Source organism: Sceloporus occidentalis, unplaced genomic scaffold, assembly GCF_023333645.1.
Source record: "Sceloporus occidentalis isolate IW3139 unplaced genomic scaffold, rSceOcc1.0.p SCAF_145, whole genome shotgun sequence".
Lineage (NCBI taxonomy): Eukaryota > Metazoa > Chordata > Lepidosauria > Squamata > Phrynosomatidae > Sceloporus > Sceloporus occidentalis.
The window spans coordinates 376,813-448,901 of NW_028317125.1; the positions used below are offsets into that span (position 1 = coordinate 376,813).

Consider the following 72,089-nt stretch of genomic DNA (forward strand, 5'->3'; position numbering starts at 1 on the left):
CAGTAGAGGGTGAGTTTTCGGCTTTATAACTCTCATTACCTTCCCCGCCAATGCAGGTTTTCAGGATCTAATCGGATTACTGTAGGGGGACCAATTATTGCCTGACGGTATCGTGCATTAGTTTCTTAAGGAGTTAAAAACCTGCAATGCCTGTCATATACCGATTTACAACGCAGATTTCATATACTTCACTTAAAAAACATACTCGGTTTGGGTGTTCGCTACTAACTTTTGTCTGTGCCAAGTGTACAACTATTGTGTATATACAGTATACATTATGCAGTTCAATTGTGTAGTATATACAGTGTTTATATGTATACATATACCCACACGTATATATGTTGATTTGTGTTGGGTGACCGCATGGAATTTTTATAGCCGGGATCAGATTATTTTGATTTTAACTGGATGGTTGTATGCTGTTCCATTTATGGGTATTTCTATGTACAGGATGCCAAAAAGGTGAGGAATATGTGAAAATAGCAGATTTTTACCCAGAAGACATCAATGCCCTTCAGATATCCTTTTTTTGGAGTGGATCTTTGTTTTAAGTTGACCAGGTGTACGCTGTGCTTTATCCATATACTTAAATTATACTATAAATGTGATTGAAGCCCATTCTGCAAATTGGCCAGAATTTCATCATTTCCATACAAGCATGCAGATATATCTGAAAGTACTTTATCTGCATTATGCCTTCCGATCGCTTGGATCGGTATGACTGACAGCTAGACTGCAAATCGTGGTTAAACGTAATGGAGAAACAAACTACCATTGAGGACATGAGGCCATTCATGTTTGATTTCTGTCTTCTCCAGACGCAATAGAAAGAGTCTTTATCACCGCAAGTCAAACATTCTACCAGTGACCATTGGCGGAACTGTATTTTCTGTTCCAGTGCTATAGTTCTGACAGGTTCTTATACCATTGTCACCATGAATCGGTTGCTAACTGTCCCACCCCTCACCTGTTCAATTGCGTATTTAAAATTAAATTGTAGGCATTATTTTAATGTTGTTTCCTTAACACCTTTTCTCCACAAATTTAGTTTTCCCGAACAGTCAGTACAGAAGATCAGAATTTCATTCTTGAACACTGCAGATTTCTTTGGAAGAATTGTTGTTTACCATCTCGATGTTCTAGGCCGGAAGTAAAATGGGTTTCCATTTTCGGTGAATGGAGAAGTTTTATTTTTCGAGTAGAGGTGGACCTAACAAATGGCGTCCTATACAAATTTGGTTCAAAACTGAATACATTAGGATAATAGTACTGACTTCAACTGGAATTTTTACAATGCAATGTGAACATTTGGGGCAAAATGATGGTAAAAACGTGGTGCCTGTTCATAAATTGAGAATGTTACCATGAATTATAGCACACAGATTAGATATATGGTCTCCTCAATCATCATCTGTTTTACAAATGTTATTACAAGCATTTAATTAAATGAACCCACTACACCTTAACTCTACAGATCAATGACTTTACCAGATGATAGCCAATACCCATTTAGGTTTTAAATGTGAACAGCTCCATTAGAGATGGAACAATCATTGATTAGAGATCGCCATGCCAGGTAAGCATGCACTGCAGCAGCAACTTATAATTGAACAGTCGAGCATCCCATATAGCTTCACCAATGAAGAATGCATATTAACCCCTTAAGGACCAGGCTGTGTTTTACATTTTGTACCATTGGGACCGAGGCTGTTTTAACACTTTTGCGGTGTTCGTGTTTAGATGTAATTTTCTCCTCACTCATTTAGTGAACCCACACGAATGATATGTTGTTTTTTTCAGGACAAGAAGGGCTTTCTTCAGATACCATTGTTTTGATCATATCTAATTTCCCATAAAAAAAATAAATAAATAAAATATGATGAAAAATGTAAAAAAAAACATTTTCTGAATTTTACCCCAAAAATCTTTTACTCGTCCAAAAAAGCTAAAGAAAAAACCTACTAAATATATTCTACTATTTGTCCTGAGTTTAGAAATACCCAATGTTTTTATGTTTTTTTGCTTTTTTCTGCACGTTATGGAGCATTAAGTACAAGTAGCGCTTTGCTATTTCAAAACCATTTTTTCCAAATCTGGTAATTCTTCCCCCCATGTGCCATTTTGGGTATCTTTGAAGCCAGCCAACGCAATTTACCCCATCAAATCATATATTTTTGAAAACTAGACACCCCAAGGTATTTCAAATGCTAGAATTTTAACTCTTTCCATGCACTAATTCTACCACCAGTCTTTGTCAAACTTTGTGGTAGTAATTTATTTTGTTAAAATTGCTAAAATCGCTAAAATTGCTCTTCAGGTATGGATTTACAGCTCCTGGTATACAACACTTTCAAACAACACCCCAGTATGTGTTCAGCAACATCTCCCGAGTACAGTGATACCCCCCATGCATGGGTTTGTCGGGTTGTTTGGGAGGTAAAACGCCACATTTAGGAAGTGCACATTTTTTAACTTGGAACTTTTACATTCTGCCCCCATGTACTAATAGGACCATCTTTGAAGCCGGCTAATTCAATTTACCCCATCATACCATATATTTTTGAAAACTAGACACCCCAAGGTATTTCAAATGCTAGTATTTTAACCCTTTCCATGCATGAGATTCTACTACCAGCCTTTGCCACACTTTGTGGTAGTATTTTTTTGGTATTTTTTTTGTACTTTGGGTATAAATATATAGCTCCAGGTATACGTCACTAACAAACAACACCCTAATATGTGTTCAACAACATCTCTCGGGTACAGTGATACCACCCATGCATGGGTTTGACTGCTGTTTGGGGTTAAAAGGTCACATTTGGGAAGTGCAGTTTCCCCCCCCATTTAGGTCAGTCTGTGCCTATGCCCTATCTTTGAGCCTGGCCACTACAATTTACCCCATCAAACCATATATTTTTGAAAACTAGACACCCCAAGGTACTTAAAATGGTAGTATTTAACCCTTTCCATGCATCAGATTCTACCACCACCCTTTGCCACACTTTGTGGTAGTATTTTTTTTTTCACACAAATTGTACTTTAGGTATAAATTTATAGCTCCAGGTATACATCACTATCAAACAACACCCCAATGTGTGTTCAGGAACATCTCCCGAGTGCAGTCATACCCCACATGTATGGGTTTGACTGCTGTTTGGGGTTAAAAGGCCACATTTGGGAAGTGCTCTTTTTTTTCCCCATTTCGGTCAGTCTGTGCCTATGCCCTATCTTTGAGCCCGGCCACTACAGTTTACCCCATCAAACCATTACTTTTTTTTAAATTAGACACCCCTTGGGTATTTGAAATGCTTTTATTTAAATTTTGCCATGTCAGGATTTTTGGGAAGATACAGCGCTAATTTTAGCATTTGCTCATAATAATAAACTTTATTTTTTTTATTTTATTCTTTTTGGACTTTTTTTTACATTTTGCTGGAACTGGATAGTTCCTCTGATGCATAATAATTTTTAAATGTTACCATGTTTTTTTTAAGCTTTTTTTTTTTTTTTTTTAATATTTTACTAATCACATAGTGATTAGAAAGCTGGGCTCCATTGACTTGTATGGTGGAATGCAGTACCTGTATTCAACTTGCAAGTGGAGCCAGAGTTCTCTAGAGGGTCTGGAGACCATCTAGCAAACTTTTTCAACTTTATTTTTTTTTTCCAGGGCGGCCGCCATCTTGTGGATGGCGAAGATCACCGGCAGTGGCGGCTGTGACCGCTCTCCAGAGCGGTCACAGCCCGTCCTGGGGTAAGTCTTTGGTGTCGCTGAATGTCTCCTGATCGAGGCATTCCAGCGACACCATTGAAGTTTTAAAACGGGCGTCCGCCGCCATACAATGTATGGCGGATGTTGACGCCCCGGGGAGGGGCCAGACATGGCCCATGATGCCGATCTCGGTGTTGCTGAATGCCTCGACATCGAGGCATTACAGCAATACCGTTTAAGCTTAGAAAGTGATTGTTGATCACTTTCTAAGCTTGTTTAAGTCTCATGACGTGTCAGGCACGTCATAGGTTGTTAAGTGACCGTTTTGCATGACGTGCCTGACCCGGCAATGGACGTTAAGGGGTTAATGTACTTTTGAAAAAAAAATAAAGTACCGTATTTTCCAGGGTATAAGACGACTTTTGAACCTTCTCAAAAGTCGGGGGTCGTCTTATACGCTGGATGTCATCTTATAGGGCGAGTGCTGAAACTTACCGAGCCGGACTGGAGAATCTGCGGCGCGTTAGTGCAGCAAGAGCGGCGCTGTGCCCAGAAAAACACGCCTCTTTCACCGGTCTGGCCCGCCCTTGTATCCTATTACCTCCTTCTCTGCCTCTCAGATCTCGCACATGCGCGCCTGTGCAGCTTCAGTGCAGTCCTCAGGAGCAAGATCTGAGAGGCAGAGAAGGAGGTAATACGCAATACGCGTATACAACTTCCGGTGCCGGCACATCAGCTGAGTGCTGGCACCGGAAGTTGTGTACGCGTATTGCGTAGATGTCCCCCGCCGGCCCCGCAAGACACCCGGGAGTCTCCTCTGGTAAGTCGGGGGGGGGGCAGGAGGAGGAGGACAGTGGAAGCATATCTCGGGGGGGGGGGGGGGGACAGTGGAAGCATATCTCAAGGGGGGAGGAGGACAGTGGCAGCATATCTCGGGGGGGGAGACAGAGTGGCAGCATGTTTTTTTGGTGCTTTTTTAAAGAAAAAAACTTTTTCTTTTAAAAAGCACCAAACTTTTAGGGTGCGGCCTATATACGGGGGCGGCCTATATCCGAGCCAATACGGTAAATGCCGTTTGCTGGGACTGTTAATGCCGTCATGCTGTAAAATTATACATATGTTTTTTAAAAAAAGAACCAGTATTTTTTCTGTTAACAGCATATGTTAGATTTTACAACTTGATTGTATAAACAGCTTGACACTTTAGCGTCATGTGTTTGTGTTATATGGACACCCTATTAATCTGGCAGTATTTCTTGGGTTTGGCTTGCGTCCGTTCATTTAAAAATGTCATATTGTATACAACTGTTTGCATCACACAAACAAAATACACATTTATATACGCACTAACCAGTACTAAACAAAATACATATAATAAAAGGGAACAAAGAAACCCTATCAACTCCAGACAGAAAATATAAAAAATATTCCCCTAATCTGCAAACACAGCACAGGCTACTGTGGACCTAAAGAATAGTAGCCAGACCATAACATTTCAGTAGTCAGCCGGTGCCTTTCTACATCGCAAAAGAAAGACATTAATGCCCCTGCTTGATTCTCTTACAAGATAATGTAAAGTATTGTTTCGATGTTCATCACAAGTACACCCTATAGATTGTAAGCTCGTTTGAGCAGGACCCTCCTCACCTGTTGTCTCTGTTAGTCAATTTGTTATATTACATGCTGCTTGTTATGTCCTGTCTACCCATTGTATGGCGCTACGGAATTTGATGGCGCTATATAAAACAATAAATAATAATAAGTACACGTCTTATTGATGCATTCCTATTTATTAACCTATTAGCCTATACATATAACTAAATGCTGACGTGATATGCAGTTTCTGCTGCAAAGAGATGGCTCCATCTGATGTAAATCTGATGTATTTCTGCTCCGGGAGCGCTTTAGACATAACGGGTCTTCTTGTCAGCTTTGCTGATTTATTCAGCTACGTTTGGAGCAATTTGTTTTGCGGCCCTCTTTTTCATGATCTTGGGTGTAGGGTTCTTGGTCTTAGAAACATGTTTAGAAATCCACTCGAGATAATACTGGGTGGCGGAGTAAACTCCAGGGCTTTTCTCCTGGGCACAGCCGGAGCCCCAGCTGGTTATGCCGACCACCGTATAGAACTTAGCTTTGCTCCTTTTGCACATTAGAGGTCCTCCACTGTCACCCTGCGAAAAACAAAGAAAAAAAAACATTCCAGAATAAAGACTTTCAATAACTACAATGTTTTAACTGAGTCTCACTGTCTTTGCTTTTCCTTCCTGTATTTCATCTTTCCCCTTTCTGAAATGTTTCTCTGTCAGCTGTTCCTGGACACAGTGTTACAGGACAAGTACCGTCCAGGACGCTTAAAACTATAACAATCCTCACCCATCATCACCCATGCCCAGAGAAAAAAGAGATGCGTACCTGGCAACTATCGATGCCTCCCTGCTCATATCCAGCGCACAGGTTGTAGTCACCCACTGCTCCGTTGTACCAGGTTGGGCGGTTGCAACGGTCAACTGGAATTAAATTCACTGGGGCTTCTTGAAGGACATCTGATGTTTCTGAGGCTGAAGAGAAAAAGAGTATATTAAACATAGCACCACCATCAGAAATCTTGTGGCCCAGTAAAAAACTAAAACATGGCCCCTAACCCATACAATGCTACTCACACCACCCTCACAATGAGGCCACCAGGCCCCAAAGTCCAGAAAGGCTCAAAGCCCACAAGGGAAAACTCCAAACACCAGTCAGGAGGCAAGTAGGAAACCCTATATATAGGTAAAAAACCTAGGATAAAGCTGTGCTTACATCCTTCTTTGAGGACACCCCAGCCAGCGACGTAGCAGTCATCTAGGTTGTCCACTATGGCGTGTTTGGCAGGAAGGCAGGCAGGCTGAGTGTAGTCATCAAATTTGATGGGCTGATTGAGCCGGAGCAAGGCGATGTCATCACGCTTAGTATCAGGGTCGTACGTCTCATGTTCGATCTTCTCTTTTATGATTCTGATCTGAGCATGTGCCCCCATGTCTGAGAGTTGGTTAGCCCCAAACACGAGTCTCCAGCTATAATATTCACTGAATAAACCAAAATACAAGTTATTAGTGATCTTTCATTCTTGGTCATTAATAGATACCATACTGACCCCAACGTCTCAATAGGACAAGCCCCTCATGAGCTCAATGTGGTTATGTGAACGGTTAAATCTTTAATTTAATCTCTAATTAATATCCTGGGTGGACAAACAAAGGAACGCACTAGACCACTAATTCCAAATGGTATATCTCCTTGTGCTCTATTTTCACTGGTCTGCAACACCCACAGAGGCCAGCAGTCTCCTAAACTGACCCAATTCTGCATTCATTCTCCCATAAAACAATTAGTACTTACTCGCCAATATTCAGGAAACAATGGGCAGCTGTCAGAACCCATAAATTACTAAGGACGAAACCTCCGCATACGTGGGAATACTCATCGTCCCTGTACTCCTGGATGCTGACTATCCAGGGCCAGTTACCGGGCTCCGCATCCTTTCCTCCTACCACGCGGGAGCCACGGAAATCCTCCACTAGGGGTCTGTCTCCACAGACTGAAATAGAAATAGAAAGACATTGGAGAACCAAGAGGTTTTACTTTAATGTAAAATGAAGAACATGCTGAGAAAAGAATAAAAAGGTAGAGCATTTTATAAAATAAAGTCAAATAAATGTGTGGAGGGTATAGATATAACTATACTCAATTCTAAAATTATATCTGGACCATTCTTAAAATTCACAAGATTTTCCATTATTATTATTTATTATTAGTAGTATTAGTATTATTAACCCATTAATGACAAGGCCCGTACGTGTACGGGCTCAAAATGCATTGTTTTCAATGGGTTTAGGAACCGCCCATTGTCCTTAAGGGGTTAAAGGCCATGGTTTACAAATATAAAATACCATTAAGAACAAACATCTTATTTTTTCACAGAATAAAGTAAGATTTCATTTTATTGCTCTTAACAGGACATACAAAATCGTAACACACACACACACACACACACACATTATTAAATAACATCCTGATTTTAAAGCTATTTGACAGTTATAGGCATTAACGTATTGTACCAATGGGGGAGGGGTTAATTAAGTAGTTATTTATAGAAGAACAGGCTGTACAAATATAAAATATCCATGAATTGTGATAGTAATCATCGGCATCTCCCCTAAAAGCATTAATGTTGTATCATTAAAAACATGTACTTTCCTTCTGTAATAACAGATCTACTTACCTCTATAGTCAGAGCTCTCAGATGTTCCTAGGAAAGCCCAAATAATTATAAAAATCACATATAACTTCATGCTTAGTCCATAGCACTGAAAAGCAATCTGTTTATGCACAAGAGTGTGCAGAATATGTTGTACACCTGCTAGGATTCTGGCATCATAAAAGCAGAGTTAGGTATGAGGTCACAAAACAGTGAAACAAGTGTGAAACATGGAAATACAGACTGAAACAGGGAACTAGATAAAAAAATAAATCGCTTACATGTCCAAAACATAATATTAAATGGACAAAAAAGCACTGCTTTTCTATCATGTCTAATAAAATATGAATTTGCTGCTTTTAGAAGAAGAAGAAATTAGTAATTTCAACAAAAGCATCCGAACAGGAAAATGTATGGCTTATAACAGATTTATTTAAGCGATCATTGTAAATGGGAGTAGTGGTAGAGGATTGGAAATTAACAAATGTTTTGCCCATTCACAAAAAGGGCGGCGGGGAGGAGTTGGCCAACTACCGGCCAGTAAATCTAACATCAGTAGTGGGGAGATTAATGGAAACGACTGTGTGTTAAAGGACAGGATTGTTGTGTAAAGTCACATGGGTTTCAAGATCAAAAACAACACGGGTTTACTTCAGGAAGATCATTCCAAACTAATCTTATAGATTTTTTTGATTGGGTGACTAAAGTAATTGATTGTGGTGATGCAGTACGTTGGACAGTCTGCTCCATGATTTAGATGTGAATTGTGCTTGTGGTTTGGGACCAACAAATAGATTCACTGTTATTGGGCCATCAAATTCAAAAGGCTTGTTGCTGTCAGATCAGAGATGCCTTTTGGATAACCCCTAGGGCCTGGTCACCGGGAGTAACACAATAGCTTGTGAAACAACTGGCAAAGAGGTTCATGGTGTTCAACCAGTTCATCCTCTCTACTGGAAGAGGTATTATTATTAAATAACATGTTTGGTAAATAAGCTCACCTCTTATGGATCATGACATTGTTAAAGCAACAGTTATGTCCAAGTTCACATCCTTACCTGTTGGTAGCACAAACCTTGTATAACACAGAACTTGTTTCTCTCCTTTCATGTTTTGAGAATTCCACTTTTATTGCAAAGAAATTAAAGGGAAAATTCATTGTTTCTCTTCAACCCATTCCCCTTAAATTATGAGCAGTGCCCTCTTTACCTAATGGATCAGTTTTTCTTAGTCTGTTAACTCAATTCTTGTCATACCCCTCGTTGCCAGACCTCATCATAAGTGTTTTTTGGAAGATCTCGGTGAGGGACAGCACTAATAAAGTTACGGTACTTTTGGAATGTGGCCAAAGCAGTCTATAACCTGATCTGAGCAGTCTAAAACGCTCAGATCAGGTGACAGACCCCCTTGAAGCAGACCCCTCTCCCTGCTCTCTGTCACATTGCGCTCCACATCTTGGAGACAGGGAGGGCTGGGCAGGCAGGGAGCCTTAGGTTTATAAGTGACAGTTTTCCTGCTAAGTACCTGCATGTCATAAGCATTTGAATTAAAATTACCATATTGAAATCAAATCTGATGTTTTTTAATTTTTATTTGGCGTGCGTTGGAAGAGGGGTAGTCTTATACGGCGAGTATAGCCCAAACGCTATATTTTAACTGGAAAAGTTGGGGGTCGTCTTATACGCCGGAAAATACGGTACTTGCTTTACGGAGTGTACTGCCCCCTCTGAAGTTCAACTTTTCACAGTAGCAGCAAGGAATTTACAAAGGGGATAAACAATGCAGAGGGGACATTCTGGTATCATATGCATTAAAGTGTATATGTTTATATATTAAAAGGACATTTCACTTAAGGTAAAAACAAAATACAACCATGATAAATTTGCACCACACAGGTGCCCAAATCTAGAAATCATCAGAGATCAGGGTCCTGGTACTTAAAAATATGCCAAACCCGTATTGGCTCGAATATAGGCCGCACTTTCCCCCCCCCCACTTTAAGTCTTTAAAGTGGGGGTGCGGCCTATATTCGGGGTCTAGCGCCCGACGCCCGGGACATGCAGTCCCGGGGGCGCCGGGCAGGCAGCGGGGTTAGGATACAGATCCCCCGCAGCGGTTCAGGGGACCCGTATCCTACTCTCTGATACGCTGAGACAGCCTCCCCTGCCAGCACTTCCCACCGTGCCAGCACGGAGATTGTCTAAGCGCATCGTGCGGACGGTCACCGGCTGTGGAGGTTGTTTACCCGCATCACCGCAGCCGGTGACCGTCCGCACGATGTGTTTTACCTCTGCCCCCAAGACTTTCCAGAGCAGACTCCCGGGTGTCTTGCAGGGCCGGCGGGGGACATCTACGCAATACGCGTATACAACTTCCGGTGCCGGCACATCCGCTTAGTGCCGGCACCGGAAGTTGTATACGCGTATTGCGTAGATGTCCTCCGCCGGCCCCGCAAGACACCCGGGAGTCTGCTCTGGTAAGTCGGGGGGGGGGGGGGCAGAGTGGCAGCATATCTCGGGGGGGGGGGAGAAGGACAGTGGCAGCATATATATTTTCTTTAAAAAAGCACCAAACTTTTAGGGTGCGGCCTATATACGGGGGCGGCCTATATCCGAGCCAATACGGTAGTTCTATTTTTTTTCTCTGATTTTAACTAAATTCAGCTAATCATGTATCAAAAGAAAGACTCTCTCTCCTTAAAAAAACGATATATAGTTTACATGGGTACACTATTCTCAAGAAGGGGATTAATGGCTGAACCAACATGGCAAAATGACAAAATAGCCCCGTTTCCCTCAGCATGGTGCCATAATTAACTCCATTATATTTAGATCCAAATATGTAGTGATTTAATATAAAGACAATGCATATCTTCTTATAAACCAGATCAGTTGCATATGGCCATGCTAGACTTCTACTAACCCTGCTGCAAAGAGATTCATAATATCCTGAGACTCAGCAAAAAAAAAAAAGTGTATATATATATATATATATATATATATATATATATATATATATATATATATATAAAAGGTTTACTAGCAGCCTATCTTCATATTATAAAGTTCTAACATAATCCATTCAATTGCCAGCGAGAGATGAGTTTGTGCTGATGGCCCAGCTAATCCCGTTCCATATATCTGTCCACGATCAATAGATGAAATTGCCAGGATGCAAGTGAATATGTCTTATTGGCTATACCATTGATTATCCTATAAAAGCTTAATAAACATACATTTATGCCTTGGCTTTGACAAACTGTTTCCATAGAGCTAATCCAATATAGGTTTAAACATTTACATAAAGTACGTTACTTTTTAAAAATAACTACCCCTGCTTAACCCCATCAAGGATGTAGCTCAAGCCAACCAATAGAGCTCTTTCAAAACAGAAACCATGTTTGAGTTATGAGTATCACTGGTTGTAACTACAGGGGCCAAAGCTGCGACGGGGCCAGTGCCTCTAGGGGGCCTGGTGCGACCCCTTGTTCCCATCTCCTCATACCAGTTCAGAAGGACCCTTCCTAAACTATTCTGAACCAGGAGAGAGGAGCATATCTGGGTCACGTGACCCATGGTGAAACTGAGGCTGCTCACACACTGCTCGAGCAGCCGGAGAGAAAGCTGCAGGAGCGTTGAGAGGTAAGCGGGGACGGGTGTGATGTATGTAAATGTGTTTGTATATATGTGTGTCTGTACGTGAGCATGGATGTGTAATTGTGTATGTGTAAGCATGAATATGTAAGTGGGGTAAGATGGAGTGTGTGTTAGTGAGTATGTGTAATTTGTGTAAGTGTGTTTACATATGTGTGCCAGAGTGTATGTTGAAAGTGTGTGTGGGGGGGGGGGCAAATAAGGCACAGACAAGTTGTTTAGTTGGGGGGCCCACAGAGCAATTTTCGCACCAGGGCCCTGCGGTTTCTAGTTACGCCCCTGATGAGCATGCATTACAAGGTTCACACAAAAAGTTTTGAAAAATTTGCAATCACACCTTTATTCTTTAAGCACAAAATATTCCTTTTTTTAAAAAAAAAACAACACACGTTTACAAGGCTATAAAAGAATAACAACTCATACTCCATACCACGAACGTATTTTTTTGCATAATATCAACAATGTTGCTGGCAAGGTTGAGAGCAGAAGTGTTAAAATACAATCCAAAAAGGGGGGGGGGGGGGGAGTTTTAGGCAGATTTCTGGCTTTCTGCAGAGGGACTGATTATCACACCTGTGCAAAGGCACGTTCAGTTATTGAATTTTTTAAATTACATTTTTATCTTAAGTAATGATGTTTGGCCAAGCCCTTCAAAAGTAAAGGCTTGGCTTCCAGGGAAGTCTGTCTTAAGTGGCTACATAATGAGGCCTGCAAGCATGACTTCCTACGAGACGCATGATTCTTCAATGCTAGTTCTCAAGCACTAAGAATCGAGCAGGTGTTCCGGGCAGGTATACTTATTGGACCCCAGGTAGATCTGCGCTCCAGGTACTTCTGAAATGAGCACAGGTGACTTACAGAGCCGCTTTCATGGAGATCCAAGATATATGGACTGAAGGTAAAGACTGAACGAGTACAGTACATTTTTATTATTATCCTCAGCTTCACCATGCTTACAAGATTAATACTATTTTCGGGTAATTTATTAGATGACATATTTCTTCAATCAATACGTTTTTCTCAGCAAAAGGATTTAATAATGCTATGAATAAAGTCTTTTAGTTGCTAAAAAGCAATTTACGGGTTAAAGGAAAGTACATTCACATGTCCAAGGGTAAATCCAAACTTACAATCCAGCACTGTCCCTCCAGTATCACTACACGTTTTACATTAAATTAAGTAGGGTACTTCATGCAGGTTACTGCATGTATTAGCAGTTCAGGTTAGCTATGACCCTTCAGTACAGGAAAGGTTATTTGCTAGATTAGTTGACCTAATCTCTATACATATAAAAGATCTGTCAGTGCGGCAAGACATAAAACCCACTCAGCATTGCAATTTCCACCATTTGACCACCCATTGAGCATTTCCAGCCTGACTCCCTTCAGAGCCCAAGATTGTTATGTGTGCTCTGGGGTAATGGCTGTAGTCTCCTGTCCAGGACCCTTTCGGGGCGTGCAGTGGCCATGGCAGAAGCAAGAGCCTCTGTGTAGGAGGTCAGCGTCAAGTTGTATGGGTGCTGCTGCTGCATACATGAGAGGCTTGTCAACTTGGACCTGCCATCTGACAATACCTCTGGGAGGTAGGTGAACGCTAAAGAAGGCAGTGGCAGGGAGAGGGGGAAAAAAAGCAGAGATCGTGAGAGAAAGATGTAAAAGGCGAGAAGAAAGCAAAATTAGTGGGGTAGAGCACAACTGAAGTAAAAACCCCTGTTCTTGGAAATTTGCAGCGAAACACTGCCAATACAAAAAGGTAAAAGAATTTTTTTGGGCGCGCCATTTTAATGACGAGCATACATACACTAGTAACAATACAAAAAAGCGTCTGGAGGCCGACAGGCATTTAAAATACTTTGTATATATTATACAAACACAACTTCCATAAGCTTTGATGCACGGGTGCTGCCTCCGGACACAAATCATACAAAGGAGATTAAAGAGGACACACCAGGTCTTCTTCACAATGCCAATGGTGTGCCCTCTTTTTATATATATATATATATTACCCCTTAAACCTGAAGTTTGTAGCTTTTCACTATTTTCTGTGAATTTCTCCCTCCCAAGATAACACAAAAGAGATTTATTCACATGACATGAAACTGTTGGGAAAAAGTCCTACTGGTGCAACTGCAACCACAACTCACCTTTTAGTAACTAAACCCCATACTGATAAATTCATACCAAACGAGTAGGACCACATTGGTCAGCCCGATGCTACTTCATTGGTTGAACACAGTGCCAATGCCAGGTGGTATCTCAGCCCATACCCCCCCCCCCCAACAAATACAGCCAATAATACATTTAAACTGCAATCAAGCCATTTCATTAAAGAAATATCCACTTGTGACAGTTTGTGGACCCTGCTGGATGCTCTACTGGAGACATGGTACCCTCCACAGCTATTCTTCATAATAATCTGTGACAGAGGCTTGAAGTCCATTATGTCCCCTAGATACCCATTATAAGCCGTACTGTTGATCCTTTCCTAGGTTACTTGGCTCTCTGATCATCACTCCTTGTTCTGGAAGAGTTTCAGAATATGATTTTCGATGACCTGTTGAACTGAAGAAAGGTTCAGAACAGATTACCCAAAACACATACAATATTAGATGGAGTGCTAATCTGCCATTTTTCAGATTTAAACCATGTTTGAGATGGTTAAGAAAGACACATTTAAACACAGAGGAATTCTACAGGAGGGAAGCATATTTAATGGAGGAAATGGAGTGGTCGGAGTCTAAAAATGAAGGGTCAAAGGCTTAAATTTAATGTAAATTAAGGAACTTTTACTACACTGAAAGATAGATATATAAGTGGAACAACATTCAAGCAGAAGAGGTTAATACTGTTAGATACTAGGGTGAGACAGACATTAGCCTGAAATCAAGATGAGAGCAAGGTTTGATTTTTCTGCAGCAGGAAAAAAGTGCACAAACTAAATTGGCAAATGGTCCTTATCTGCCGTTGAATACCATTTCTAATGCTCAAATATGTGCATACAATATGGTATTTTGCGCTAATTTTGTAGAGTTTCTTACTGGTATAAAACACAAATCTTTCACATATCTATGTGAACTTCTTTCAGTATTTTCTATACAAAACATATTAATTAGTAATAATTAGCATTCATTAATACATAAACTATTGTAAAATTAATCAAAATCTTTATTTTGTTTGAATAAATATATCATTAACTCCATCTTTCCTTCTCAAAGTTTATTTTAAATCGAAACATTTTGATGCAAATGTATTTGCTGCTATACCTTTCTTATGACCCAGAGCCACAGCAAGATCCATCGGCGTGTACCCAGAATCTGCCTCCATGGTCAAATCAGCCCCTCGTTCTATCACAAAATAAACAGTTATTGCTATGCATCAGTACTATTAGGAGGATTTGTTTACAATATTGTTAGTGGGGGTTAAGGAAAAAAATCCATTTTAAAGGCCAAGTGGAGCAGTCGGCATGCCATCCCGTTTGCTGCTATAGGCCTTTATAGCACTGTACCAGAATTGCTTTTACACAACCCTCAATTAGCATTTCCTGGAACAAATCAGGAGGTAAACATAGGTAAAATGATGTCCATTTTTAAAAAGTTACATCAACGCTACATTCAGCGAATTTCAAAATATAAAAAACTTCTTACAAAGGCTTCTATAACCTATGCCTACCACCCTTCTCATTATTGTCTGTCACTATCAATAGCTAACTGCTTATATCACTGTTTCTAATACTTCCTATAACAGCATATTTCATCATTCAAATTCTGACCAATCTTAATACCTAGAAATTTCTAGTACTTATCCACAGCCACTTTGTTTTACTAGGGGTAGTGCAGATGACAGGGGCTTGCTAAATCTCCCTACAGAAGAAAAAGAATCACAACCAGAGACTCAAAAATGTTTAAACATTTTGCCTCCCCTTCCAGGAACTAGTAGGGAAATTACTGGAAGCTTCACTGCAGGTTGACAGATGGATAGATTTATTTTGTACCACTTACACATCTGACTACAGATGAGACAAACTAAAAATGGCTCTCCAGCTGCTGTTAAACTGGGAGTCAAAGGCTTGATTCTATGGATCACGAAAAAAAAACTGTCCTGTGCCAAACTTGTGCAAATTATAAGGCTTAATGGACTGAGCCCCAGTCTTCTCCCCTGCTCAACTCCAGCCAAATAACCCTGTTAGAAGGGCAGGGTTTTCAGCTCTCCTTGCCCTTCCCTGGTCAGATGGCCTAATAGAATCTTCACTGGGGCTATGGTTAAAGCTTTGGTACCCCCAACTTTATTGACCTTCCTCTAGGAAGGGATTGACCCAGAACTAATAGGGTGTGTTGGCGGCCAATAGGCCAAGACGCACTACTTCTACCAAAAGACTCTCTAATCCATGTTATCATAGCTACCTCCTTTAACACGCTTTACATGGGTAAATCCTTTTTTGTTGTTTTGGAGCAGAGAAAAAGAACTTGCTGACCTAGTGAATACTTCTGTTGCTGTACGTGATCAAGATAGTTTTACATAATTCTGGAGTTTTTGCACCTTGAATGGGTTTCAACTAACTTATCATCCTAGATTTAACAAGTAAAGTGTAGTTATGTGCTTCACAACCTCATGCTCAACAAGTTGTATGATGTCACGGTTCCCTCACACAGGTGAGTAGAAACGACAGATCAAAATTACCAGATTGATTTCTATCAGCTGTGCCAAGGTGAAGCGATCCAAAAACCATTCATGGTTGGGAGTGCTTTGAGGAAAGGAAAAACATGCAGATATATTTGCATTAGAAAAAATATTTACATACCAAGCAAAGCCTCAACGCATTTCACATGATTCCCTCGCACTGCATACAGCAAAGGTGTTCCTCCATTCTGGAATCAAAAGTACAGACTGAGAAACTGATTTAACACAGTGGACGAAAAAAACGAGCTATATGTGACCAAACGGTGCCTTGAACCACTGATGCTTATTAAAAAAACAAACAAACATGTATCGATTTTAACTAAACACAGTTAAATTGGAAATGTCATCATCTTACAATCACAGGCTGACCTATGATCGGTCATTGTGTGTCTAACCAGGAATATTATGTCTTCAAGGAGTTGTCTGTTAATAACTGGGGACATTATAGTATGTCCTTCATTATCGCCTTGCCTATGCATAGGGGTTCAGGCTGTTCAGGTTTTGACTTCCAAACACCTTATACCAAGTTCAGTTGAAAGTATAAGCATGGTCCGCAAATATTCTAGATAAGGATGGCAGGGAAATGGCTGCATAAAAATTTTTAGAATGACCCTTCTCAAATTTGTCAAGGCTATCTGCTTTTCAAAAAATGTTATTAGCACTCCATTCAACACGCACCAAAATCTGAAGAAACATCTAGTTAAAAATAACAAAAAACGATGCGCATCTTGTCATTTTTGCCTTGAAATTATCAAAATGGATCAAAATCCTAGGAATATGAGGCGTTTCCAAAATTAGGACAAATACCACTATGGTTAGTTTCTTTTTTTTTTTTTCATGTGCAATCGCTATGTAATAATTATAGGTGAAACTGTTTTATGGTCCCAATTTTTAGATGGTTTTCATGAATGTCAACTACTGTAGCTGTGGGATCTAACACCGTCCGATAAGGTAATGCAGTTCATGTAGCACCAAGCATCCAGCCACCAAGTGTAGCTTAACATTTTCAATTTCAATGACCATTCTTTATTCTCTCACCCAGTCATATATATTGATGTCCACCTCCTTACTGAGGAGTAACACCACAATGTCAGAATATCCTCCAGTACTGGCCAGGGACAGAGCGCTCTCTCGTTCAATCGCCAAAACGTGAGGATCTGCTCCCTGAGAATAAGAATCAAAGGATTAACATTTTTGGCACAACACTACATACACATTTGTGTAAAGATTTAGAAGTACAACACTGTCTCTTTAAATAAAAATAATAATAAAAAAAAAAAAAAAAAAAAAGAGTACCAGATTTCTAGGAATCCTGTAAGTGAAAAACAAAAAATCGTCTCTCCTAACCTGTTTTCCTCTACCGGTTACCAAGTGATTTATTGTACAAAGCAGACCAACATCAGTTGTAGCTTCAAGGGTCTCCCAGTACAGGTAGGGACGTAAGCATAATCAGTTTCATTCTTCTTTCATTGCTGGTTATTATGCATGATTTTGATTTGGTTAATAAATTATATGTATTATTTCATCCACCAAGTGAAAGTGTCCTATGCTGTTAATTCCTTCCTTAACTGTTCCTACAACCTTTATCAACTCAATAAATAACTGCACAAACCTGCAGAGTTCTATGCCTTACCGCTTACAAGAAACAATGCCGGCGGTAATACCAAATATCTACAGCTCTGCACTATTACCATATCAAGTAGGTAACGGGCAGTCTCTATCTCTCCAAAAGCAGCTGCCCACATCAGAGGTGTAAACCCTCGCTCATCGGGACGATTTAGTAATGCCTCATCTGAAAATGTAAAAAAGAAACAGCTGCATAAAACAATCTCAACGTTAATGGATCCACCACAGAGTGAATTGACTGTAAAATATGGGTCACCCTATCTCGTCACGTGGCAGGGTAACCGTAACAGAGACGAGCAAGTATCCAGGATAGTAAGAGGCGATATACCGGTCAACAATGTCAAATACCTTTCTGAAGATATTCTTTGAGCTGGGTCAACTCTCCTTGTGCAGCAAGCTGATGTATAGACAGGGCTGAGGAAAAGAAAAATCGAGGACACTTCTTTTAAAATCATTTTTAGAAATTTGGAGAAAAAATAAAAAATGTTAACAGCGTAAGAATTTTTAAGTTCATGTATATGTCTATGCTTAAAAAAAAAAAAGTACTACCGCACTGAGCTCATAAGAATCAGAAACAAAAAGCTAAGAGTAACCACTGCCATCCTAATTGAGGACAGCAGCCTAGCTGCACAGTTGAGTGTACCTATGTCTTATAAACATAATGGACTGGGAAAGATTATTAGCAGGCAAACATACTCACAATCCAGTGTAGCAGGCAATACGGATACCATGTTCCCTCGCTGCCTGTTGGTCAGAGTAGTAGAGTATTTCAGGGAGCCAACTGTATTAAAGGAAGAGAAAGTCTTTTGTTTGGGCAGATCACAACATTTTAGGAGATAACAATTCTAATTGTTAGCATTCTCTCCTAAAATGTCGCAGTAAACATTTGTCTGGCAGAGATACAGTAACCTAAATTCCCTAAACACAGTAATATGTAATATAATGTGCATATCTGGAATACAAGAGAGTGATTCATAGGCAAGTACAACCAGCGGCGTATCTAGGGTATGGCAACTATGGCTCGTGCCATAGGCGCCATTTGAAAGGGGGCGCCGGTGAGCGGCTTTTAAATGCCTCTCGAAGCCTCGTGATCCCGTCGCTGGACCCCAAGGTGAGAACTACAAAGGAGGAGAGGGGTTAGGGAGTGATAAGGGAGGGAGAGGGGTTAGGGAGTGATAAGGGAGGGTTAGGGAGTGATAAGGGAGGGAGAGGGGTTAGAGAGTGATAAGGGAAGGAGAGGGGTTAGAGAGTGATAAGGGAGGGAGAGTGGTTAGAGAGCGATAAGGGAGGGAGAGGGGTTAGAGAGTGATAAGGGAGGGAGAGTGGTTAGAGAGCAATAAGGGAGGGAGAGGGGTTAGAAAGTGATAAGGGAGTGATAAGGGGGGGAGAGGGGTAAGGGAGTGATAAGGGAGGGAGAGGGGTTAGAACGTGATATACGTAAAGAGTGGATTAATGTGTGCATGAGTGAATGAGGGAGAGCATGAGTTAATATGTGAATGTATTGTCTGAATGAGGTAGAGCATGAGTTAATATGTGGATGAATTGTCTGAATGAGGGAAAGCATGAGTTAATGTGTGGATGAATCGTCTGAATGAGGGAGAGCATAAGTTAATGTGTGGATGAATTGTCTGAATGAGGGAGAGCATGACTTAATGTGTGGATGAATTGTCTGAATGAGGGAGAGCATGAGTTAATGTGTGGATGAGTTGTCTGAATGAAAGTGTGAATTAATGAGTGACTGTCAAAGTGTTTGTGTATCATAGATGTATAATTGTGGAAGGGCAAAGATGGCACTAGCAGGAGGTTTGAGCCTGGGGGACCAAGATCGCACAGGCAGGGTGTATATGGGACAAAGATGGCACAGGCCGGACTGTTTGGGGACAAAGTTGACTTGTGCTGGGCTATTTGGGGACAAAGATGGCAAATCTTATGTGTGTAATTTGGGTGCTGTTTTTATTTCCTTGTATTTTCCAACCTGCACTGTGGCCCATGATATGCCTTTTAACCCTCTATATGCCACTGTGCCCCATGATATGCCTTTTAACCCCCTATGTGCCACTCTGCCTCCAGAAATGCCTTATACCCCTATATGCCACTCTGGCATTTAGGGGGTTAAAAGGCATATTATGGGGCAGAGTGGCATATAGGGAGGTATAAGGCATTTCAGGAGGCAGAGTGACGTTCAGGGGGTTAAAAGGCATTTCATAGAGCACTCTGCCTCCAGAAATGCCCTATGCCCCCATTTAACACTCCCCCCACACACACACACACACACACACACACACACTTACCGGTGCTTTCAATTTCCTGCTGTATACCGGGGCAGCAGTCTTCCTTACGCTGCAGCCGGAAGGAGGTGTGGCTAGCAGCGGGGGTTGTCTGCGTCCATCGCGCAGACCTTCCCCGGCTGTCAGACATCAGAGTTCCCTGCACCGGTGCGGGGAACTCTGATCTCTGACAGTCGGGGAAGGTCTGCGTGATGGACGTAGACAACCCCCGCTGCTAGCCACACCTCCATCCGGCTGCAGCGGAAGTTGTCTACGCGGATCGCGTGGACGTCAACCCGCTGCCCCGGTATACAGCAGGAAATTGGAAGCACCGGTAAGTGTGTGTGGGGTGGGGGGGGGAGTGTTAAATGGGGGGGAGACAGAAGGATCCAGGTCCCCTGCAGCGGTGCAGGGGATCTGGATCTTAGTCTCATAGTCAGACCTCAGAAGTCAGAAGACGAGGGGTATTTTTCAGAGCATTTGCTCTGAAAAAAACCTTGTCTTATAATCGAGCAAATACGGTACCTTTAATGCCGTGTCTTTATGTGAATTCCAATTGATCTATACCTGCAAAGCTGGGTTTTTGTGTTATTCTGTAGATCCATATCTGCTATGCTATGTTTCCATACATTATTTATGTGTACCTGCAAATACAGGTATATGTCTTATTCAGTTGATTAATACCTGCAATGCGGTGTCCATGTATTTATTTGATCTATACCTGCGATGCTAGGTTTTATATATTATTATTGTATACCTGCAAATACAGGATTTGTATGTCTGATATATATGTCTGTATATATATATATATATATATATGGGCAGCAGGGGCTAATAAATGGGTTTTAAATATTTGGACAGGGGCGCAATTTCAGTGCTTGCCATAGGCGCTATTTTCAGTAGATACGCCTCTGAGTACAACCTGCACTAATAAAAATTTTTTGTTGATGACAATTGAATACATAATAATATACAAAACAATTTAAAAAAAATGGTTAGTCAGAACCGGCTTCATCGATAATTTTAGTATACTGTCAATTACCAGGGAGTAAGTGTTTAGTGCTTCAAAAACACTATGGGGTTTATTCACTGAAGAAGGAGTTGGCAGGGAAGTCTGCATGAGTGTTGTGGATTCAACTCCCTGATTTCCCTATACAGTATAAAAGGACATTCCTGCAAAAGGTCTATATGTACGGTTTCTTGATGCACACATGAAAATCTGGACTGTTGGGAAGTCCAAGGACCTGATCTACTTCATTTTTATCCTATTAGAAAATGTATAGTGGCAGATAGAAAAAGCTAGTGATGTCCTCATACAGCAAACAGGCTGTCAGGACCCTACCGGTCGTCGGCGGGGGCTCTCGCCCGGCGGCGACACCGCCGGGCGCCCGCGTCCTCGGCCATATGTCCGTCGGGTCCCAACCCGTCGGCGACGGAGGTCCTCACCCGGCGGAGTCCCCGCCGAGCAGCCACATCCTCGGCCGCACGGCACGGCACCTCCGTGCCGCGGGCCGCGTCCCTGGTCTCCGTTGCGGCGGCAGCCGCACGCCAGGACTAACAGTGTGGCGGGGGGCGGGTCCTGCGGTCCCAGACCACTGCTGGCAGCCAGGGGGGGGCGTGTCCTGCGGTCCCAGACCGCTACTGACAGCCAGGGGAGGCGTGTCCTGCGGTCTAACCGCAGAGGGGAGGGATTAGGGATTACTTGACAGCCAGAGAGAGGGGGGGTTAGAGGAGGAGTAACAATTAGGCGGGCTATTTAAACCTGCAACCCTGTACCTTCGGTACTTGGTTGTTCAAGTTCCCTACCGGATTCCTATACCATGTTGCTGTTTCTGCTCTATTTGGATTATACGGACTTTTGACCCTCGGCTGGATTTCTGGACTTTGTTTTTGGATTACCCTTGTTGTACTGCGAACCTTCTGATTTGAGTACATGGACTTTTGACCCTTGGCTATATTCTGGACTTTGTGTGTTGGATTACCCTTTACTTCACTCCCTTGCACCTGGTGTCTCTCTGCGCTGCGCTCCGCTCCCAACTCCGCTCCCAACTCCGCCTTGACACAGGCACAGTATCTAAACATCAGCCTTCAAGAACAGGATCCCCCCCTCCCCTTCAAATGAGTGGTGGCATTTGTGAAAGCTGCAAAGTTCATTAGTGAACCAACATTGACTAACACAAAGTTTAAGTTTGGAGAAACACCATTAAAACATCCTGACTATGTGACACCCAGAGAATGAGATTCGCCCAGAAATCCTTACCATTCAGAGGGGTTATTTCCTCCTCCGTGTCTGAACCGCTCTGGGTTGCCGGATAAAGGTGAAGTATTACCGTGGTCATATCATCACTGGTGATCGGTGGCGCCAAGGCAACGCCTTTCGCTGCTGTCTGGTCCGCCATTACTGTAACACAGAGCTAGAAATTGTTTGTGTAGCCAGTGCACCACAGAAACACAATAGAAACAGAAACCGACATCAGATTTGGTCCATCTCATCTAATATACACAACACATACCAAAGCAAGAATTCCGAACCTACCCAGTGAATGCCATATAAAAAACACAGAAGTCAAAAATATTGGGGATTCCATCATACAAACTAAATCAGTGGGACCGCACTGCATATTAGCCTACTGAGACATACGGCCATTTAGTATGATGGAATCCTCCATATGTATGCCTCAGAAAGTTGCTTTCAAATAGTATTTGGGGATGTGCGCTAATCTCTAACTTTGTTGTGAGTACATCTGGTAATTTCAGCAGTACCCTGGAATCTCAATGTGTATGCTTTTTAGGGCGTGCTTCACCTTCTGTATTTTCAGTATATAAAAATATATGTATTTAGATCACTTTGTTTTTCCTGAACCCTGGTGCTCATGTGCCAAAAGCATTCCCATTGGCGGGACTACGTAACCAAGAAAGGGGTGATCCGCCACATCTCTGAGCTTCAGGTTCTCCTAAAGGCAAGTCGTTTTTTAAAGGTTTAATGACTCCATATTAAAGTACTTACATTTGCGTTATTTTATAGGGAAGGTTATTTGAGACAATGGCATGTATCTGAGGCATGAATTTATTTTTAAATAGATGTGTTCATTTTCAGCAGAAGGTGACATTTTTTAAGTAACAAGTTGTACTTTCCTGATCCATATTAACAAATCTGCAGAAACCAAGGCATAGCGATTGGTACCTGGGAGTCCATTGTGTTTTGCACAAGTCAGGTATATTTTTGTTAATCTGTAAACATCATTACATAGATGCATTTACTTACAGGGCTGGCCAATGAGGTTTTGCCCAGCTGGTGCTAGATAGGAGGCAGCTGCTTGGTAAGTGACAAAGAGTGAAACACTGTAATTTAGAACTTATTTGAAATGCGTTATTCTGGATTTTTTTGGTTGTTATTCTGTCTCTCACTGTTCAAATAAACCTACCATTAAAATTACCGTATTTGCTTGATTATAAGACGAGGTTTTTTTCAGAGCAAATGCTCTGAAAAATACCCCTCGTCTTACAGTCGAGATCGTCTTATAATCAGACCTCGATTAGGTTGCCAGGCTGCTTACCGGTACTTTGGTCGCAAGCAGCGTCTCTTCTATTAGTGATGTCCGGATCATGAACGAATCGTTCATTTGATCCGGTTCTTTTTAGTGATCCGGATGAGTCGGTTCACTAGACTGAACGATTCGTTTGTAGCGGTTCAGTCTGTGAATCATGCAGCTGTAACCTGATCCTAGAGCTGTGAGTCATCTGCAGAGCACTCTGGGGTCAGGTTACAGCTCATTAATTCACACAGGAACGATGACTCATAGAGTCAGAGAGTCGTTCAAAGAGTCGAATGATCCGAAGAGTCGAATGATCCGAAGAGTCGAATGATCCGAAGAGTCGAATGATCCGAAGAGTCGAATGATCCGAAGAGTCGAATGAACCGAAGAGTCGAATGATTCGAATCTTACAGGGATCCGGATCTTACAAGGATCCGAATCTTACAGAGATTCGAATCATTCAGAGAATATCACTGATACCATACTTTTATAAATAAATACATTAATAATGTTCACACTGCCCCCAGGATTTAGATTCCCCTGAGTTTGCCCCCCTTTACCTATAACTGCACCTACAGTTAACTTTATTAAATTAATTAAATTAACCCTCAGTCATCAGCATAAAATTAACCCTTATACCCCATCAACCATAACTGCCCCTGAAATTAACCGTAAAGATCCCATTAACCATAACGGCCCCTGAAATTAACCCTAAAGACCCCATTAACCATAACGGCCCCTGAAATTAACACTAAATACTCCATTAACCATAACTGCCCCTAAATTAATTGCATGTACTCCAGATAAATTACCTAATAAATTGGTATGGTTGATGGGGTCTTTAGTGTTAATTTGGGGGCAGTTATGCTTAATGGGGTGTTTAGGGATAATTTGGGGGAAGTTATGCTTAATGGGTCTTTAGTGTTAATTTAGGGGCAGTTATGCTTAATGAGGTGTTTAGGGTTAATTTGGGGTAGTTATGCTTAATGGGGTCTTTAGTGTTAATTTAGGGGCAGTTATGCTTAATGAGGTGTTTAGGGTTAATTTGGGGGCAGTTATGCTTAATGGGGTCTTTAGTGTTAATTTAGGGGCATTTATGCTTAATGAGGTGTTTAGGGTTAATTTGGGGGCAGTTATGCTTAATGGGGTGTTTAGGGTTAATTTGGGGGCAGTTATGCTTAATGGGGTCTTTAGTGTTAATTTGGGGGCAGTTATGCTTAATGGGGTCTTTAGTGTTAATTTGGGGGCAGTTGTGCTTAATGGGGTCTTTAGTGTTAATTTGGGGGCAGTTATGCTTAATGGGGTGTTTAGGGTTAATTTGGGGGCAGTTATGCTTAATGGGGTGTTTAGGGTTAATTTGGGGGCAGTTATGCTTAACGGGGTGTTTAGGGTTAATTTAGGGGCAGTTATGCTTAATGGGGTGTTTAGGGTTAATTTGGGGGCAGTTATGGTTAATGGGGTGTTAAGGGTTAATTTTAGGGGCAGTCATGGTTGATGGGGTGTTAAGGGTTAATTTAATGGTGAGGGTTAATTTAATTAATTTAATAAAGTTAGCTTAAGGTGCAGTTGCAGGTAAAGGGGAATGTAAATCCTGGGGGCAGTGATTATTAATGTATTATTTATAACAGTATGGTGACATTCTCTGAATGATTAGAATGCCAATGAAGGCAGAGAGTCGTTCAAAGATCCGGATCTTACAATGATCCGGATCTTACAATGATCCGGATCTTACAATGATCCGGATCTTACAGTGATCCGGATCACTGTAAGATTCGGATCCCTGTAAGATCCGAATCTTTGAACGACTCTCTGCCTTCATTGACATCACTGGAGGCAGGGGGGAGGATTCATAATGAAAGGGGCGGGGCCAATCGTTAGTGTGCCTGCACGGAGTTACTGGAAAACAGTAACTCCGTGCAGACACACTGAGTGATCCGAAGATCCGGATCATGAATCGGATCATTTCAGTGAACGAATCGAAATGATCCGATTCACTTTAATGATCCGAACTTCCCATCACTATCTTCTATTAGCAGCAGGAGAACAGGAAGCTAGAAGAGTGTCACATAACTCTGCCTCCCCCCTCATTCCTCTGGGGGCGGGGCCAGAGAAGTTGCTTGCACAGCCGGGCCCCTGCAGAAGTCTGCGAGTGGGAGATCTGCAGTTCAGGTAAGGGGGTGGGGGAGGGTTTTTGTGATTAATGTGTGAAGTATGTGTGATTAATGGAATGAATGAGTATTTCAATGTTTGTGATTGAGTGTGTGTGATAGCATGGATGTGTAAGGTGGGTGGTGGTGGTAGCGTGGCATAGGGAGGCTGTACTCACACTCCTATCATCCCCAGGTTCCAGCATGGATTGGCTGCCTTGACTTGATAGGAGTGTGATTGTTGTTAGCAGTTAAATATATATATATATATACCTCCAGAAATGCCTTTTAACCCCCTATATGCCACTCTGCCCCATGATATGCCTTTTAACCCCCTATATGCCACTGGCATATAGAGGGTTAAAAGGCACATCATGGGGCAGAGTGGCAAATAGAGGGTATAAGGCATTTCTGGGGGCAGAGTGGCAACCCTGGGGGCAGATGTGCATAACTGGGGGGGGGCAGGTTGGCAAATAAAAGGAAATAAAAAAAATATATATTTTTCTCAATCATAGCTTTTATTAGATATGAAAAAATTGTTTACATGCATTAATATTTACTAGTAAAACTTTTTTTCCTATAGGGTAGTCTTATATTCAGGCTTTTTGTTTTTTTCCTAAATTAATATTTAGATTTTGGGGGGTCGTCTTATAATCAGGGTCGTCTTATAATCGAGCAAATACGGTATAGACTGATCATGTCTTTGTCAGTGGGCAAACGTACAACATCAGCAGGGGATCAAATATTTTTTTTCCTTCACTGTAAGCAACATATGTGTCATGCTCAAGTGTCACAAAGTAGATTTTGCATGGTACAAGAGGGAATTATATTAATGCTGGCAGTGTACAAACTCTACTTTCTACTGGGCTGCACTTGTCTGCAATCTTGCAAAAGAATTTGTAAAGGCCCGCTTTGGGTTTGGTTTGTACATTTTCTTAATAAAGGGCACTGATCTAATCTGACTTGGTTTAAATGCCAGGCTGCAGCAAATTGTTCATATAAACTTCCTTGCACAACAGATGTAAAAGAACAACTCAATATTTCCAGATAAAGCATTAGATATACTCACTTAATTTAGCGTCTTACATCAGCATCCTCCACAGTGCGTTCAGTTTCATGAGTGCAAAGGTTCTGCTGCTGTCAAAAAAAGCAAATGCAATTTCAAATACTTTGTATTTCACATACGGTATGATGTCATATGAAGCGTGCAAAAACGATTACGTAAAGGGAATTCATTTGCTTATTAACTATATTTGTTTAGCTACAGGGTCTCAACTAAAGTCATCCCCACTGGATCAGAGATAAGTCACCAAGTAAGAACAGCAACACAAACATTTAAAAATTACCTCAGAACTAAACTGTTATGTAAAATAATAAGGAATAAAGCGAATATGAGGTTACACACACATATGTATATGTATGTATGTATGTATGTATATATGTATGTATATATTATATATGCAACTAAATTCTAAGCCCTTACAAAATACTCGGTTAAATAGCTATAGTTTCCTGCAACCCCCTTGTAAGACAACGTCATTGTCAATACTAATTAAGCTTAATATTACAAGATCTCCAACCCTATTCAGCACAGGCAGAGTTAAAGGGATCAGATACCTTGGCAGAAACAACTAGCAACACTTCCTGGATTGCCGATACTATCGATTCCCTGGTTGGGTAATCACATTCCCCTCTCTGATTGGTAGATAGAACCAAATTTGTCATTGGTCAAGTTGCTTTTTCGTAAACATAATTAGAAAACAACTTTTACTGTTCCATAAGAAGTTCAAAATGTAATACCCTTTTATATATATTATATAGAGTATTAAGTTTTGGACTTCTTATATCTAATGTGGTGGTATGTATGTACGCAACACTACTATTATGTAATAATAATGAATGTTTTCTTACGGTGAGGCAGTTATTCAGATTACACGGTTGTTTATGTATTATACCTGAGCTCATTCTGTAAGGTTTTATTATGGAGAATAGAGACCTAGAACATTTGTACCCCTGAATGCTTTTGGGCGATGGACACGGTAGTTGTTCAGTTTGTTCCGGAACCTTTTTTTCACTCGGTGCGCCCGGACGTATTTGTGTGGTGCACGTACACTGATCCTAGAATGGAGGAGCAGGAGATGCAGATAAAGGTGAAAAAAGGTACAAAATACTCACTGGATGTAAACTAGAGGGCGGTACTTCAAAACGTAAATGTATTATTAAATTTATTATTTAATATTTGTGTGCATACCTAACACTAAACCATTCCTCGGTCCCAAATCTCTCTGTCCCTTTTTCCTCCCAGGTACATCATTGGTCCTCTAGGGACATCTTTTCATGAGGTATCTGGTTCATCATTGGTCACATAGGGCTTAAATAACTATTATTTATATATATATATATATATATATATATATATATATATATATATATATATATATATATATATATATATATATATATATGAGACCATTTTAACCTAATTGAATATTTATGGCTCTTGATGCTTCACTTAGGTGGTGTAGGTAGAAGAGAAGCTTTACATTTACTGTATGTGTTGCTGCATATCTACTTAAAACCATGCAGTGTACTAATCAAATGCCTTTGTGTTTTCAGTCACAGACAAGTTTACTGAGAGTATGTATGTCCTTGCTAATGAGCCATCAGTGGCTCTATACAGACTGCAGGAGCATGTCCGCCGGTCTCTTCCAGAACTTGCTCAGCACAAGGTGAGAGGCCATCTGTGGCAGGTATTCTGTTTTCTGTAGACCATGATTGTTAGACATTGACTTTTTGTATCTGTCTCTTAGGCTGATATGCAGAACTGGGAGGAGCAAAGTCAAGGATCAATATACACAGTGGAATATGCATGCAGGTACCTATGAATTTTGCAATCGGGTGATGGCCCTATCTGTATTCAGTAGTACCGTATTTGCTTGATTATAAGACAAGGTTTTTTTTCAGAGTCTTATATTCGAGGTTGTCTTATAATAAGACCTCAAATAGAGATGCAGCGCTGCAGGGGGCCTGGATTTTTCTCTCTGGCAGCTGGTGGACGTCTGCACGATGCCCTCAGACAACCTCCGCTGCTGCTGGCACTTCAGCTGGGGCTTCTATAAGGAAGTGCCGGTGTGACATGACCTTCCGGTTCTCAACCATAGATGCCCCGGCGGAAGTACCATCCAGTAGCAGCGGAGGTTGTCTACGCACATCGCACAGATGTTTACCGGCTGCCAGATAGGAGGATCCAGGTCTCCTGCAGAGCTGCGGGGGATCCTCCTCTCTGAACATCCGTGCGATGCGTGCAGACAATCTCCGCTGCTACTGGATGGTACTTCCGGTGCTCATAGAAGCCCCAGTGGAATTCCCGGTAGCAGCAGAGGTTGTCTGCCCCATATCTGGGAGGGAGAGTGGCATATAGGGGGTATAAGGCATATCTGGGGGCAGATGTGCATAACTGGGGGGTAGGTTGGCAAATAAAAGGAAACAAAAATAATCATTTTTCTCAATCATAGTTTTCATTAAATATTACAAAATAGTTTACATGTGAATTAATATTTACTAATAAATCTTTTTTCTTATAGGGTAGTCTTAGATTCAGAATTTTTCTTCTAAATGAATATTCAAATTTGGGGGGGGGGTCGTCTTATAATCGAGCAAATACGATATTTACATACTAGCCAGTTTATATATCAGACACTTTGTTAGGCTAAAGGATCCAGAATAAGGTCTGTAGGCATATGATTTTAGATATGTTAAAGCAGAAAAAGAAAACAAGTAAGAAGATAAAAAGGGAGGTATGTGGGAGAAATTGGGTCTAGCTCAGGGTTTCAATTAATATTTCTATCGGTGAGACATGAAACATATTGCTCGTAAGCTCGTAAGAGAACAACCCCCTTCTTCCCTTGTATCTTAATGTGTGTTAATCTGCAGGCACTGTATAAATAAATGTAATGTGGTGGGAAACATGGAAACCATGTTAAAAATAATTATTACAAATTTGAAATCAAATTACTTGCAAGATTGTACAGCAAATGTCTTCTCGGGAGCTACTTGCAAGATTTCCAGGACAAGCTTTTGAAAGATGCCTTGATTAAGGCAAAACATGCATTACATTACAAAATATAGTGCTGAAAATACAAAATGAAAAAACAAAAAGCATTATTTCTCCCTTACTATTTGGGTCCAGTCATTTTACACGGTCCTTTTGGTAGTATCTTATAGATGTTTTGTTTTGATAGGAAGCAGGTGAGACACAGGTATGTTTTCTTTCCCGTCTGCATCCATGTCAGTGAGCTAAAACAATGTTGTGGATCCTCTTCCATCTGAACACTGTTCTTGTTCTTCCTATCTCTAAGTGCCGTCCGGAGTATGACATTTAGCAGTGTGCATTTCAAGAGCATCGAGGGGCTTCTGAAACAGGCTGCCAACTTAAAGCACCAACTGAATGCCGTGCAAGGTCGAAGGTAGCTTGGCGTAAATTTGTCCTGAGCAGTATGGATCCACACTGAACATGAAGAAGAGGGGCTTTCATCTCAAAAAAAACGGGGAAAAAAAACCTTGACTGCTTCTGCACTTAATTATACAATTATATTCCTTTGATTTGTGTGATCATTAGAAGTTAACAGTTTACTTTTGTGCATCTGCAAGAAATGCCTTTCAACGGTTTATTTTGGGACTTTGGAAGTTATAGCCAACCATTGGAATTAAATTTACACTGTGTATATGGATCATTCCAGGGAGTTATAGATAATTTTTGGAAGTACAACATGTCTTTATTAACAAGCTGTTTGCTCATTATTAGAGGTTTGAACCTAAATCCAATGCCTCCTTTTAGTATTTTTCCTTTTAAGCTTTGTTCAGTGTAATGTAAATGTCTTTTTTAGTTTGTTCATACTGTGTTACTATATTGGAAAAGCTCTGTTCCACCATTGTATTTTTATTGCATGTTTTTTTATTAAAGTCTAGTAAATCCCATTCCGTAAATGTCTGAGCAGAGATTGTGACAGCGCGTATCTCGTATATTTGGTCATCCTCATTTTATGGAGTGGTTCCACTAAGCCAGAACTGAATCTGCTGTGGACATCCAGAATTTTAACCAATACTGGGCATCATGGGTTTATTTAATGGAACATTTAAAATGCCTCTGAGGATTGATTTAAATGTTTCTTAATTGACTGGTCACAAGTATTGTGTATTGTATTGAGAGACAATTATTTAAAAGCGGTTGATCTATAGAAAGATAGAATTTGACCGCAGATAAGAACGTTTCAAACCTTCTAGTCTAGCCCATTTTCCTAATGTCAAAACTCTGCCCCAGACCTTCACACCACCACAATTGTTGGTATGATGTTCTTATTGTGGAGTACTGTGTTAGCTTTGGGCCAAATGTAACTAGACCCATGTCTTCCCAAAAGTTCCAATCAGGCCACAGAATATTGCCCCAAAAAGCCACGAGGGATCATCAAAGCTTCTAGCAATTGTGAGATGAGACTTTGTGTTCTTTTGGGTCAGCAGTGGTTTTTGTTGTGAAACTCTCCTATGGATGTCATTTTTGCAGTCTCTTCTTTTATTGCGTAATCATGAACACTGACCTTAACTGAGGCAAGCGAAGCCGGCAGTTTACATGTAAGTCTGGGTTCTTTTGTGACTTCCTAGATGAGTCGCTGATGCACTCTTGAAGGCTACTTCTGGCAAGGTTCAACACTGTTCCAAGTTTTAACCATTTGTAGATAATGGCTTTCACAATGGTTTGCTGAAGTCCCAGAGCCTTAGAAATTGCTTTGGAACCCCTTTTCAGACAGATAGATGTCATTGACTTTGTTTGTCATCTGTTCTTGAATTTCTTTAGATCATGGCATCATTTGCTGCTTTTTTAACCATATAGACTACTTCACTTTTCTAGACGGGTTCTATTGATGTTTAGATTCAACAGGGACCGCAGTAATGATGCCTGGGTGTTTCTAGTAAAATTGAACCCAAATTACCAATCGGTCCTTTTTTAGATATTGTTCCATAAAATAGTTCTGCGACATATATATTTATACACAACATGGATTACAGCAACATCTCTAGTTATGGACAAAGGTGCCATTGTTTTGTCACATCTCTTTTATTTGATGAAAACATATAACTAATACAAAACCTCCTTTAACCCCCCCCCCCAACAAAACAAACAAAAAACACAACCAGTTGGTATATTTGTGTGTTTAAAATGTGGCATTGTCCCTGACCACATTGCTGCCAGGCATTTAGAATTTTGATATGTCTGATACGCAGGGGAGGACTGGCAGCATTCAGCCCTGGGTGCTTTCCAGCCAAGTAATGAATCAGCTCTAATAATCATCAGGCTGACAAACCACTCAATGTTCTCTATCCAGTTGAATTCCAGTCACATTTACAGGGAATGGAAACATGCAAAGCCTATAACTACAGCACAGAAAGGATCCAGTCATTATTTAAAGGCTGCCTTTGTTGCACCAAAAACACCCTGGTGCCCGTTTGTGGAAGTTTCAGTTAGTGGCCATAGTCATAGCAGCCTTGGTGGTAATTGATCCTCTTGCCATCCCTCCCCTGACAAAGAGTACCAGACGCATATCGTGCTATATATCCTTGGTTTGCAGCAGCTGTGCTTACTTTATTGCGTGGCTCCTGGTGAACACAATATGCGAAAGCTCAGTTCCTCAGAACGTCCATTGTAGAGCCCTGCGCGGGACTGCTTTTTTAATCCCGCACCCGCCCTCCCGCCCCCGCTGTTTTTAATCCCGCTCCCGCAATGTGGGTGTTCTGCTCCAGCCACCTTTGTGGCCAATCCCGCCCGCTCCCGCCACATTTGTGGCCAATCACGCCCGCCTCCTTACCCGATTTCCCGCGCAGTCCCGCAAGTTGTTCCCTCACAGCGTCTCTTCTCTTGCTCCGCCCAGGAACAAGGCGGAGTCACAGGAAGTGATGTCACATCACGTGACGCCGCCTTGTTCCTGGGCGGAGAAAGATAGGAGACGCTGTTATGGAGCAGCGAGAAGACAGCCTTGCGGGACTGCGCGGGATTACCGGGACCCGCAGATACAGTGCCTGACCGCCCGCTCCCGCTCGCAGCCCCAGCAAGACGGCCCGCGCCCGCAATGCAGTCCTCTAGTCCATTGCTCCCTTTCATGCCAAAGTTATGCTCCAGAGTTCGTTTTCTTTGGAATTCCATAGTGTTACGCATCTGGCGCCAATTGGAATGTGTCTATTAAACATTATGATCATCTTGCCAGATTGCGTGTTCCAACCTAATATAATTAATGGTATTAATATTTGTGTAAGAAAACCCCAACAAGTGACTGTTGTACAAGAGTTCTAGATGTAACAAGATGTCTACACTTTGGCCATGTAAGGGGCTTCATCTTTAGGTGGTTGAGTGGGTTTTTATACCAATGTGGAATCTTTGCCCACCACTCCTGGTTTTCTTGACATCACGGTTCTCATTTCTTGGTGTACTCCATTCCATGGTTTGGAGTTAGGCTGCATAAGGCCAGACTCCACAGAAAGAGTTCGTTGCATCCTGGGTATATTATAACGCTCTTCTCCATTCCTGTGACCGGCATTATCACTCTGGTTTAGCACATTAGTCATGTTGCCTAGAGGTGGGGAAAAAGGCTGTAGTTTTTGCTGATGCTGCAGTTGTTGATGTAGGTGATGCTGCTGTTGCTGTTGTTTCTGCTGCTGCTGCTGCTGCTGCTGGACAAAAGGAGGATAGGAAAACTCACGGTGGATCTCAGGACGAGGCCGCACTGGAGACACCTCTTTGCCATTATTGAGGTCACTGGAAGGAACTGAATCATTAAGGTCACCGCCATGAGCTGAGTCATTTTCAAAGAGAGTACTGGGCAGCTGGTCATGGCTGTGATGAGTAGTCTGGGAAGCCTTGTGAAGAGTGTGGGTTACAGTGACTATCATAAAAATGGAACCCAAAGTCAGGATACAGGAACTGGCGATTCCTGTCTCGATTTCAAACAGAATTAGCATATATAGCGACAGAGCTGTGGAGACAAGAGATTTGATGAGTCTCGCTTTGCAGGCATCGAGAACAAAACAAAGCTGCCTAGCTTATCAACTAGCAGAAACAATAACTTATCACATAATAGTCAATAAAAGGACTGGTTATTCTGGTATGAGCTATACGTAACAAATATCATCGCTACGCTAGCCACTCCAAATGATGTTACGTTCCTGAAGTCCAGTGTTTTTATAGACCTTATGAAGAAAATTAACCTGTAATGGGATACGAGTTTCACAATGGAGCACTCGCTATTTTTATTTTTGGATATTTCCTCTTTAAGGAGGATGTCGGGCCTCGGTCCGGTACTGGAGGCTGCAGTGTGTATCTGAAGTGTACCTTATCAAGCACACATTTTGGATTCCTTTGTAGAAAAATGCAATTGCATTTTGGCCCATGCATTGTGGCCCATGACATAAATAGAGCAATGTACAGTTCTAAAACTCTAGGTACTAAGGAAATCAGATTTTTGTAACAAACATTTAACCGTGTAAATTCATCTGAAATGGTAAACCTGAAATACGTTTACAACAGGTTGCTTATAAGCAGTTACAAAAACGGCTAGCTGTTAAGCAAAAATGGTACAGGTGTTCTGACAGTGATTAATGAATAACTGAATCCAACACTTAAAACAATACATATTTTTTTTACTCTTGTTTTAAGTCATACAGATTTATAGTTTTCAGCATACCTGGGAACTCTCCGGGTTTGACCCGGAGATTGCCGGGTGAGCGCCGCTCCTCCGGGTCAAGACCCGAATCCCCACCCGTTTTTCTTTTAAATGGGGGTGTTTCCCGCTGCCGTCAGAGGGAACGCCCCCGACGTCAGCGGGAACTCCCATTAACGTCACTGGGACCGCCCACCGGCATCAGCGGGACCGCCCGCTGACGTCAGTGTGTAGTCCTGGCCGTGTCCCGGAGCCCAGAAGTTCCCAGGTATGGTTTTCAGTATCTGCATATGTGGGAACTTCCCAGAGTAGGTTATCAGAGGTCCTTCACTTCTGGATGAGCAGCTTCATGAAGAGATGGGGCTAGTAGCATACAAGGGCAGGGCTTGCACCAGACATCTTTAGTAGGGGTGGCCAAACACCACTACCATGTCTGGAGAAAGCAGAAACTGACCCATGGAAGCAGGGCCTCACCCAGAGAGTTCCCAGGTTTGAACATCTGCCACCAATGTTAGGACATTTCTTGCATTTTGTTCTTGGTTACCCAGAATTTCTCAGTGAAGACTGTTTTGGAATCTTGCATCTCAGCATGTGGCAGCAGTTTAAAGCATTAACATCTTTAAACCTGATTAATATGTTATACTAGTTCGTTGTTCTTTTAAAGTGACATTAAATGGTACAGGAATCTCGGCACTTCATTTTCACATATCAATCTCGTCTCACCTGCTAAATACAGTGAAATTCCAAGGCAGAAGAGGCAAACAGCAGACTGCCGAACGCTCCGGTTATCCAAAAGGAACCATTCTCCCCTAAAGAAATCACAATAGAAAATGTCAGATTTTGAAAAATCCCCCCATATGCATTTGCCGCTTTTGACAGTTACCCCACTTTTAGGCAAATACATCCCCTCCAGGGTAGTATAACGAGAATGGGGGCCTCACACTGCCCTTTCAAGTTAGCCACTAACCTTAGGCTCACACCTGACAGTCTAACACCATATGCTGACACACACTAATGCTAACACCACATTCTAACAGAAACACAAAGACACTCTCACTCCTATATGTGTAACAGACAGAAGATTACAATGTGGCTGGATATGCCTGGCCAAACACTAAGTAAGGATAAAATCTAGCATGTGGTCGCGCATATTCAGCTGTTGGCATCACTTATGTTATGAGATGGCCCCTGGTAGTGCTCCTATTAAATTCAATGGCATTTAAGCTTGTATAGAATGAAGTTTACTTTTCTGTCGCAAGAAAAGACAATGCATGCACAAATTGTACTGTATATAGCAAAATGCATTGGTATCCATGCAAAATGAATGCCAATGCATTTTCTATAAAGTAGGTCTTTTCAGGAAACAGAGCCAAGCAGAATCTTGTATTATGTAGAACATGCAATCGGACCTATTTAAAATGTTTGACGTCTATGTGGCTGCCAAGAGTTAATTCCTGTGAAAATACCAACGTGCTAGAAGATGCTTCACGTGGAGCTATTGTTATCAGGGATCAGATCAGAACAAAGAGTTAGCATTTCAAATCTGGGGCAGACATTCATTGAGGCAAAGACCAGGCCATTAAAATGCAAGAATAGAATGTCCTTCCTAAGGGGGGATGGCGGGAGCCCTTATGTTGTGAAGTTGGCTTCTTAACAATCCCTGTGTATCTTTTCAGTACACATATAATCACTCTTTCTCCCGTAGACACTACTTTGATATACGAGCCAGTTCACGATTAGTCTACGCTAGCAAAGCTGTTCTATATGTAAAACACAAGCTTTAAACTCCCTATATCTTAATACTTGGATTAGAATATGCTTTCCATAACATAGGCATAAAGTAATATAGGCGCACACCTGGAACTTTTCACTAGCCCACGTGCACTGTTACAAGTAAGAAATTCAGCACGTGTGTACTTCTATATAATTATATAGGATGTTACAGGCAAAGGGCAAAATGTGGCATTGATATAATGGAAAATCATTTCTATGATGGTGCTATCGAGGGAAAGTGAGAATGCCTAAATAACATAATAATCCTACATTAAAAAATAAAATTTAAATTGAAAAAACTACTTATGTGGGTTAAACAGCATTTCTGTTTTTAAGCTTTTTTTGTATCGGAGTAGCGTTTTTTGTGTCCGGTGTCCTTTCAGAAAGACCAGTAAATATCTGGAACAAACTTCAAATGGAATAAGTAGCAAATTTAGTAAGGTATTGGGATGTGCGTAAACGTCAGACTTAACAGGCTAACCGATTCTAAAAGTTAAAGGGTTACTCCAGCCATCATATGCACTTTTTATGTCTTTGATAGCACTTGATGAATATTTGCAGTGTTCCCCTTACATCTGCATGGGGCGAGTTTGCAGACTCTCCCAATATGCATTTGTCCCTTTGCCTGCCCTTCTGCTATTTTTGGTGTTTGGTTGAACACAAAGAGAACTATATTTCAAGAGTGTTCACATAAAGCAGACATTCTCTTGAGCAGTGCTCTGCATAATATCGCTAATTAATTCAAATTATGCCATTAAGGTCCTGTAGTGCATCGGCAACTAATGAATGCCTCTCAATGAATGCTGCGGCCAGAGCTGTGATGTCACACTTCTCCCATGGAGTGGATGCTCAAAGCCAGTTTGAAATAGGCATTGCACATGCGCATTCAATGCCGAGCCAGGTGGCCAGAGACATCAGGACAGTTGGCAACTAAGCACTGATTGGATGGCGTCAGACCATTGTAGAATAAGATCTGTAGAAACCAGATCAATCACCTTATTTCTTTTTGTACTGCTATGGCAACAAACCCTTCAACCCATAAGTGTCTCAGTGTCCCATGGCAGCTAGCTCCCAAATAATTATAAATGGTGCAATAGTATCTAATTATATAAACAATCTTTGTGATTGGTTACTCATTATTACTTGTAAAGTCATAAATAACAAGAGTAAGAGTCATTTTTAAGATCAAGCACCTGCTCGTTGTGCACTTACCTCCTTGACTCTGGATCTTCTCGGCATACTTCAGCAGTAAAGTAGGAGTGGAGCAGACATAGCAGAAAGCAACTTGTATTCAGAGCAAGACACAAAGATGCCAACACAACAGACGCTGGCAACAGAACTCGACCAGCCTCTGTGCCTAGTCCAGCTGCATGTTCTCCCTGTTTTGCAGTAGACTGGACCTGGAAGATTAGGATGGCCGAAAGAGATGCCATGATGGCAGCCAGTACCCCAAAAAGGGCTAGCACAATTAATGACTGTTGACTGTAATGGGAAGGCATGCTTTATCTCTGTTGCAATCTTCACTCTGCTTCACCACCAAAACAAATGTTGGAGTGAAAGTGGTCCAGAAAAGAAAAGAATGCAGACCCGTTGACCAACAATATATTATTCTTAAATAGCTAACACAGCTTCCTCTCACCCCGACTCTGAAAATAATTTTCCAAAGCGCAATCTCAAAAAGTCTTTGTGGACTGTCTAGCAATCTTAAATTCCTAGGCTATACCATAAACCTATTTATATGTCTTACAAAATCCAATTTATTTTCGGACCTTTCCTGACCACCACCACCAAAAGACACAAAATTAATTTGTTCAATAACTTAAAAAAAGTTGTACATGTACATGTAGTTACATATAACGCTAGTTGCAACCAAAGGTTTCTACATTAAAAATATAGGAAAAAAATGTAAAACAACCAATTAGAAAAAAAAGCATAATGCAGATTTCTAATATAGTTTAAAATGCAGATACATCAAACATGGATACAGATAAAACGTCTTTTGATTGTTTATTCCTCCAACAATTTCATCCAACAATTATTTTTATCAATAAAATGAAAAAATGTCAGTAGAAAAAAATATACTTTATATATATATCCTTAAAAATGTACAAAAAATGGTGATTAACCACTAGTAAAGCGTAATTAAAACATTATAAAACATACATAAAAAAATACTTTCTATTACTAACAAAGTTTCTGACCAAACAACATCCCAGATAACTATCACATTAAAAGCAGAATACAATTTGGCAACAGGTACTAAGAACAGATATACTCAGATTCCAAATCAGCTCAGCTACTTTGCTAATTTTACAGGAAAAAAATCCTAAAATATTTGTAACCCCCTCCAACAACACAAAACCTCCATCTCCACAACTGTCTCTTTCAAAGACACAAATTTAAATGTCTCGATCACCCTAAAGTTTCTTACCCCTGATAATTCCTCTCCTATGAGATCTGCCACCCTTTCAAAATCTCTTTAGGAACATTTGTGAAATATGAGTTCTAGGATAGTGGTGGTAAGTGTGAGGCTCTCCTAAAAAAAGAAGGTTCTTAGTTTCTTGGAAACAGTGCAGTTTCCAGAAGGATAAAAGAAAGAATCCCTGAATTGTATTGTTTGTGGAGAAGGAGGGGGTAAGGGGCGGGAATTTCAACCGTTTCTTTTTAACCTCTTTCACTGCTTAACGTCCCCCAGGGTCCAGCAAAATGTTTGTCTGCATCATTCAAATTTTAAATTTTCGGCTTACACCATGATGACTATCTTTGATCTTTTTTTTACGTTATGTATATTTATACTCATATAGAAAATAATCCTCCAATCATGCTCATTTATTTGAGAAGGTAAAAACTGTATCTTGGGAGGTGAAGAAAAAATTAGAAGGAGCTCCAAGATGTACAAGTTACATCACTCACAGTCATGCATAAAAGATTGGAACACGGACAGCCTTGGTCCACATCTACCAACGCATGCTTCAACATGCTTCAAACAAGATGGCAAAGTGAAGCTATGTGAAGTGTGCTAATAGAATACAAGATTTTATATGAATGCAAAACCAATTAAGAAAGGAAAGTAGAGATGAATGTAGAGCCAAAACTCTACATCACATTCTGCAGTTCTTGTGTGTAGTCTTAGCTCCAAATGATTAACCTGCAAAATGTGTGGAAGTAGATATGGCACCTGCTAGGGGTGCAACCGAAGCCTACGCAATGCACTGGGGTGGGATGAGAAGTCTGAGCTTCCTAACTATGAGCAGTGGGGCGACAAAGATGCAGCTGGCCTGGGGTTCTACTTGGTAGACTAGCTCTAATTGTGAGCTCACGTTGGTCAATGCAATATACAGCACTGACACACTTTAAATTATGGATTTCTCTTGAAGCATAAAAGTGTGTATTGGTCCAAGGTGAGACTCTCCATGTCCCTTTAAGTACACATTGGTGGTATGATGTATTGTACCTTTGGCAGATCATTGTCATTAAGACAGGGTCCTAGGGTGCACTGCATGTACATTTGAATTTAAAAAGTGATTCTGGTGCAAAGTTTAAAAAGTGGTTCTTATCACCTTAAAATCCAACAGAACGACAATGCTTGGGTCCTTCCATCGGTTGCTATAATGATAAAGCCACTTTTCAAGGTTTTCACCAGAATAGAATTCCACAAATCAAAGATGGAATGATTATGATGTTATCGAAACAGGCCTTTTTTTAATTACAGTAAATGGCAGGCAACTGGTACACGGTTGTCTACCAAGCTGGACATGTCCATTAATAGATATTGCGCGTTCCTCAGAACTTGAAAGGCTTTACCACAGCATTACTTTTAGAGGATCCATAAAAATGATGCATGAGTATGCAATTGCCGTACCCCTAACTTTATACCTACAAATTGTGACTGCAGAGGCATGTTACATCCGGGCAAAAGATGACTTTGGAGGAAAAACACTGGTACAGCAGTAGTTAAGAAGTTAAAAAAGGTAGAATTAGGTGCTTAATAGTTCCCTATAATGAGCCTAACCTTGACAGAGAGACCTTAATTATGTAGAGAACGTGTGAGGAAAAGTTATCTATTAACAAAGAGCGATGCACACTCACGACTTGAGGTTGTTTGAAGGTTAACATTATTCATTCCTTCTGATGAAAGGGTTAACCAAAGTTAGATGATTCTTGTTGGGTGGGTAAATATACAATAAGTTATATATATATATGTATATATATATAGATATACTAACTGGCCACTCACTGGTACACCTTGCTATTAGAAGGTGGGCGGGAATAGAGTTACCCCATACAGTGCACGGGCGCCACAGCAGTAAGGTGCAGGCCCGCGTTAGGCAGGCATCAGGCAGCATAGACATCTGCACGGCCTCCCAGTGATCATCGACCAGACACCGGACCAGTGAAATCTGTAAGAGAGGTAAGGGGGTGCTGGAGAGTGAATGGGTGAATGAATGTTAGTGGGTGATTGAATGAATGAAGTTAGTAAATTAGTGTTTAGAGGCAGAAATTGCACAGGTAGGCTGATACAGGATCTGCCCTGGGTGCCAAATACTCTAGGTATGCACCTGGCAACACCACCACCAGCCTGAACCATTGATACAAGGCAGGATGGATCCATGCTTTCATGCTGTTTACACCAAAGTCTGACCCTGCCATCTGAATGTTGCAGCTGGAATCGAGACTCTTCAGACCAGGCAACGTTCATCCAGTCTTCTATTGTCCAATTTTGGTGAGCCTGTGGAAATTGTAGCCGGTGTGGTCTGCTGCTGTAGCCCATTTGCTTCAAGGTTCGACGCGTTGCGCGTTCAGAGATGGTATTCTGCATACGTTGGCTGTCATTTCGAACCAGTCTGCCCATTCTCCTCTGACCTCTGACATCAACAAGGCATTTTCGTCCACACAACTGCCACTCACTGGATATTTTCTCTTTTTCAGACTATTCTCTGTAAACCCTATAGATGGTTGTGCATGAAAAGCCAAGTAGATCAGGAGTTTCTGAAATACTCAGACCAGCCCGTCTGCCACCAACAACCACGCCACATTCAAAGTCACTTAAATCCCCTTTCTTCTCCATTCTGATGCTCGGTTTGAACCTTAACAAGTTGTCATGACCACGTCTACATACATGCCTTAATGCATTGAGTTGCTGCCATGTGATTGGCTGATTAGCTATTTGTGTTAACTAGCAATTGAACAAGTGTACCTAATAAAGTGGCCAGTGAGTGTGTATGTATGTATGTAAAAGCTGTTTGCTGTCTGTAACGCCAACATCACATCCTCACAAAGAGTGGTGATCGGTGAAGCGATGGTTTTGCGACCTGTCCTACCTATGTGCTTCCTCAGCTTGCAGTCTTGGTGACCCGTCACCCATTCTATTTGTATGTTGTGTACAACCCAGCCCCCTATACACATATGTACAGCAACCCAAAGCCATCCCTTCATGAGGCCTTCCAGTCGCTGCATCTTGTGCTGTAAAGACAGGAGCTTCCACTGCAGATTGGCATAGCTACCATAATTTTAAAGAGACACCCCAGTGTCCCAGGCAGTCACTTAAATAAAGGATACATATTACTTTGTAACTCCTTTGAGATGCATTCTTGACCTACCTTTCAGTAGAAGTTGCTGTTCACCACATTTTCCATTGTCCTATGGTTCATGCTACTGATTGGCTGCTTGGAGTAAATGCTCCCATTTAAAGCAATGAGTGCTTACCGCACTGTGGGTTGGTTCTTTATTCACACAATGAGTTTAAACCTTTAGTGACTGTTATTACTATAACACTAGAGGGCAGCAGCAACCAAATTAATAGCAATACAGAAAAAAAAAAAAAATCATATAGGGGAAAGTCCCATGTAAAAACAAATTCTCGTTAAGCACAAAAAATATAGTACTTTATACAGTGATGTAAGTTAAAATTGACAAAATTTTTGCCTCCTGTGTTTCAACAAATTTCCATTATCTCCATACTGCCTGTTATTGTTTTTTATTTTGTTGTTTCTTTTTTTTTTAAATTGTTGTATTGCCAGCAGGTAAGATTACAAAACATAGCATTTCTAAAAAATACAGTGGTTGAATGTATCTGTGATATAAGAAGGGTGTTTAAACAAAATCCTGGCAAATTACCATTCCAAATATGCATTTTACCCTCCTGCCTTAAGAAAATGATAACCTCCACATTTAAGGGATTTTATATTGCAACATATTCATTTAAATCAAACTTATAAATGATGTTAATGGTTTTAACGATATAAATGTTAAAACCATTAAGAAAAAGTAACAGTCTCTCTTTGCGGCCCTCAAAATATTTTGTTGTTTCTTAATATTTTTGTAGACGTTCCCTGTTCACGTTGAGCTGACCCTTTATGGCAATGCTAATGAAGTCCATTCCTCTGTAGACTTTCATTAGTCAGAGTATCTGGCTGTTATACAAAAAATAAAGCTGCTTTAAAATTGAAAATCGCACAATATTAAAAAAATGTATCCTAGTATTAAAAAATGTAGGTGTTCCCATTTAAAGTCTGTTCTATAATTTACAGTCTTGAGGTGTAATACATACTCCTTTTGTCTCTCATCCAAGTGGAAGTGGGTGGGAACAGGGGTCCAAAACTTGGAAAAAATATGCCCAGTTAAAGGGTGAGAGATATAGGAGACAGAGGTGATAAAAGGAGAAAATAAGGATTAAGGGCCAAGCTTGCCGGGTGAGCCCTGCTCCTCTGGTTCTTCGGGTCAAGACCTGAATCCTCCGGGTCGCGGGAGCGAGGTCTTAATACGCCCAGCTCCCCGCCCAAATTTTTCAGCGGGAACTCCCCCAACATCGGCGGGACCGCCCACCGACATCAGCTGGACCGCCCACTGATGTCAGCGGGACCGCCCACCGACGGCAGTGTGCAGTCCTGGCCGCGTCCCGCAAGGGAAGGCTCCGGGTAGCCGGAGCCGAGAAGTTCCCAGGTATGTTCATTATGGTCTATGATTTCATCAAAGGGGAACTTCCACAATCTCTTTTATCAATAGAACCTGCTTAAAATATGTTTTTTAAATATTGTACAAACCGCTTATAATATTCCTTATCATACTGTCTGTGGTAAACAATAGAATGGCCTAGTCTTAATCACCCAACTGGTTACTTTGACAAATGAAAGTCTATGGATCAGTGGACTTTGTTAGCTTTGCCATAAAGAATTAGCACAGCAAGCAGGGATTGCATAGCTGACAACAATGGCAGCCACCAGGTCTACAGATAAAATAAGTTGATTGGAACAAAACAAGATTAAAAACGAATTACAACATTGTATTCTAGACTCAAGGACATGGGACTTCCCCTTTAAGACAATAAATCAAAACAAGTTGTATATCACAGGGTCTCAACCAGACTTGGGACCATGCATCCACTACATCCCTGCCTTTAACATGTCTCCCACCTGCTCCCTGGATCACGTAAGAGTCATTGTTTTATTGCATCAGAATAAAAAAGTCACATCTCTCAGTGGAATGTACAGAATCCATAGGGTATTCCCAGAATCCTTTACACTATCAACCAACACAATTAGGAGTAATGGGCAAGTGGATAGCCCTCTTTAAAAGTTACTTACCTACCTACTTATAAATTATTTTTATTTTACCGTATTTGCGTTTTCTTTCTTACTACTTTTCAATTAATATTAATATTTCATTTTTAACAAATATTTTATAGGTGCTGATTAGCTATGTTATATCTGGAACACTATCAAACAGAGATTTGTAGCATGTACATATATGTGAATATAGTTACAAACAGATGCCAATAATTATTCCTAAAATTGTGAAAATGCATAACATCATCAATTATATCCATCCATGAACGCAGGTGGATCAAGCTGCGTCTGTACTTCAAAACTATGTAAAGACCAACCAATGCTCATATGATTTGGGATGAAAACCAGAACTAATGTCCCAGGCATCCCCCTCACCACAAATAACTTTCTGAAAAGTACTTTTATATGCATTCTTTTCAAATATTAAAAAAAATCACTTACCTTATGGAGAAGCAATGGAAGAGCTTTCTATGCATGACCACCCCATTTAGACCTCCCCTTCTTGATGTTTGCAGAGCCAGTGCTGGAGCTGGCTGGCAGTGAGTATATTACATACATGGAAATGTGCAGAAAATAGCCGAAGGGTTTGGGAAAGAGGCAAACGAATATGGGGGAATTATTACAGAATTATTCTTCTAGATGCCTTACGCAACTACATAAATAGGTCAGAATCACATAACATATCTTAGTGAAGGCCAGTCATCATCAAAGTAAAAGCTTTTGTTCTTTTGAAATGCTGGGATGCACAATGTATCTATTATATTAAATTTTTTTATAAAGCGCTGGCAGATTCCGCAGCGCTGTGACAGTCACAAGAACAATTTAGAAACACATACAATACGCATACATACAATAACAAACTGGTGCAAAGGAGAAGAGGACCCTGCTCTTGCGAGGTTATCTATCCATCTATCTATCCATACACCTATATATATATACCTATACATATATCTTTCTATATATATGGTTGAATCAACCGGTCACCCTTCTGTTAAGGAGGAGCTTTGCTAATCAGCCCAATTGACGTGACACTGGCAGGGAAAAGGAATCTATGAGAGCAATTGGAAGAAGGGCTGTCTCTGAGCGTGAAGCACTGTGGAACACCTGGAAGATCGAACAGGCACTTCAGAGAAAGCAGGTGAGTCTCAGTCACATAACGATCCTTCAGGACCTATCACTGTAAATTAAAGACTGTCTGCAACTGGTGAGAAATTGTGAGTAGAAGAGTGATCATAGAGAGAGATTTAGAGGTCAGCGTTTCAGTGACACAGACCTCAATGAAATACAAGATTGCAATGATATAGGGTTAATGCCTCCAAGCTATGTCTAGTATCAAAGTGATGTTTGAAAATGGTCTACTTACACTTTTTATAATGGCCCAGTGTGTCCCCCAAGCATTGTAACCCAAAAACTCTCACTTTAACAGGTCAGGCCATCAGACTCACACAATGAGCTGCATCCTTTCCATTATTTCCATACAATGAGACAGAATAATGGATTAGCATGATGAGAATGATGGTTGTTCACAAGTAGAGTGTCATAGTTTATCTGTCACTGCCAAGGGATTTTCACATATAGTCCTCCTCTGTCACTTTTACAAAAGCTGTACCAATCTATGTGTACTTCAGCCACCCTTTAATTTGGCAAACTGAAATATTGAAAAGGATGTATTGTATGTCCAGTGTACTGGATTCTTTGTAGGGAAATCAGGAATGCATGATGGACGATACAGTATGGAAAGTGTGAAACTTGAGCACAGAAAGATTACTTTAGGTGGAAAGCAGTGGATACAAGGAATTGCCCTCTAATACCATAAGGGGATTCTGAGACACAGACATCCAGATGACCCATAAAACATACGCAGTAAACAGATAGCATTCAAAGTTATTTCCCAGCAGAAATAACTGGTTCCCAATCAACTTTTATCCAGATGCCCATCTTCTGTGGTATTGCTCAGAATATGCCTAGTTGACATTGGTACTGCTTTACATTAGGTGCCCACATTATAGGGTGTTGGTTCATGGCTGACTACCTTAAAAATAAAGTCACACGACATCAGCCTCCACTAAGTGGGCAAACATACATAGGGTATGTACATATTCTTATATACATAATACAAAGAAATGCTTTGGGTAGGTACTCTTAGCAAATTGGAAGCTACAAGCGGTCAAGTCAATATCATACAATACTATTTGAAATGTGTGAAATTCTTTTTGAGACTATTTCAACGACCTAGGTATAATTTAACCAATAAATTGTAGATTTCAGATGTTTGTACTGTAAACCAATCTCCTTAGACAAAAAAGGGGTTAACTCAGTACAAGAACATTTCTTCTGTATAAATCCCCAGCCTGCGTGGTAGTAATTAACTTGTGAAATAAACAGGGGATATGATTCAGAATGTCTGATATTGTGGCGTCTTCCCATAGAGGACGTGGGTCCTAAGAGACGCTACATATTGAATGCTCTCACAGGTACGCTAATGTGTGTTCATTCCCGGAAACTAGTAATAGGAACTTAGGGTAAAGTAAGATTGCTATAACTTCTCTTATTTCTAAAAAAAATGCTCCTCCAACTCCTCCGTAAATTCTTAGTTTATCAACACAGCGATAGATAAATGGAACAGCTTCCCATCAGGAAAAATGGGCAGACTAGATGGTCCTAATGGTTCTAGTCAACTTCCATGTTTCCCTTTTTGTACCTCCTAGCTCCATAAAACCTCTCCCTATAAGTCTTCCTAGTGTCCCATACAACCTGTCCCTATAGTTCCTGTTGGTTGTTTCCCATCTGACCATCTTGGCTACCAACTTAGAGCGTGGGCGAACTGAGTGTCCAGAACAGGGTAACTTGTTTTCTGTAATTCTGCATGTATACATTTAGAAAAAATATGACAAATAAAAAAAAAAACTAAAAAGCCTGTGGATGGAATCAAAATCTAAAATAGAATACAAATTGAGTTTAGGAAATATTTGCTTTATGAAAATGTCTCAATAACAATAAAAGAATTATAACATGTATAAATGGTGAGAATTCCAAGAGAGATGAAATATGGGTGTATTTAAATATATCATATGACTGCAGGGTAGTGGCATTATTGTTTGAAATAAAAATAATAAATAAAAGACGTTCCACGTTGTCACATTGAGAGGCTATAGTATGAAATAAGTTTAAGACAGAGCATTAATTCCATTTTTTTCATTTGGGGAAGAGATGGTCTGATTTTTAGGACTGTGTATCCTCATGCCCAAAATAATAATAAATAATAAAGTATGAAATTGATAAGTGACGAAAGTATGGTACGTGAAGAATTGGTTTACAACATAGATATTTATTCAGAGTAACATAATTTGAGATTGACATACGGTCATACTGAGAGGTAATTGACAGACTGGATGTTCCAAAGGGTTCTTTTAGTTCGTCAGACTCTGCTGATGACCCTTAGACAATACTTAATATGCTCTTGGTTAATTACATGAAGTATACAGTTGCGTACGATTTGTATCATTTTTGTTTTGTGAGGCTGACTACTGCCAACATGTAAACCACAGAATGACGCTTGTCTACCCACTTAGCACTTGACTTTAATGAACCCACTGGGACCATCCATCAGCCACTGCCTGATGCAAGACCTGCTGTATGTTCCAGGTGAATTAGTACAATCAGTTGGAGGTAATATTTCATTTATAGGGTCTTTTATGTCACAAGATATAAGAGACGGAGAGAGGAATGGGAAAACAGGGACATGGCAGCTCTCCTGTGGTTTCACTTGGTTCTTGATGGCGTCTGTGGATAATCCCTGGGTGCATACAATTAAAACTAGCTAATATATGTAACTCCTTATATGCCTGGGATCTGCAACACCACCCAATATATTCACCTTGCATTTAGGAAAGGGGCGATTTCATAAACTCTTAAGAAGAAACTCTCTGAACATAATAGCCCTTCACTGAAAAACAAAATATTAAAGTCTGTGTTTATGAAGACTTAACCAGTGTGTTGTTCGAAGTACTAAGCCGTGTGTAACTATAAGCTTCTACGACAAGCACTCCATAATTTTGAATTGCTTTTTCTTGGCTTTGCGAGATATGGCACAAAGTCTAAACATACTCAAATGTTTTATTAAGCCTTTAAAGGAAATAAATAAAATGGATCAGACAGTGATTTTTGTTTATTATTTTGTGCAGCCCTAACAGTCAGGGCATCACCACCAGCTGCCCCTGGGAACTAGTCTGAGGAGCAGGCCCAGACTTGCCATCGGGCTGAAGGCATTAATGCAACACAGGGGCTGCCAGACCCTAAGCCTGCCAGAATTGGCAATAGGAAAATAAAAATGGAAAAACCTAATTTTGAATGTGGAGCCTGAATATACATTATGAATGACCAACCTCAGCAAGTTCCTTCTCCATGAGGGACTTAAGACACAGACCAAAGTTGTCAGTAGAGCTCACAAACTTCTTCTTTAGGGCTGAGGAGATCCTAAAACCTAAAGAACTGGTTATATATATTGGTGTGATGATGACCCAGAGTGTCTTTGAGAGTTATTTAAGGTGGTAAAAAGATCAAATACGGAAAGAAGACAGCCTTATATAAAATAATTATTATTCACATCAAGGTATTATTATTTAGGAATGAAGCTAGAATAAAACTTGGAAGGGTACTCACCTGTTCCAACAACAGCTCCCAGCACACTATGCCTGAAAAGTTCTATTGACAACTGACTTTTGTGTGGCCATACCATGTAGCAGACTGCCCTCACCAAGCTTCCAGAGATGTTAGCAAGTCGACCACAAAAGATAGTTGGAAATGTTTCCTACTGTGTTCTAGAACTGTTTGTTTTCATCTAGTTTTCATAAATACTATGTGACTAATTGTGCAGGTGAGATGATTGTTGATGGGCTGTTGTCTTAGTGACTAGACCTCTTGGTATCCTAGAAAGTCTGGTGAACGCAGTTATTTGGCATGTAATTATTTTAACGTAACTGTTTATATATAGAGAGCAGGCCTGGACTTAAAGAAAGAACATTGTGAGTGGAAGGACAGCATGGGCTCAGGAAGGACACAGGTTTGGGGGGCAGGGGTTAGGGGTTAATTACAGGGGACATGCAAACAAGTTGACTTCATTCTTATTTTTTAACTGGATCAGCAACGTCATGTGTTAAGACATCTGTGGATTCCCTGCTGTCCCAGCTAAGGGATGCTCTCTGAGGGGAGACTCTCTGTCACCACCAAGCTGCTCTGGCGGTACCCAGAAGTGAGGATTGCATGGTGGCACAGAGTTCCAGCTCTCCACTTGGTGTGGTTGCCTCTCTGCCCTTTCCAGTGAATTAAGCCCTTCATGATCCAAGAACAGGCTGGGAGTGAGTGGCCCCATTTATCTTCTTTGTAGGTTTTCCTTTTCAATTCCCATTTAGGCAGTCACCAGGTTCAGTTCTGTAAGGGGTCAAATAGGAGTGTTGGGGGTCCCCCCTTCTGTTCAGCCTATGTGGCCCCCCCCCCAGGTTGTTTCCCCCTGGTGGTGCAAGCAGTAGCCAGGCTCAGTGGGGCTCAGTGGTCCCTTGTCACAGCAGGCTGTGAGGCTAGTAAGGAGCATAGTCATGTTGGCAGCAAGTTTCTTGTGGTGCCTACTATGGCAGGGACAAATCAAGTTTACTGAGGGGTTTTAAGTTGGCCGAGCATGTGTCTTCCAGGTTGAGATGTATAGAGCCTGGGTCCAGTATACTGTAACTGAAGGTGCTAGGTTTGAGGCTGAGAGTGCTAATGAAGGGAACGTTAGTTAGGCAGCAGATGGTGCCCAGGGAGAGGTATACTGTATGTATGCTTTGAGGGCCCCTTGAGTTCCCATTTGAAGCAGGAAGTGAGAAAAATGATATGGAAATGGGAGTACGTGGATGTTTTTTCACCCTTTTGGAATGTCTTCATTTGGACAGGATTTGGAAACCTGAAGATATAAAATGTTGAGGATAAAAAAAATGGCGGTATTGGCAATATTTTCTCCCTCGCTACAGTCAATCACCATACTGACCAGCGTATTGGGTAAGAAATATCACGGCAGCTTAAGTCAGCCAGACCTGGAATGCAACGGGACCACAAAGAAAATGCAGTCTGGCTGAAAGTATCAGCGCCATCTAAACTGTCTGGGTCTTCCTTTCAGACAGGCCCATCCTTGGGGCCCTGGAAAAACAGACAGTTAAGGACCAATGACCTGCCTGTCACTTCATGGGGTTAAACAAGCTTAAAAATGATCGCTTTCTATGTTGCTGCAATGCCTCGATATTGAGTCGCTTTGCAGTGTTGTGTCGCTACCGTATTTGAAAGACTTGCTGTCTTTGAATATGGCACTGCCCTTCTCCTGGAAAAAGGTTCAGAAGCGTTCAATGATTGCTTCACTCACTCAGGGGGTGTTGTTGCATCTGCAACATTCAATCAGAAACATCTACTCAGTAAACGTTGCTAAACTCATATTGGGGTGTTGTTTGACAGTGCCTTATACCAGGAGCTGTAAATCCATACCTGAACTACAATGTACGTGTGAAAAAATATTGTTTGATGAAATTAAATTGAAATAGCTGGCCTCAAATGTGTGCCATGTAATAAATGCTGTGGCCATTCCTATGCCAAGAAATACACATACACTATATGGCCAAAACACCTCTGGGATGATCTGTCCATATAGTTTAAATGTACAATAAAGAAGCGTCTCTTTGTCTTTCTTTGTGGAAAAGGGGATGGCCTGATGAGGGTACACGTCTAGTTGGGCTACTGTCTACTGTCCTTTACAGCCCATCATGTCATATTTATTTTTATAGCATCTATATATTATCTTTGTTACTCTGCAGTCACTTTGTTTTCCCACTGCAACACTCTTTAACATTTATGGATTTTCTTAGATCTTTTTCTTGAAGAGCAGCAACAAGACGTCCAATGGGCAGGAAGAAAATACAGATTGCCCGTATTCTGGACCATCGTAATAGACAGGTATGAGAAAGAGACACTTGTGGACTGGTCAGCTCTGACTGCTTTACTAAAACATCAGGGTTCATGAATGTTGATCAATTGAGATCTTGTAAAAGACTGTCAAGAGTCCAGTATGTGGGTTAGATCAAGAGCTTACGATATAACGAAAGAAATGTCATGTATATCCATCTTCCCAGGTCACTTTTACCAAGAGGAAGTTTGGATTGATGAAAAAGGCATATGAGCTGAGTGTACTTTGTGACTGCGAGATTGCTCTCATTATCTTCAGTGGTGCCAATCGACTCTTTCAGTATGCCAGCACCGACATGGACCAAGTGCTTCTGAAATACACAGATTATACAGAGCCTCATGAGAGCCGTACTAACTCAGACATCCTGGAGGTGACTGCTATTTTATCACCCATGACCTGTGAACCTGAGGAGCTGGTTATGTGGTTAAGTCTGACAAATAGCGCCATAGTCATAGTAATAGGAAATCTATGCTGCCTATAATCAGTGGTAATGTGTTAGTTGTTGGCTCTTTTACCGCAATGGACTCCAAGACTATTAAATAATCCTCCAATATCTGTTTTGTTTTTGCTTGTGTTAAAACATTACTATTAAGGGCAGGAAACAAAAAGGTGGTGAATACGCATACCTGGGAACTCTCTGGGTTTGACCCGGAGATTGCCGGGTGAAGCACCCCTCCCCCGGTTCTCCGGGTCAAGACCTGAATCCTCCGGGTCGCGGGAGCGGGGTCTTGACACGCCCCTCTCCCTGCCCATTTTTCCTTTAAATGGGGGTTTCCCACTGCCCTCAATGGGAATGCCACCAACATCAGGTTGACCTCCCACCGACATAAGGGGGAGGTCCCACCGACATCACGGCACGACGTCAGTGTGCAGTCCTGGCCGTGTCCCGCAAGGGAAGGCTCCGGGTAGTTCTAAGTGCTACATACCCAATCCATTAATGAATGCCACTGGTGACTACATACAGACAAGTTACCTACCCCTAACTAATAGCCGTCAAATGACTGTTTTGATTATGCCATTTTCACGTCTCTGCTGTCTTCCTAAAACAATTGTTTAACCTCACAGTTGCTTCTCTTATACTATTAACAGGCCCTGAAGCGGAGGAAGCTGGGGCAGGAGACTGAGGAGGTATTGGAGCATGGAATAAAGCAACAACATGATAGCATCAACCTGACCACTGCCCATGAAATGTCGCCTGTAAGTAAAATAAGTGTGTCTGTAAATATATGGGTGACATATATACATGTCGGCCACAAGGTTCTATTTAGAGATATCAGGTTTCTACAGTATGTGTACTTTCTTTTAAATAAAATGATTACATTGCCAATGCTTTTTATATCCCAATATAGCAGCAGTACAATAAGCACACCCTTGCCCTAAAAAGTGTACAGGTGACCTTCTGGGAACATTGGTTAGGTCAGAATATGCCACTGGTAACAAAAAAAGAATGAAAAAACGTCCCATTCGTAAAGGTGAAACTTCTCTATGCATTATAAATAACCAACCCCAATGAGTCCCTTCCTCATGAGGACCATAGAAGTAGATCAAAGTTTACTGCATCCGAATATTATTCATTAGAATCACATAGGTCAGGGGTTTCCAACCTGCGGCCCTCCAGCTGCTGCAGAACTACATCTCCCATACTCCTCAGCCAGCCCCTTAGCTGAAAGAGCATTATAGTAAATGTAGTCCTGCAGCAGCTGGAGGGCCGCAGGTTGGACACCTCTGAGAGGAGGCCTATTTGCATATTTATTTTCACATAGAAAGTATTTAATTGTTGAAAACACAGTATTTTAGAAGTCTTCTGGGCATGCTCTTTAAGGGACAGTTCAGCCCCCCAATTTGTATGGTGCATTTTGCAGTGCACTGTACTGCATCCAATTGTGCATGCATTGGTTTAGTTACTGGAGAAAGTCATATGCTTCCTTTAACTCTTCCTCTGTTTGCCTCTACTGAAACCAGGAAGTGTAAGCAGAAATCATACTTTAGTACATTTTATGCATATGATTAGCAGCACTCTTATTGGCTGTCACTACTCCCTTTGTTTTACATGGCAGCTGTTGAGTGCTGTTGAGCATGTGCAGAAAGCATACCTAAGTATGCCTCCTTCTTTTAGTAGGTGCAGCCATCCAAAAGGAATAATCAACATGCATTTTACATGAAATTAGGGCTGGAGTAATCCTTTAAATGTTTTTATACTTTTTCCCTAAATAGTCTTCTATCACTGGCTGTTGGATTCTTCAATGTCAGATATTAAAATATTTAATACGTTATTTTTTTATTTAGTTATATTCATTGAAATATATAATTTGACAAGATATAAATATTTTTTTCTCACTTTTACTATTTTTATGTAATTATGGTGTTTACTGAAGAGGTCAATAAAGTAAAATCTTGTTATGACTCTGATGTCTAACTGGATGCAGCCCTGATCCTGATCAACTTATAATGGTACAATAAGGTATTTGGTACTATGGGACCACATATAGTGGGAAATCCACCCAAAGAATTAACAATTTAAGAAAGCTCATCAGCTTAAGTTGTTATTTTTCTCTTCTTGCTGGCTGCAAAAGGTTAATACAAACAACTATATGAAAAGGGACAGAAATGTGTGACTTGTAATACAAACAGCTTGGCTTTATTTGTGTTATCTCTCGTGTCCTCCTTATTTCTATTCCCAGAAGCCTTTGCAATTGAACCATGATGCTCCACTCTCAAAACCTTCTCCCAGCAACAAAGGCAGGGATCATATATTTCCTCCATCGGCAATCAAATCCACAAATCGCGGGTCTCCAGCGGTGAAGAAGAGATCATCACCTGAGCCTACAGAACTTGGTACTTATTCCAGCCCAGGGAACATTTTAAATATTTCTTCCATTACACCGACTGAAAACTTTAAAGATGTAACCTCCAAAGCCATGTTTTAGGGGTACTAATGCTTTCTTGATAAACAAGAAGGTCCTTTAAGACTTCCATTAATGATAGCTACTGCTTATCACCTCTGTAAATATTTACCACCAGACATGTGCATGGTGTTTAAAATCAATCAGAGCGCTTTCTGTGCATGTGGATGGTGCTGAAAGAAAACACATACAACAATCATTGTGGAAAGAGTTAAGCTCTATAACAACCTTGACTTACTAAAACCCTTTTGGTCATAATAATGCACAATATGGCCGTAACACCAGCACTCAAAATAGCTTCGCTTGGCCGCATCGACCCAGAGCCACACCAACACAGTTTGAATTGTGAAATGTCATGTTGGATGGAAAAAAACAACGCCCAAATACTCTTTAACTTGCCCGCATAAAGATTCATAAATGCACTTTATTCTATAAATTGTAGTATTCTAATAATTAATGGTTCTTGCTGAGAGAAGCTGACAAAAAAACAGCAGCCAATACTGGGAAGTTGGTCCTATGCAGACCCTCTTTCTGCCAAATATGTACCCTGGTAAATGAAGTTGCCGTCCTTCTTCTCAAAGTTACCAATCTCACTTCCTTGTATAGTAGTTTTGTGGGCCACACAGGCCATATTGCTAACTTGACAATGCTGAAAACACTTTTTGTTGTGTACTATCTCTCCAGGTGTCCTGTGTTCCTACACCAGCCAGAGTCAAGAAGGGCAGAGCAAGACCTTTCTAAACCAGGCTCAGAAGGACAGGCTGGACAGTGCCAAGGTGAGTAATGCAAAAGGACATACATTGCCCACTTAAAGTACTTAATCTACGAATGTTTGACTTTAGATGTATGCCTTTTGGTGCTAGATGTCATATTACCACTATCAGTGTCCACTGTCCACATTGGCGTTGTGGAAGTCAGTAGTTCATATAGGGTATTTAGTTAAATGTATACCACAAACCTAATTGCAGCCTACCCCAGGCACTGAAATTGCTAAAGGTCTACCAGCCACTGTGGCACCAAGACAAGGACAGACAGAAGCAGTGACATAGAAAACGCAAAGCAGAAAAGTTCCTTCACCCTTCGAAAGTTCAATGATATATAATATACAGAGTTTTGATTGTATTAAATTCCACTACAAGGGACACAGCTATAAATGGTTCCAGTGACATTGTCTCATGTTATAAACAAAATAAATTAATGGAATATCATCATTTACCATAATTTCTTTCAGCAAAGAATAATGGAATACTCTGGTGCAGAGGCTGGAAGCTCAACTTTATATAGTCATGGCTTAAGAAGTTATCCGTTCTTTCCAGTGAATCACACAGGTAAACTATCTGCTGATCTTTAAACATAGAATTCTCATGTCAACACACATTTTTTGTTTATTAATAAACAAATACTTTCTTTTTATGATCTCAGATTATCATATGTCAGACTCCTATCACCCAGCACTGTGTCCCTCATCTAGACTGCCTAGGCATGCACTACCCAACTGGGGTCATCCTGTCTCTCATGGACACTCTCAACTGAGGTGAGGAAACAAGGAGTGCTCGGTGCCTCTAAAGCATAGGTTTCCAAAGTCAGCTCTTGAGAATTGTTGTTTGTAAGAGTCTTATGACTCAAATTGAGGTAGATTTTAGCAATAACGAGACCTTGAAAACTTTCTCTGGATTTTTTTAACTGGGGAGGCTTTAAACATAATAAACTTCAGTAGTGATTTTAATGCAACGCTAGAATATATTTTTCCCATAGACATCTCCAGTTAAAAGGGTCGCAGAGGATCTCGGTCTGACATGCTGTAATATACAATATGCAATAGTTGTAAACTCACTTTAATGCATATAATAGCTGAGAGGTCACTTTATTAGTGGTACCCACCTTGCATAATCTCCCCATACGCATTTGCCCTTTCCACCAAATATTTGGCATGCAGGAGATGTGTTCAGCCTACTTACCCTGGCTCGGTGAGTGGGGAAATGTCTGATGAAAGGTGCAACATGGCATGAAATGTTAGACCATAAGGAACTGCAGTTTCTCCTTAAGGTCAGTACTTTTTTTTGTAGGTTTGAAGAGTACAGCGCTACGGAATTTGATGGCGCTATATGAAACAATAAATAATGATAAAGGACTTACAAAGTACAACCATAGGGATTCATTGTTCAGAGGGCTCTGGGATACTGGAGTGTCTCTTTAATATTATGTATCTGATGCTGCCATCTACTGGCTATTTAAACTATGTGCTAAATGACGGTACTTTAAATGGTATCCTTTTAACTATACTTTTCAACTTAAATACTTTCAAATAAAATATAATAATAACAACAAGCATATTTTGATTGTTATAACAACATATGGGGTTTCTGAAAATTAATCCTGGACGCAACAAAGTCTCATTTTTGGATTTCTCACTGTGTTCTTTTCACTCCACAGGGATTTGAGCAGGATCCAACATAGCAGAGAAACCAAGACACCTCCAGCTATTTCTTCCCAAACGCTGGGGGTCAACATTAAAAAAGAACCCCTAGAGCCACCTATGGGATGTCTTTCTCTATCACCGCAAAGCCTTTCCCCACAACACAGGAGCCACGTGGACTTTTGGCACCCTTACCCGATTATGAGACCTCAGCTTTTGGTGAATGAGAAGCCTGACCATTCTGATGGGTACCGGCAGCTGCCAATAGCTTGGCACCGCTAATGTCATAGGATGCTGCTCATATCAATAATTGTCAGCCCCTCGCTGGTGCAAGAAACCTGATTGTGTCCTTTATTTAAACCACAAATATGTCCCATCATTACTTAGCTCTAAGAGATTAGTGGAGGGGGTGGGGGGGCATAAACATATATTTTATTTCACAAGTAACTCAAGTTGCTGGTGATGGACATTTGTTATCCATTGATTTTCTGAAGGTGGAGATGTTTCAAGTTCCAACTTTAGTCAGTGAATCGCTCAATAACCAGGACTTTCCTGGCTTCATCAGAACTTGAATAAGTCACAAATGTAGTAATTGTTTTGGAAGCAAATGTTTGTGCTGGTAAAATCATAGCTTTAATGAAAGTTCTTCACACTTTGTTTATGAAATAAAACGTTTTAGTGGGTTTTTAGTTTTATGATGATTAAAAAGAGTTTAGCTTCTAAAGAGATGTCTCAATAAGACATGATAGGATATTTGTACCAAGCTACCTTTAAATTCAGGTATGATGAATTTGAAGGCTTGTTATTTATCACAGGGCTCGACAAATCCCAGGCGCCAGGTCGCCATGGCGACAGAGAATTTTGTCCTGGCGCCTAGGTTTTGTCATAAAAAAATGTGGATGTAAGAGGCTGAGTAACCACACGGGGGCGCTGCTGCTGCTGTCTGCCCAGGAGTCTGGGCAGACAGCACAGCCACTCAGAGCCCGCCCCCGAGCCTGAGACCCCTCCCACGGAGTGATCCTGTAGGCTGAAACCGCGGTTGCTGCAAAACCAGCAATCGTGTTATCAGCTGCCGCAGGCAGCTTCAGGGAAGGGGGTTGTGTGTTGATTGGTTCCCCACACAAGTGTGGGGACCTGACCCAACACCCGCCTGCTGCCTGATCGCTCCATGAGAGCGACAGTGCAGCGTTAACCCCTTCAATGCCGCGATCGTGGCATTTAGGGGTTAATTCCCGTTTTGTACGGGGCTCTGCTGCTGGTGGTCTGCCTGGAAGCCCAGGCAGACCAGCAACAGCAAAAACGAGCCCCCACAAGCCCTTTGATGATTCCTGTAGGCATGGAAGCCTACAGCAGTCATCAAAGACTCCCCTCCCTGCAATGGTTGGTCTATAGACTGGCAATTGAGTCCCAGCTGCCAGAGGCAGCTTCAGGGACAGGGGAGAAGGTTCTTTGGTCTCCACATGAGTGTGGACACCAGCCCCAACACCCCCCTGCTGCCTGATCGCTCCATGAGAGCGACAGTGCAGCGTTAACCCCTTCAATGCCACACTTGTGTATGACACATTCGTGGCATTGCAGGGGTTAACATTTTTCCCCACAACCTTGTGGGGACTAAATATCAGTCAATGCTGTGCTCCAATGGAACATCAGCATCAAAAGAGTTAAAAAAAAAAATAATTAATAAAAAAAAACAGCACTGACCTGAAAGTCCAGGGTGCTTCCAGGTCAAACGCTGTGAGTTTAGTAAGTGGGCTGATGATGATCAGATCACTCCTGACCAACTGTTAGTTTAAAAAAATCCTGGCTCCTAACTTTTTTACCTGGCGCCTAGATTCACAACAAATTTGTCAAGCCCTGATTTATCACATTTTACTTGGAGAGTGCCAATTGACTCTGTAATGCTATTACAATACAGATCAAAATTGACCAGGGAGGCAGTGGCATATAGGGGGTTAAAATGAATATCAGGGAGGCAGAGTGGCATATAGGGGTGTATAAGGAATATCCGGGGGGCAGAGTGGCATATAGGGGGTTAAGAGGCATATCTGGGAGGCAGAGTGGCATATAGGGCTTATAAGGCGTATCTGGTGGCAGAGTGGCCTATCGGGGAGGCAGAGTGGCATATAAGGAGGTATAAGGCATATCTGCCTTATTTTCTTCCTAAATTAATATTCAGATTTGGGGGGTTGTCTTAAAGTCAGGGCCATCTTATAATTGAGCAAATACAGTATTTGTGAGTGTGCACATGAAAAATAGAGAAGGAGAATCATGGTTTAACAGATGTCAAAAGTTACAAAAAACTCCCATCATTGGGGTATGAAGACCCCCCAGTCCTGAAAGACCTCAAATAGATCTGACTATGAGACTAAGATCCAGATCCCCCGCAGCGCTGCAGGGGACCTGGATCCTCCTGTCTTATGCCCCCCCCAACTTACCGGTGCTTCTGAGTCCCCGGTGTGTAGCCGGGGCAGCGTGTAGACGTCTACGCGTAGACAACTTCCCCTGCAGCCGGAAGGAGGTGTAGTTAGCAGCGGGGGTTGTCTGCGTCCATCGCGCAGATCTTCCCCAGCTGTCAGTGAGGAGAGTTCCCCGCACCTCCTGAAATGCCTTATACCTCCCTATATGCCTTGCCCAAACCCCGAAAACCAGCCCCAGACTTGAATCCCTCCTACATCAATCTTTACAGCAATAACTATGTATTCTGGTAGGTATCATAGGCATCTACCAAAAGCAGATTCTTCCATCAGAACATGCTTACACTGCTCCAGAGTGATGCTTGGCATTGTCCATAGTTATGTGTGCAGATGCTCCTGGTGCAAAGTGCATGTGAGTTTTACACACTACAAGCCTCAGAAGTAAGTGGCCCCACTCTGTGAGTGTATGTGGTCTAACATTATATGCTCACAAACGCTAACACCTTACAGTTACACACATATGCTATCATCATATACCGATGAACAGCCATGCTAACCCCCAATACACACACACTTACATATACACAATGCTACATGCAGATATACACACCCATTGAGTCTAACACTATATATTTAGTATGTGTGTATACACCTACTGAAACTTTACATTTATACAGACTCAAAGACAACAGTACAATACACATACACACACTTACACACACATTCTACTCCCCTCTTACCTTGCTGAGTTCTGTCTCCCATGCTGTTTGCACTCTCTGTGCGAGCTGCTGTGCCGCTGCCTATCCACTCAGTGGTGTAACAAAAAATGCTGGGGCCTCATGCATGGGACCCCCAAGTAAGGTACAGTACATATACTATACTAGAATAAAGCTGGGATTTTACTCTGGATAACGTTGGTGTCATTTTGGAATCTATAACTCTTACTACACTCTTACTGTACAAGGATCTGCTCATACTTTCTCTAAGTTTTCTTAGGAAACATGTCCCCTTGCTGCAAAACTGGGGGGGTAGATTGCTCTCTTGGCTGACAGGCCCTTCGGTGTACTGCTGCACAATGGGTCAGTTACTGGGGAGATGTCTTATCCCGGCGTGGTGTGTCTTCATGGCAGCCATAGCATTTTTATGCATAGAGGGTGGCTGGCGGGGCTATCCTCTGTCAGCCTATGGCCGCACCAAAGATAAATACACCACTTTGCATAGCCGCTCGTGCACATGCAGCACGAGTGGGGAAGGCTGGCACCTTCTGGTCCGAGGGGGAAGGTAAAGCCAAGTGACACTCATACTGTATTTACATACACGCTCTCACATTTACACAAACTTACACACTCACACTATTACACAGAAATACACAAACTAACACACATAGGCTTACAAATACTTAAACTAAAACACACTTACTCATACTAACACACACTCACACATACATGCACAACCATGCTTTCACACATGTATATTTATGCTCACACGCACTTACACATACACATCCATGCTCACACAACCATACGTATCCATTCCCACACACACTTACACAATCGTGGCCAAGTTAAGTAATCTGACTGTGTTGCTGATCCAAAATTGTTCACAAAGGGCCTTTTTCTTTGTCCAGTGGTGTTCATATTAGGTTGATTATATCAATGTCTGCCACTAGATGTCAGGAATGTTGCACGGCTCACATGTATACCACGTACTCAAACTAAAAACGCCATTCAGCATATTCAGCTGTGCTTGCATGGGATAGACCTATGGATATCATCAATATAAGAAAAGGACTGACTAACATTTAAGTCTTTATAGCAGGAATAATAGTCCGAAATGTTGAAATGGCCAAATGGTAATCTGCTGTCAAATTCTGTTTGCACTGAATATGTTTTAGCCTGTCTCATTAGAAACATTATTCCTAGTACTTTTCAACTTTCCAGAAATCATTATCTAATCATGTAAAATGTTGCTTCATTCATATACTTTTTATTACCAGGAAGCCTTAATTGTCATGTGGCAACAATCGACACTGATAGGAAATAGGAAAAAAAAAACTTCTTAAAAGTTTGTGTGCTTTATTTTGTGTCGATAAAACCTCAGAGGTTGATATACTTACCTAAAGAGAATCACTTTTAAAGAATAATTATATCTGGAATATAACATTAACAAAAAAAAAAAACATTTTTTTGTAGAAATCAATATTGCAACAGAGAAATCATTTTGTTCTTTTTAAGATGAAATAACTGCACACTAAGTAGACCTGTATGTTTAAAACTGAAAGCAGATACTCAGTCTTTTTAGAATAGTCTACCTCTACAAAACAACCACAAACATATTTATGTCAATGATTTCACTTGAAGATAAAGTGAGTTAACCAAGGTACAAGAATGAAATTAAGCTGTAAGGGTCTTAACTCTCTATCATAGCCAGAGCATTACTGGATATCTGCATACTTTTACTACATACTTACAGAAAAGAATCATACTTCTTGAATGTCCTTTTTCAGGACGCATAGTCTCTCTTTCAGAACCCAATACCTTTGGCCCTCTTTTCTCCATGATGTCCTTCTTGTCTATGATCCCTGAATGTGTGCTGCTGATGAGTGTATCATGGGGTGCTGCAGCCATAAAAGTAGTGTGTATATAAACTCAAGAAAATAGGTTTATCAATTGTATAAATAAAACACATTATTTTCATATCTTAATCAATTCTATAAATAACCCCCAATAGGTCATGAAAAATTACATAAAATGTCTTGGCAAAGCACCTGCCCTTGCCACATATTCTAGAAATGTTTAATGGTCAGGCATGTTGTTATATCCTGCTGCCCCAATATAGGGTGAACCTCTAACCTCTTGGCCAGTTGATGTACCCAATGGGGGTTTTAGTAGAAAATGATGCCTTTTACTGGGTCAGCATGGAAACGGATGAAGAAGACACCTCTGAGGTTCCAATAGCTTATGTTAGCCCAATAAAAAGAATCACCTTGAACTAAAGACCCCATTGCCTCTTGGAGCAATACTGCTATATACATGTTCCCCTATACTGGTGTGTCCTTAAATACATCTCTACACATTGAACTGAATGATTTCATCCTTTTCTATATCTATCAAAATAGTACTGAGATTTGTTTGCATATCCAAGTTGAGCTTGTCTTGGTGCACAGATGTTCGTGGCGTACACCAGCTTAATGACGAATTTTGTGGCTGGAATGTCAGAAACTTAATAAAATCCCCCAGCTCATAAACAGTAGGGCCTTTTTAACAGATGTGATGAGAGTCTTTGGGAATGGAATGTGTTAAATAAAACAACCAGATTCACAATTATTAATATTAAACCAATAGATTGTTTTGCTATTATAAAATATTCCTAAATCGCCCTTCGCCCTTTCTTTGTCTAGGGTAAGAGGCACTCTTTAGTTCTCTTTTGTATATGGATTCCAAATGGGGTCTAGACTGCCACTCACTCTCCAGAACTGCACAGGACATCTGTCTCGAGTCTGGTTGTTAGACAGAGGGGTGTAAATGAGGGTCTCCTTTGATTGATGAGACCAAATTACTTCACAGTCTTTCTTGTGACCTGATGATTAACCATTCCAGTACAGAATTAGTTCCTTCAGGGGCATTAATGGCATAAATTGAAAGACCCGCACATGTGTTACATTGGCAGTTTAGCATTATATTTTGAATATATTTTACTCAAATTTATAAATTGTAATGTTAAGCCTATAAATGCTTCTCTTGTACGTCCAAGACTGCAGACATGGAAAGCCTTGGGATTTCCACTTGACATGCACAGTAGCCGTCAAGAAAATAGGACAATTGGCAGCTATAGACCTACGATGAGTGTGAAGGGAGTGACAACAAATGTTATGAGGTCATTAAGTAACTAAATTAAATTTGGTAAAGATAATACCTTTATTGGCTAACTGACATATAATGGATTGCAAGCTTTTGAGACTATCTAGGTCTCTTCTAATAACTGATAATATATAAATGATATAATATCTCTAAAGAAGAGAACTAGATAGCACCATGCAAAAAAAAAACGTAATTACATCTAAGCTTCTCACTTTTAGAGTGGGACGTCGTGTTCTCCTCCTTAACTTATCTCCTGTATTTTTAAATGACCACTGTAGCCATTGAATTACACAGAATTGTCATATACAGTATATTAGTCTAATGTTTCTTCCCAAGTAAAAATGCTGTTCTCTATGTATACATACCTACCATCTTCTACCCCCGGCAAATTAGAGCACCAGAAGGCAGATATTGGGAGGTAGAATGTCACTCAAACTGGCAGCACCAAAAAGCGGGACAGAGGTAGAGGTCGGGGGCACAGCAGGATAACATGGCAAAATCAGGACTGTCTCCCACAAAGCGTGACAGTTGGGAGACAACTAATACATAGGGACTGAGAGGAACACACAGACAGACCAACACAACAACAGGGAAAGAAAGGCCAGGCCGCCATGTATTTACATGCTCCTGCTTCTTTATAGACAACTAGAAGAAAGTGTTAGACAGCCAAGAACTTTCAATGAGATGTAAGAAGCATCTGTAAAATGAAATGCTAATATTTATTCAAACCCAGCAAGTCATTTGCATATATGCTAATTCTTTTTGTGTATACTAAAAAGATTGCCACCCTTCAACCAGCCAGGATCTCCACGGCAACCCTAAATCATTTAACCCTTTCTTGGTTACAAAAGCACGCCATGCTATACCGATGAAAACAGAAATAAGGCATTTTTTTCCTATGTATAATTGTATAACTTTTAATATCTGACATGCAGTCTCAGTTTTATTATGATTAAAATATGATTAATGAAGGCATGTGGTTATTCATTTAGTCTTTGAGGATTTGACTGGCCTCCTTTAAGTTTAATGCATGTTCTAGAAAATATGTTGTTTTTTCATTTGGTTTTTAATAAGGACACTAACTCTATAATCAGCTATAAAATGTGCGTTAAGTAATTTCATGAAATGTTTTGAAAATAAAAGAAAAATTGAATAAAGCAAAAAAATGTAGTTTTCTAAATATCATATTACATTAGAATTAAATATAAATATTATCTTTGATTTATATAGCGCCAGCAACTTCTGCAGCACTTACATATGTATAATTTGTATTAATTTGTATTACAAAATAAATACTGCAGTAACAGAGACAAAGCAAATGACTTATTTGGTTTCAAGGGGGTTAAATGTACTTTTTATTACTCTAAATATTACCATAACATTATAGTACCAGAGATATGTCACCAGACATACACATTGGCCCCCATAGTCCCACACTGGTGAACTGCAAAACACTTTGCTACCTTGGATACTAATGCAATGTTTTCAACGTACATAGGTGTGGGGGTGTACTTCCTTAACAGGGGTCCTGGGGGTCTCCTATTTAAATATGAGGGGCTTTGTAGAAACAGCCAATATTTTGTTAAACATGAGGAAGACGGGTGCCCTTTTCAACACAGAAAGAACCATGGGGGATTACCATGATGGGCCATATGGAGGACTGGGCCCAAAAAAGTCTAGTGGCAACCCCAGACAATACAACGCATGTATATTTTGTAAACACCTATATTCTAGTCGTTACTTGGTAAAGTTTACACCACACTTTGAAATAAAGGGATCATCCACAAAGGTTAACCCATCCACAAAGTAGTAGAAGTGAAGCAATCTCTATGGCAACCAATTAAATCTTCTTCCTGACTGCTCCATTTTTACCACCAGAATTAATCTTTATATATTTTTTAAGATGTTAAGATTAATTTCATGTTCGGGGAAGTTGATTACATGTTCTCATGAGATCATGCCTATTTGGGCTTATACTTGTTTTTATGTCAATTTGGAATAGGCACAATTAATTTGCATTCAGTTTTTATTTGTACGGTATATTAGCTATGCTGATATTTTATCAAATCAGAAGGATTGTCCACATACTTTCACTTTTTATACATTTCCATTTTATTGTGTATAAACTCCAAAAAAATATTTATGGAATTAAAATGAAATCTATCTATACATCAAAAATAAGTATGCCATCTTGATTCATAATGACGGACTTATGACTTTATTTCAGACATAGAAAATGTCAATGTTTGGCGTTAAACATGTCTAGAAGGAAATCATTGTTGTGGGAATAAGTTGATGATATATTCTATGAAATAGGGCAATTTTAGATTGGACTTTAAGGAAGTGAATCAAGAGGTTGAACATACCGACATAAAATGTACACCTAATTTTATTTAAAATTATAAATATGTGTATAGATATATAGATGAAAACGAAATCTCATCTGGCCATATATCATGATGTTACCTTACTAAAAAAAATGCCAAATACACCATTTCATTCCCTTGATGTATATGGTCCTTGGCTTTTACCCTTTAGCACCAAAATACCATCAGTTTAAATCGGATGGGGTAAGAAAGCAGTACACTAATCTATAGGTAATGTATTGTGCTGACAAAACACACAAAGACACCATTTCAGATTAACCTACTCGAAGCCATAGAGTGTTAAAACATATTACACCACTTCTCAAGTGCCTGAGAAATGCATTATACAATCATAAGTAGCTCATCAGGCGGGCATTCAAAGGGTCAAAGGGCCTTGACCTGATGTGGTCACCAGCACCTCTATTCCATTCCAGCATGACATGGTTTTCCAATCTGGATTCCTCTACTTTGTTGAATATACTGTATAAATTAAAGTGAATGCAAATCCAGATGACGGGGGCTTATTTGTAATACAGAAAGAACCTAAAGTAGAAGGCATGACTTTGTGGACAATTCCCTTAACAAACACAAATATTAAAGTCATCTGTGGTGGACTGGTGTTGTTTTTTTTTTTTATCCCTGCCTATCGTATTAGAAGACAAGCTGTTTTTTTTTTCCTCCAGTCATGCTATACACTGTGATTAGTGCAGGCCACTGCATCTCATCTACATAATAATTAGCCTTTAATTCCAAACTGCAAGCCATATTAAAAGGAGACCCTCTCGGGTGACACTCACACTCACTGGGCTGTCTACGAGGAACTCTCTGTAGCTGTAAGTACATTATTTTCCTTGATGTGTTTTTTGTGTGTGAATGCGGATATACATAAGTTTTTTGGGGCCCTGGAGATCTTGAGTTTCAAGTGCTATGATTAATAGTAATATCGGAACATCCCAGTAACAAGAGAAACACTGACAAAATGTTCTCAGCAAAGGAGGAATTTTGAGCAGAAAATTGATAGATATACACAGGATTTTTAAACTGCAACGGTAAGAGACATAAAGTCAGGGGCAAAATATAACTGAAAATTTTTTGCATTTTCCAACATATTGTTAATTATTATTAATATTATTAATTAATTCATTATTTGGGGGGACCATTTAAAAGCCTGATTTGAGCAACTCCATTAATTAAACTACATGAAATCTTATGTACTATACATCTTAAGACAAAGGTATGACTTAAAATACAATACTAATAATTAATAATTGTGATTCAAAGTATTGAAAGTGGTGCAACTGATGAAATATCCATGATAAATGCCATTTTGGCATCATTGTCTCTGTTTATTCCTTTGGCATCCTAATGAAATAGATATTTTTGAATTGGGTTTAGTCGTTGTAATGGGTAACGTTACATCCAAGCTCTTTTATAGCAATTAATGAGTTCAACTGCACAACATACCTTTATCGTGACACAAAGACAAGACCAAGGACTGGTTAAGATCAGGAAAAATTGGCAGACTAGATGGGCTGAATGGTCCTTATCTGCCATCAAACTTTATATTCCTATGTTTCATATCTAACGTAAGGATCCATCATATTTAACTGTAAGAAGCTGTGTTTGGGCACAGAAGCAGCTTAACTACAGTAAATAATTCTATAACTTTATACACTAATAATTTGAGAAGTGATTGTTTTACACGGATGCAATGGATCGTATTATATCTGACCACCTCAACCTGTAATGTGTGCCAAAGGATGCTTTGGAGTGCTGAAGGACATAGTAGCCTGCAGCACAAGGCCACTTTATTGCAGGCTGGAGATTATGGCCACACCAGCAAAGTCCATGAATCACAGTCATCAAAGGAGCATGAATGAGAGTCAGCGGCTTAGATGTAATGTAAGGAAGTTTTTCTTCTCCATCAGCAGAGACTAATACAATGAGGGAATTTAAACATGCATGGGATATGCATAAATCTTTCATGAATCTAAGAAAAAACAAGCACCAATTAAGGTCTGAGTCTCTACATCAGGAAAAATGTGCAGAATGGTCCATATCTGCCGTCAAATTCTGTTTTTCCATCTGTAGCGGTGCTGAAGCGATTTGGTCCATCTGGGCAGTCTGGGGATTTGACACAAGCTGCGTCATTTATTATGAAAGCGCATAAGTGAACAGAGTGAATAGGGTAGTGTTAAATGAAAAAGGAATGTAGTTGTGGGGAATAAATAGTCATCACTATTCTTGCGGACATGTACATATATAGGCACAATCTTTAGATTATATTTTTGGATGTTATAGAGCACTTGTATCCTAGTCTGCTCTGATATGAATATTTTTGGGTCACTGACACGAGTCCTTTTTTCTCCTTTTTTCTCTGTTTTGCTTGTTGTTCTACATAAAGCCACCAGAGTGTCTAGTGTTGCAAAAACTTACACTCCAGTTAGGTCTTTTCTATGCTCCTTTGTTACTTTTTCTATGCAGTCCTTTTAAGTAAAGTGTGTTGGACAGGATGGATAGTGAGCATTGAGCTGTCTGTTCAGGCCACCATATTATTGACTAATTTTCTTGGCCTTGCTTCCTGGACTAAACATTGGCAACGCTCTTTTGTTCTTTACGCCCATACATAATTTAGAGGCACCCCTAAGCATAATGGCACCCAAAACACAACCATTTACAACATACACATGTTGTATCCCATGCCCCTTCGATTAAGTGTTTTGTCTGGTTTCTGATAGCTAAACCCTCAATTTACCCACAATGATTCTCTTTGTCATTGTCAAACATAGGTGAATTATTCACTACACTTCTGAGGGTGATTTCCTTATGATGAATATTTCATCAAAACATTTTCAGAAGATCCAAGCATACATCCTGCGTCAAGAAATTTTTTCGCAGGCAGAAATGGGGGTTTGTCAAGAGTTGTGGGATTTACAATTGATTATGCTTTAAATTGAGGAAATGTTCAGAGATTATCTATCCTCTATATTTATATATACGCAAGTCTGATTTGTTCACTATTTGGATGGTTACAAGTAGTTTGGAATAAGACTATACATTGCATTTCAGTAACTTCGCTATGCATTACCAAGGGCCATCTGTTTCTGCTTCTGCTTCACTTCATGGAAGTAGGCATTTGCTAGTAGTATTCATTCTCATTTGTATGTTCCTTTCTTAATTCATAGGTAGGTCAGGTAGGCAAAATGTTTTACCACAACTGACCTGAAGTTCCCAGTTAATGAATAAGGAAAAAAAGAATCTTAAACTATGCACTTTTAGTTAATTAGTTGAGGAACCAAAAAGGGGGGGGGGTGTCATATAGGTCTTGTCTTGGTTATGAAAGATGCATAATTCAGAATTTTCATAAAGGAGAAAACATTGTTGCTGTGTCATCTGGTAAAAAGTTTGGACTTATCACCATAGCAACCAATCGGCAAGGAACATTCCATAGGTTGCCACGGGTCCCAAACCTTATTAAGGTTAGCATGTATGGTGCAAAAGTGCCACGAGATGTTCCATAGCAAAGAGGTAGGCATGCCAGAGGTGATCTGTTACTGGATACCAGGCCCGGACTGGCCATCTTCCACACCAGATCACTTTCCACGCATGCGCATGGGGGTCTTCCCAAGGCCAGTCCTGGAGCTGACTGGAGGTGAGTACATTATGTGCACAGAGATTTAGCTGGAGGGTGAGGAGAGGGGCAAATACAAAATAAATTATGCCCAGATCCTTAAATCTTCTTAAACTGGCTACAAGCCTGTTCCTTCCCGGTGTATAATGCTGCCCCCTGTGGCCCCTGGAATGTAGAGGGGTCCCCAAGTTTTTAGGGGCTCACATGGTGCACAGGTGGGCTCACTTTACATACTACTATAGGCATTGGCTACGAAACCTGTAATTATTTATTCCCAAATATGTAATATAATATATCACCGGCTTATTTGCTCCATAACATAACAGTCTTGTAAGTGAGCCATGATTTTAAAGTATGCAAAGACATATGTAGCCATTTTGTCCCAAAATAAGGTACATACATGGACTGGGGCTCAACACGGTTTGCAAGGCACCCCAGATACCCCACCGCTTTTTTTCAAGGTCACATTGTTCTGTACAGATAAACTTTTATTTTCATGCCAACCAACATCAATTATAATTTAGTTGCACATTAAATCACGACAATAGTAAGATATTCATGTTCACTGAAAATTTTTATTCAGTTGCACTCAGGTATTATAAGGCAGACATGTTTCAGGAATGATTTTATAGGCCCTATTTTTTTTATCAATAGTTTATTTAAATATATATGCAGTGTATAAAACAGGAATAAAAAAAAAGAGAGAGTCCAGCTCGTACAAGAGGCGCATTCCGTGTAGAGCTGCAGAATATTTTGGCCGAGAATTTTGGGAGTTGCAGTCCAGTGATTGTAGACCCAGTGTTTGTTAACCCCTGTTTAAGTGGTCTGTCAGAATGAATCTTTGCCCAAGGCATATAAACTGCTTCGCCCAACCAATACAAATTTAAATAATCTGTCAACTGCTTTAGATTGAATTTATTTTATAATAGGATAAGGGACATTTTATAAGTACAGGTTGGTATTTCACTCCTTTGCTGGGAAACAAAAGGGTTAAATATTCAACCTCTTACCATACTAATTTTGTATAAGAATGGAAATAATAGGCTTGCCTTGTAAATGAATTCTCATATGCATTTTTTTTTATTTTGTTGATTGTAAAGATGCTGTTCCACTTATTCTGCCAAATGTAAAAAAAAATCCAAGTACTGTTGAATAGCCAAAGCCTTCCCGGAAATCATTCTTTAATAATAATATTGCATCATTCACATTTTTATAGAAGATTTTATTACCATGTGACACAACAGCAAGCCATGTTGTCATAGAAACTAAAAAAAAAAAGCTTCTGGTACATGTCTGAGTGGTATTTATTTAATTAAACTTTCAGAGGAGGGAATAAAATGATACATCTCCTAAGGTTTGCTTGCTTAACATGCTATATAGTCCAGTTAATGTTTTGACGAAGGGGAACAGCACCTTTATTAATAGGTGGTATGTATATATTATTAGTTTTAATATACCCAGTTCCAATTTAAAAAGCAGACCTATACCTAGAGTGGTACCTCCTATAAGATGGTGTACCTTTGTCACATTCTGAATTTATTCATGCCATTATTCTGAGATTTTTGTTTGTTTGTGTCAATGAGTCAATGTGATATATCTCACAAGATTGTAGGTGTACATCGCTGCTATAAATAAACATGCGAATGCATTTAGTTTTGAAATAACACTAAAATCTTTGGAAACAACACAAAACAGTCAATGTTTTAATGCTCATATTGAATTGCACTTTTTATACAAACCATTAACAATCTTTATAAATAGGGAGTTTTAAAACACATGAAGCAATGTTATCACTCAGATAATCAGTCCAACATGGAGAAAATTAAAAGAGGGCTCTTCTGGAGAATATATATATATTATTGTATAGTGGGACATTTGTTACCAGTTTCAGTTGTTTGACTGCAAGGGAACACTGGTGCCAATGTTTACATACATATATATATATATATATATATATATATATATATATATATATATATATATATATAGGAGTTTTGATCAAAAGTGGGTGTATAAAGAGGAATATGAAACAGTGCAGAGAGATATACATTATAGTTATTGAATATATGAAAAGTAATATGGTTTATTTTATTTGAATTACTTTTGATTCATGTGATAGAATTACTAGAAAGCTATATTATAAATTAAAGTTGCTTGATTGTTGTCTCTGATGTTTCTTTGTTTTTTAAATTGTTCTAATAGAATAGCATTTTAAAGACCCGTACATTTTGTTATAAGATACAAAGTATAGATTTATTCGCACTGTAGTCATATAGTAAGCCTAAACTGCCTAATACCTTTCTGTACAAGGTCAATGTCATAGTCAGGATGTTACAAATCGGAATGGGAAAAAAAACAATTTTAATTTCTAAGAATTCAAAAATTCTTGTGACATTATAATGATCTGAGTATATATTTGAAAACATATATATATATGTAAACAAGACTGCTTATGATGCTTCAGCCATTATATAAATATGGGGTGCATACATAATAAAGCATATGAAATCATTGGAATAATGAAAGCTTTGGGTTTAATGAATGCTTCACCCACCTTCTGCACATACAGACATTTACAGAGGGAGATCTCGTTTTGATAATAATTACATTGTCTTCCGAAAGTATTTTAATAATATTACTATCATGTGATTGTGTGTATGAAGATCACATTACTGCTCTATTTCACATTCTTCCACAAAAACCGAACCTGCTATAGTCTTGTCTATAAGATTGTATTTTCCTCGTTTAGCTTATATGCATTTGCACATAAATGTATTGAAATCTTTTGTATATGCCCTATATTTTTTTCTCCCGGAGAGGAAAAACCTTTCCTGTAAATAACCCCTTAAAAAAAGGAATACTTTAATTGTGCATAATTATAATCCGTACCAAATAAGATATCTATTGAGATCATTGTATTTTTAGATTCTATTTTAAGAATAAATTCTATTTTAAGAATATAATTCTAAATGAATGAAAATAATATTAAATGTGGTTTCTCTGCTTACATAGGTCTAGTTGAAAATGTACCCGAATTTCAGTAAAACATTTAAAAAACGAATTTTGTTTTATTTTTTTAAATGCCACAACATTAGTACACGTCTGTCAAAGGCATTAACTGTATCTTAACAAAGTTCCTGTTTAATGAGGAGTAGGTTCAAACTATCGACTTGAATAGGCTACAGGGCACCCGATATTACTAGTGTAAATATAATAATCAATAACGTTTCATGCGAAATCCGTTTATTTAAAGTATATATATTTTTCTTTAGAAAAAATGCTCCAAATATCTTAATGTCTTTCTGTACCACAGGCATTTTATGTAAAATAGACTTTATTCCAATAATAAGTGTACGATTAAGGCAACTTTTGTAGACCTAATTGCAGATACTGGGGAATGCTGTTTGTAGAATGTAAAATAAGTCGTGAATTGAGGTGTGGATGGCAGGATTGAGGGTAAATTGAGTATGGTGGTTGTGGAACATAAGGATAAGCATACCTGTTTTGTTTTGGTTTTGAGACTGTTTATTTTTTTGTCAGTCTCGTTATTTATATATTATATAAATTTATAACAAAATGATCGTGTGTTAAATGATTGGTGTAATAACTATCCA

At 40.2% G+C, this 72,089-nt stretch overlaps 5 protein-coding genes across 5 annotated transcripts in view; 2 read left to right on the plus strand and 3 right to left on the minus strand.

Annotated features, from left to right (window-relative positions):
* The window catches only part of LOC149280838 (nuclear receptor 2C2-associated protein-like), a 1,844-nt gene extending 690 nt beyond the window's left edge, over positions 1-1,154 (plus strand). The window contains exons 3-5 of the mRNA XM_089500050.1: positions 1-9; positions 451-518; positions 1,041-1,154. The exon at positions 1-9 is cut by the window's left edge and continues 97 nt beyond it. Of these exons, the coding sequence (XP_089356176.1) occupies positions 1-9; positions 451-518; positions 1,041-1,154 (191 nt within the window). The remainder of the gene's footprint in view (positions 10-450; positions 519-1,040) is intronic.
* A 4,498-nt stretch (positions 1,155-5,652) lies between these two features.
* Positions 5,653-10,162, minus strand: LOC149280839 (acrosin-like). The gene is made up of 7 exons (XM_089500024.1): positions 10,133-10,162; positions 9,285-9,476; positions 7,977-8,073; positions 7,094-7,292; positions 6,515-6,780; positions 6,128-6,273; positions 5,653-5,886 (listed from the first exon to the last, which is right to left on the minus strand). The coding sequence occupies exons 1-7, from the start codon at positions 10,160-10,162 to the stop codon at positions 5,653-5,655; spliced, it is 1,164 nt and encodes a 387-aa protein (XP_089356150.1).
* Positions 10,163-14,113: 3,951 nt separating this feature from the next.
* Positions 14,114-22,573, minus strand: LOC149280840 (DNA-binding protein RFXANK-like). Its single transcript, XM_089500025.1, has 8 exons — positions 22,435-22,573; positions 18,608-18,688; positions 18,256-18,321; positions 17,973-18,073; positions 17,320-17,445; positions 16,403-16,469; positions 14,868-14,948; positions 14,114-14,166 (listed from the first exon to the last, which is right to left on the minus strand). Exons 1-8 carry the CDS (start codon positions 22,571-22,573, stop codon positions 14,114-14,116), a joined length of 714 nt encoding a protein of 237 aa, XP_089356151.1.
* A 5,407-nt stretch (positions 22,574-27,980) lies between these two features.
* Positions 27,981-30,327, plus strand: LOC149280841 (BLOC-1-related complex subunit 8-like). Its single transcript, XM_089500042.1, has 4 exons — positions 27,981-28,017; positions 28,474-28,586; positions 28,668-28,732; positions 30,216-30,327. Exons 1-4 carry the CDS (start codon positions 27,981-27,983, stop codon positions 30,325-30,327), a joined length of 327 nt encoding a protein of 108 aa, XP_089356168.1.
* Positions 30,328-33,264: 2,937 nt separating this feature from the next.
* On the minus strand, positions 33,265-37,834 carry LOC149280842 (transmembrane protein 221-like). Its single transcript, XM_089500026.1, has 4 exons — positions 37,548-37,834; positions 35,286-35,371; positions 33,583-33,878; positions 33,265-33,513 (listed from the first exon to the last, which is right to left on the minus strand). Exons 1-4 carry the CDS (start codon positions 37,832-37,834, stop codon positions 33,265-33,267), a joined length of 918 nt encoding a protein of 305 aa, XP_089356152.1.
* Between the last annotated feature and the right edge of the window lie 34,255 nt (positions 37,835-72,089).

Coding starts and splice junctions, on each gene's coding strand:
- LOC149280839 (XM_089500024.1), bottom strand. CDS start 10,162: ATGCGCTTAGACAATCTCCGTGCTGGCACG. Junction 8,074..9,284: donor GCTTTGGCCACATTCCAAAA/GTACCGTAACTT, acceptor GTGCATAAACAG/ATTGCTTTTCAGTGCTATGG. Junction 6,781..7,093: donor TGTTTCCTGAATATTGGCGA/GTAAGTACTAAT, acceptor TGGTTTATTCAG/TGAATATTATAGCTGGAGAC.
- LOC149280840 (XM_089500025.1), bottom strand. CDS start 22,573: ATGGCGGACCAGACAGCAGCGAAAGGCGTTGCCTTGGCGCCACCGATC. Junction 18,074..18,255: donor CAAAGAATATCTTCAGAAAG/GTATTTGACATT, acceptor TTACATTTTCAG/ATGAGGCATTACTAAATCGT. Junction 14,949..16,402: donor ATGCGTTGAGGCTTTGCTTG/GTATGTAAATAT, acceptor ATTTTGTGATAG/AACGAGGGGCTGATTTGACC.
- LOC149280841 (XM_089500042.1), top strand. CDS start 27,981: ATGGAGGAGCAGGAGATGCAGATAAAGGTGAAAAAAG. Junction 28,018..28,473: donor GCAGATAAAGGTGAAAAAAG/GTACAAAATACT, acceptor TTGTGTTTTCAG/TCACAGACAAGTTTACTGAG. Junction 28,587..28,667: donor CAGAACTTGCTCAGCACAAG/GTGAGAGGCCAT, acceptor TCTGTCTCTTAG/GCTGATATGCAGAACTGGGA.
- LOC149280842 (XM_089500026.1), bottom strand. CDS start 37,834: ATGCCTTCCCATTACAGTCAACAGTCATTAATTGTGCTAGCCCTTTTT. Junction 35,372..37,547: donor GAAGATCCAGAGTCAAGGAG/GTAAGTGCACAA, acceptor TGATTTCTTTAG/GGGAGAATGGTTCCTTTTGG. Junction 33,879..35,285: donor AATTTCACTGTATTTAGCAG/GTGAGACGAGAT, acceptor TTGTCTCCACAG/CTCTGTCGCTATATATGCTA.